General features: G+C 36.9%; 3 protein-coding genes and 3 pseudogenes across 3 annotated transcripts; 4 read left to right on the top strand and 2 right to left on the bottom strand.

Annotated features, from left to right (window-relative positions):
• Window positions 1–2,984: 2,984 nt before the first annotated feature.
• LOC116600237 (olfactory receptor 52Z1-like) lies at window positions 2,985–3,941 on the bottom strand. Its single transcript, XM_032360371.1, has one exon. The coding sequence runs from the start codon at window positions 3,939–3,941 to the stop codon at window positions 2,985–2,987; it is 957 nt and encodes a 318-aa protein (XP_032216262.1).
• Window positions 3,942–29,959: 26,018 nt separating this feature from the next.
• LOC116599786 (olfactory receptor 51A4-like) lies at window positions 29,960–30,925 on the top strand. The gene has a single exon (XM_032359761.1). It carries the CDS (start codon window positions 29,960–29,962, stop codon window positions 30,923–30,925), a length of 966 nt encoding a protein of 321 aa, XP_032215652.1.
• Window positions 30,926–35,092: 4,167 nt separating this feature from the next.
• Window positions 35,093–45,309, top strand: LOC116599785 (annotated as a pseudogene).
• Window positions 45,310–47,065: 1,756 nt separating this feature from the next.
• Window positions 47,066–48,022, bottom strand: LOC116599784 (olfactory receptor 51G2-like). Its single transcript, XM_032359760.1, has one exon. The coding sequence runs from the start codon at window positions 48,020–48,022 to the stop codon at window positions 47,066–47,068; it is 957 nt and encodes a 318-aa protein (XP_032215651.1).
• Window positions 48,023–59,745: 11,723 nt separating this feature from the next.
• Window positions 59,746–60,695, top strand: LOC116599783 (annotated as a pseudogene).
• A 10,946-nt stretch (window positions 60,696–71,641) lies between these two features.
• LOC116599782 overlaps window positions 71,642–72,089 on the top strand; it is a 1,022-nt pseudogene continuing 574 nt past the window's right edge.

The raw sequence follows: 72,089 nt of genomic DNA, 5'->3' as shown, positions 1-72,089 counted from the left end.
TCCCCACAATGCTGTGAAAAAATCCTATATTCACTGTTTCCTTTGTAAAATAGAAGGAAACCAGTTCTCTGACTGCACGTGCCACATGGTCATTTTTACTCTAATGCTACTCTCCCATGAAGGCATGAGACAACTTGCTAAGAAATCTCTCTCAGGAAATAAGATAGTCATCCCCCCCTTGCCTTTTTCTTCTTGTTCAAAACTCATTGGGTTTCTATGCTTTTATTCCCTGACATTTTGAACAAGGGTCAGAGAGTGTGAAGCTGAAACTAGAACCTTGAAGACTGTATCTTCCCTCTCCTTTCCATATGTCCCTTCCTCATCTCATGCTGAAAGGGGTTCTCTTTTGTGTCTAAAGGAACTTCATCTGCATCTAAACCTCCTTCCTTTCTACCCTTATTCTAGCTGGTACCCTTTAACAGAAGCACTTAATGATAATAGACTTAGTGGAGGAAATGAAAACTCAATAGTTTTCAAAAAGCAGAATATCTTGGTATTTCATGTGTGTGTATACATGCACACACACACACACACACACACATATATATACACATATATGGAATATATATGGAATTTAAATATCTTTATGAGATATAGATATATAGATATATTCTGATAGGTTAAACTAACTATTCATGGTACTATTTCTTAATTTTGGCTGCTTCTATTTATTATAAGGTAATGTTTATGTATTTTTGGCATAAGGTAAACTTTCTTTACTACACTACATGTATATCAATTCCCAACCCCAATGTATCCCTTTAAATGTGCAAGTAAATGGTTCTTCTAAAAATTTACACATTAGTAGAATTCCATATATTTTTCCAGAATATTTATGTAAATATGCATATATATGTGATTCCTTATATGAATATGTATGTGTGTGTACATCCATTTATTTGAGGTTACCTGATAAGTCTGTCCCATCTTATGAACCTGTAATTTCTATTTAAAACATTTTTAGCTTAGGGACCCCTGGGTGCCACAGTCAGTTAAAGATCTGACTTGGGCTCAGGTCATGATCTCAGGGTCCTGCGTTGGAACCCCACTTTGGGCTCCTTGATCAGTGGGAAGTTTGCTTGGGCCTCTCCCTCTGCCCCTCCCCCCACGGGGGTTCTCTCTGTCTCTCTCTTTCAAATAAATAAAAAATCTTTAAAAAAAAAATTTAATCTCTGGGTGTGGAACCGGCTTTGATTCTTTCTCTCCATTTCCTCTCTATCCTCCCCCTCCTTCTCTTTTAATAAAAAGTCCCCTGAAACAAACAAAAAAAAACCCAAAATATTTTAACTTATTTCCATATTACTGTTTTGTTGTAATTTTTTCTGTAATAATAATAATTACACTATATTTTAAGTAATGTATTCATCCTGTGCATTTATGTTTTTAGCTTTCACCTTCATCAGCAATGGTATGAGCAAATGAGACACATGTGTAAATTTGCATGAGGACTTGTACAAGTGAATACATATTCATATTCATATTCAATACATATAAAGTTCCTTTATTATTTATTTTGTTACATATTTATTTCATCTGACATCCCATTGTTGCTTTAATTCCCTGATAAATATCTTTTACTGTTACCAGTAGCGGTAATAATTATTGCTCTTATTGTGAAAAAAATACAGTTCATAGTATTCATGTAATGACTAGGATTGTTATAACTACTTTAATATTCATTTGAGGAGCAGATATGGATTTTTTGTCCATCCTAATGCTTTAACTAACATATATGATAATAATTCTTCAATTTCTATCTCTAACAAAATCTTTCTCCTGCCTTCACACCGAGAAATTAAAATGGTTTGATGCCCCCAGATTACCTAAGTCATTATGTCCCAGAATGTCTGACGTTATGTGAAGAAAGGAACTAGAGCGTATCATGCTTAGCGAAATAAGTCAAGCAGAGAAAGACAACTATCATATGATCTCCCTGATATGAGGAAGTGGTGATGCAACATGGGGGCTTAAGTGGGTAGGAGAAGATCAATGAAACAAGATGGGATTGGGAGGGAGACAAACCATAAGTGACTCTTAATCTCACAAAACAAACTGAGGGTTGCTGGGGGGAGGGGGGTTGGGAGAAGGGGGGTGGGGTTATTGACATTGGGGAGGGTATGTGCTTTGGTGAGTGCTGTGAAGTGTGTAAACCTGGTGATTCACAGACCTGTACCCCTGGGGATAAAAATATATGTTTATAAAAAATAAAAAATTAAAAAAAAAATACATGAAAAAAAAAAAAAAAGAAAGGAGCCTCCTTTTTCTATCCTGTCCAGTATTTGTGGGGTGCAGATCAAATATACTACTGGTAATAATAGCAATAGGCAACATTCTTTGAATTTCACTGTTACACACTGCTTTTACAAGTTTTGTATAAATCTTCTTATTTAATACTTTCAATAGCCTTATAAAATATGCAGTATTTCCTGCTCACTATAAAGATAAATATATAGAAACCCAGAAAGGGTAAATACTCTTTACCAAGGCAAGACATCTGGAATTCAAAACTTGAACTTGGAGCTCAAATGCTCACTACTAGATCACAATGCTAAACACATATTATTTTCTCTGAATTTCAAAGGTAATATAGGAAAATGGAAAGAGAACCTGTTAAGTTGATTTGGAATTCTGCTTTATCCATTCTTTTTTAGGGTGTGGGTTGTGTTTTCCTATTTTTTACTTTTCCTATTTTTCTGTGTCCATATGAAATTGAAGATAGTGACTGAGTTAATGTGCTTTAAGTCTGTTGTAACTAAACTCAAAATTTACAGAGTCTAAGGTGTCCCTGATCTGATACTGTCCTGAAAAAAATCAGCAATAAAATAAATGAATAAGTAAATAAGTTTTTAACATGATCTCAGAAATTCACTGTTACTGTCTTTTCGTAATGCTGGCATCATATAAGATGTCTGATATAATTTGAGGGACTCTACAATTGGTGGAATTACATAGAAGAATGGGAAAATTAAATTGTATAGTTGACATCAGCATAATTTTTTGCTCACAGAAAAGATATGGATAAACTTCTCCTGAATTTGCTTAGTCTTAACTCCATAAATAATCGGGTTGAGAGTGGGTGGTACCACCACATAAAGATTGGCAAGGAGGATATGTACATGGAGTGGTATATTGTGGCCCCCAAATCGGTGAGCAAAGAATGAAAAAAAGGCTGGAGTATAGAACAGTAGGATAACACAGACATGGGAGCCACAAGTACCCAGAGCCTTGAGTCTGGCATCTTGGAAAGGAATTCTAAACACAGTACGGAGTATAAGAGCATAGGAAATGATGATTAACACGACATCCAGGCATGTAGAAAATAGCGCTACAATCACACCATAGTATATGTTGACTTTGATGCTATCACAGGCAAGCCTGGCAATGCCCATATGTTCACAGTATGAGTGATGAATAATATTCTTCCCACAATAAGTAAGCCGATAAACCAGAAAAACCAAGGGGAGGCAGATAAAGAAACTCCTAATCACAGATGCAATACCCATTTTTCCAATGACTGAGGGGGTTAGAATAGTAGTATATCGTAATGGATAACAGATGGCTACATAGCGGTCGAATGCCATGGCCAGCAATATGGCAGACTCTGCCACAAAGATGAAGTGTAGAAAAAACATCTGGGACACACAACAACCAAAAGAAATACCCCCATCTTGGAACCAGAAGATTGCTAACATCTTTGGCGTGGTGACTGTGGAGAGAAAGATATCTGCCAGGGCCAACATGGACAAGAAAAGGTACATGGGTTCATGAAGACTGCGTTCAGTAAATATCAGGAATAATAAGAGGGTGTTGCCCATGACAGCAACTATGTACATGGAACAGATGGGAATGGAAATCCATATGTGTGCATCTTCTAGTCCTGGGATACCAATCATGGTGTACCAAATATCTCTAAGGTTGGTGTGGTTTGAAGAGATTGCCATATTTTACTCTGTCTGCTGATACTGGACACTAGAATTGAAAAAGAGAAAGGGAGAGAGTGAAGAAGCAGAGTTATTTTATCAGGTTTCAGTATGAATCTTGGCACTGGAATAAAGTATTGCTTTAAAAAAGAATCAGTAATCAGTAATGATTCAAGGATGATCATTCAAGGATGATTCAGATAGGCTTCACTGATGTGAAAGTTACCATGACCGTATAGAGCTGATGCTATGGTAATGCTAATGGTTATAACTACAATAATAGGGGCGCCTGGGTGGCTCAATGGGTTAAGCCGCTGCCTTCGGCTCAGGTCATGATCTCAGGGTCCTGGGATCGAGTCCCGCATCGGGCTCTCTGCTCAGCAGGGAGCCTGCTTCCCTCTCTCTCTCTCTCTGCCTGCCTCTCCATCTACTTGTGATTTCTCTCTGTCAAATAAATAAATAAAATCTTTAAAAAAAATAACTACAATAATAACAAAAATTATGGGTTTATAATTTGGTCTAGACACTATGGTTGATACATTATACTTATTGACTTAGCATTATACATGAAGTCTCTTAAATACTCTTGCACATCATGGTTTTCCTTCTCATTTGACTGGTTTTTTCCAATGATAATTCTCAGTTTCTTTCTGATTATTAATCACACACTCCAGAAATAAAGAGTTCAGGATACTAGTGTGGCATTTGGAGAATTCAACCACTAAGTCAGTAACAACCATTATTTCTGTAATTCAATATTAAGTCTTTCATCACCAAATAAAAATAACTTGGAGAAAAAGAGAAAGATATATTGAGATAGCCCTTGCTTTGTATACTGCTGTATTATCTTAACATGGTTCGTATTGGAATCATATTCTCTCTTTCCATAGTCCTAGTATGCATATGTTTCAGTTAAAACAATACTGTGCAAAGCAAGAGCTCCTCTGACATCATTCTAGCTCAGCAGATAGTATCCTTTTACACACATTACATCCTCCCTTCACTCTCTCTTGTCTACACTGCTTTTTTTCATCCTATTTATTCCTTCCAGCTTGTGTTCAAATATGTGTCCTTTCCTTCCCCCCCTTTTTTTCTTTTCTGGTCAAACTTGAATTTTTACTGGAGAAAAGAAAAAGGCAACTCATAGGTAAGGAAAAAACAATGAAAAATGAGTTGCAAACTCATGCAAGAGTTATAAGTTAATGAATATTTCTTTAAGTTAATTCTGTGATTAATACTATGCTAAAGAAGGAATTGAATATAAACTACATATATCCTTTAAAATATGTATGGAATCAGAAGAGGCCCTGAATTGCTAAGGAAATGTTGAAAAAGAAAAACAAAACTGGCGGCATCACGTTACCTGATTTCAAGCTTTACTACAAAGCTGTGATCACCAAGACAGCATGGTATTGGCATAAAAAGAGACACATAGACCAGTGGAACAGAGTAGAGAGCCCATATATGGACCCTCAAGTCTATGGTCAAATAATCTTTGACAAAACAGGAAAAAATATACAATGGAAAAACGATAGTCTCTTCAATGAATCATGCTGGGAAAACTACATATATCCTCTATTTCAAGGATCTCTTACCCTTGTGAGGATCATGGGACATAGACAAAAGTAACCTCCAAAGCAGATCAGGATAAGAATGATGAGAGGCATGAAGTTACATGTATAGAACACAGAAGAGACATTACCTTTAACTAGAGGGTGAGGCAAAGATTCACTGAAGTGTTGTCATTAGATCCGTTTATCAGAAAACCTTTAGGCTTCCAAGAGACTACCATTAGAAAAAAGAACCAAGACAAATAAAAACCTAAAATGAGGAATGCCTTAAATAATTGTAAAAATCAATGTATTTTACTACATGTAAAAATACATGTAGTGTATCAAAGGCTCACACACTTGAGAAACATGACTGGACAAGTAGATTGTGCCTTAAGGATTCATAGTTTTAAAAGTCAAGCTAACAGCTTTGGGTTTAGTTCTTTATACTAAGAATTGATTTCTTATTCAACAATATTTCCTGAACATCTAATATTTTACCATAGTCCTAAGGAGAACATAATGGGATCAAAATTTAAGATTTACCCTTTCAGAGAAGTTTTTGCTGATGGGCAATATGCTTATTTTTTATTCTCTACTTCCCAGTAGCACACCAGTATAATTCCTAGTGGCAAGTTTTGTAGTATTTTTCACCACTCTGTCTGAAGTTCCATGATAGCTATATCTCCAAAATCTAATATATTTTTGTTGAGTAAATATGGTTTAAATAACAAAAAGATGGATTGAAGAGATGAAGGATAACTACCTCAGTTAATGTAGGAAGCTTTTGCAACAAATCAAGCAGAACTAAGAATTTGGCTTTAAGTGAAAAAAAGGGGATAGAGAAGAAATGTGTTTGAAAAAATAAAATGGAGAATTCCAAGTGATATGTTATATGAAGCAAAAATGAAAGGCAGTATAACATTTGAGACCTACTGTCTGGGAAATGTGATGCCACTAACCAACACAGAAAATAAAGTAGGAGATGCAAGACTCAGAGAAAGTTAAAGCAATTGTTTTGAAACTATTAATATATTATGTGTCTATGGAACCACTGAGGAAATAAATCTGGCAGACTATCAAACCTGCATAGTGCACTGCAAGAGAACTGGACTAGGCATGAGGCTCTGTCTGAGCTGATGCCTCAGCTATCCCCTGAACCAACTGGGACCTTGGGGGAGGCATTTCACCCTTCCAGATTCTTTGCCCATATAATTTGGAACAACTAGCTCATAGCTACTTCTAGATACAAAAGACTAAAATCCAATCATGGAACTGGAGCTTAAAAATACATTGATACATATCAGGCTGTATGCTTCAGTTTAGTGTAACTATAAATCAATCTATTAGATTCAAAAAAGAAAGACTTAAGAAGAGAAGAGTTATGGTATTAAATCTCTACCCTAGCTGCATGTCCAGTATGTAGTCCATTTGATCATAGTGACAACCTTCAATCACCTGGGCTTTTAACCCAAAAAACATGCTGTACTCCCCACATTATTTATACTGTTTAACTAATGTTTGAGTATTTACCATGAGTTATATCCTGTGCTAACTACTTTCTATAATTAAATGTTCACAAAATGCCATTTAATTATAATAAGAACCCAACAGAATGGCTACGAGAATGGTTTCCACTTCACACTTTAGGAAACTATGACATAACTAGTTTGAATAATTTGTCCAACCTAGTATCTATCCAAGCAAAGATTCAAACTCAAATTCTTTTGCTTAAAAACCCCATGCTTTTTTTTTTTTTTAAGATTTATTTATTTATCTATTTGACAGAGAGATAGAGATTGCAACTAGGCAGAGAGGCAGGAAGAGAGAGAGGAAAGCAGGTTCCCTGCTGAGCAGACAGCCCAATGTGGGGCTCAATCCCAAGACCCTGAGATCATGGCCTGAGCTGAAGGCAGAGGCTTAACCCACTGAGCCACCCAGGCGCCCCCTCCATGCTTATTTTAATACACTTTTTCATTTGCCACTAGTGAGCACTCCCTTCTTCAAACTTTCCTCTTCTTCACTTGTCTTGATCCCATCGTATTCTTGTCTGCCTAACAATTTTCACAATTCTGAGGGTTTTTTTCCAATGTTATTTTTCTTATTCTTTCCAGTGGTGGTAGTGGTGATGATGACGATGATGGTTCATTGTCATTCCCCAATTGTGTTGATGTGTGTTGAGAGTAGGATGTGAAATAAAAATATTAGATATTTACTAGTTTCTAGTGAAAAATATTAGACTTTCATTAATGGCTAGTACAATTTCAAAGAATTGGTGTGGGTAAAGTCTGACAACTGATTGCAAGCTATTGGGTGTGTAAAAGCTGAAAACAGCAGTGGTGAACAACTCTTGAGAAGACTGGCACTGAAGGAAAGGAAAACAGTTAACTGGAAGGATCAAAAGGTACTGGAAAGTGTTCTTTTGAACAAGAGCTGAACATGTCCATTGATGTCAGAGGAGTTTGGTAGCAAAAAGGAATTTGAAGCAAGAAAATGAACAAATTCTGGGATCAAGGCCCCCTGATGACAAAAGATAATTCAACCAGGTTATTATTATATGGGTGTTCTGCTTCTTCCACTGAAGCCAAAAGTAGTCAGAAAAGTATTTAGGGATATATGAAAGATTTTCACAAGACTCACATTCAATCCAGATATTTATAATAAAATAAAAGATAATGATTATTATAGTTATTGCCAAGCTCATGCGGGGGAAAAAAAGAAATCTGGAAGAGAGGCTATTGAAAGAAAGGGGTATAGAGCAGAAAATAAGAATGAATAAACAATTGCTCAACAGTAGTAAAGGTTATTAAGGTAAGAAGAAAGAAAGATTTTGTAGGAGAGCTAAGGGTATCCTAGCAGAAAGAGAGGTTACACATGGCCAGAGGGGCAACTGACTTCTCACCAGGATAGTTCAACTTTCCAGGATCAAGCACAGTCAGACAGAGAGAGGGGATCTAATCACAGGAAGAGAATCAATGTCCAGCATTTGAAAGAAATGTTGGGTGGAAGGACAAATGGCTTATAAAGACTGATGAGATGTCATGGATCCCCAAAAGAAAGATCAGTTTTGGTCAGAGAGGGGATTGTTGCCTGCTTCAACTGATGCTAGTCAGTAAGAGATTCTGTTCTTGGTCTTTCTAACTTCTTACTTCTTGGAATCCAGGTAGGCAGTGATCTTCTCCATTTATCTTTTTCTCTTGTGTGCACTCTACTCACTTTCCTTTCAGAAGTACTGAGGATACCACATCTTAAATGCACATATTGTGATGAGCACGGGGTGTTATACACAACTAATGAAACGTTGAACACTACATCAAAAACTAAAGATGTACTACATGTTAGCTAACTGAATATATTAAATGAGTATGCACTAATATATTAAAGTAAATCCCATAAAGCCACATAAATGAGCTGATTTTGAAAACCAGCTTAGATATCAACTCAACCGCAGTTCTTGATAAGCTGAGACGGCATAACCCTTATAGTCTGTGGTCAAGGCTCCCTTTCTCACAGTCAGTCATTTAATTCTGTTCTAGGAATCATCCAGAACCCCAGTATATTCTAATATAATTCACATCTTTTCCCTTTCTCTCTAACACTGCTTACCTCACTCAAAGCAACATTCTGCTGTAAACTGCGGGAACACACGAGCATAGGCATATATAGCAGGAAAACAAAAAACAAAAAACACCTTACAAATCCTTTCTTCTGTACCAGGAGTATGCCTAATCTAAAACCTGAGATTCACAGGACACCTTCAGAACATAGCAGTCACTTACTGCCCAGTATGAAATACCAGGGGCTTATTACCTCCTTTGTTCAGCAACTGAACCAAGGCCCTGAAAGATGAGCTAGATGTTCTTGGTTGAGGTCTCAACATTGGCTCTGAGGCTGGTTTTATAGCTTTCTCTATCCCAGGAGACCTAAAACACAGGAGAAATGGGGAATCTAATGAAGTGTATATGGTCTTCTGAGCCCTTGATTTTTAGTTAGGTCAAGAAAGAACCAATGATGGAGTAAGTAGGTAGGCTTGTAGGAAGAGGGAATTAATGGCAGCCTTATCAACAACAATGATCAACACCAAGAGTGCTCTGATAGATATGAACAAATCACAGAAATATGGGATGTTGTTGAGGTTTTCACTTATTCAATGTATGAGTTTTTGGGAGAGTGTGATTTCAGAGAAGAGGGTCTATTTTTTAGTGTCATGGAAATATGAACCTTAGAATCTACTACCTCCTGAAAAATAGCATAATATCCATGGGGAGGAATAGAGAAATTTATCGTGAAATATTTTTCCTGTACTAAATCTGTGTCAAACACAAATAATATAAAGTAATATAAAACGCTCAAACCCAGCTCACTGACTAGTAGAGAAAGGGAGATATACATGTTGGGGAAAAATGTCCTTTAAGACCAACCACTATTGCCATAAAACTTACCAAGTTTAAAACATATTTCAGATGTAACAATTGGCGGGATGAGGATATTGAAGTACAAAAAGTCCACTCACTTGGTTTACCTGCACATATAGTAAGAAATCAAGCTGAAAATCAAATGCAGGTTCTATTTTGCCAAATCTCATGCTCTTCTTAGGCTACCCCCTTATTATTAATAAAACTTTAGAGTGATCAAGTAAAAGAAGAAATGCTTCTTTATCAGAAATAAAACCATTCATTAGAATCTAGGAAGTGTCCAGTGTAATTTATTTTTTGTATGTGAAATATTATGCAATAGTATATGACTGTATGGATTATACTTATACTATAGGGCAAGGATCCAACACCGCATTATGGACCCACCTAATCCAGAATGGTAAGATTACAAAGAAGGACCCCATGTTTCAGGATTTCTTTTTAAAGATTTTATTTATTTATTTGTTTGAGAGAGAGAGAGAGAGAGAGAGAGAGAGAGAAAGCATGAACAGGGGGAGAGAAAGAGGGCCAAGCGGACTCCTTGCTGAGTGGGGAGCCTGATGCAGGGCTCAATCCCAAGACAGAAAAACCCCATTTTTAAAGGAGGATAAATCAATATGAAAATTGATCTATCTGTATACCTGTGTAGCTATATGACACTGTATAGCATCAATCAGGTGTGATCAGACAAAGATTGTCTCTGCCCTGTACAATAACTCTACCCCTATCCTTTCTGATGCCCTCATGCAGTTTGTTCAGGAATCAGTATACTCCAGCAGCACAGTGGATGCTGTACACTTCTTCTGTATAGTAAGGCCAAGTACACTGGTACAATATGCTTAGTTCATGCCCTGCAGAAATGAGATAAGGGTGTTGAGAAGCCAGATTAAGGTCTGATTGGGGATAGAGAAAGCTCTGAATCTCTAATGCCTCACATTCTTGACAAATGCAGGTTTCCCCCTATTTAAAAGTGAAAGCATTCCTAGGAAAACTTTTGGAAGCCAAGATGGTGTAAAGTGAAAAAGCAATTAATTTTATATGAAAAAAAGTTAGCATTTCCAGATTCAAAACATAATGCCTCTTAAGCTTTTCTGATTCCTTAGGACACATCTTGTTAAAGGATGCACAAAATAAATGGAGATAAAGAACAGATGCTCACAGACATGGTTCAGAGCCATGAGGGCTTGATGTTGAGATGCTGAGTGTGGCTACTGGAGAAGGATTGTGGTTCCTGGGGAAGAAGCCTGGTGGTGCACCACTCTGGCTGCTCAGGGTCTGAGCGGCCTCTGTAAGGACTTAGCTCCCTGCAGCACAAGCATGGAATTCTAGTTTCACATTTTGCCTTTTCAGACAGTGAAAGCTGTCTTAGGATTTCTTTTGTTTAGCAAAAACAGGTACTAATAGAGGTCTTTCATGAAGGCAAAGTACTGTTTAAACATTTTAAACATTCATTGCTCTTCACAAGTGTGTCTTAATCCCCAGAAATATGGTGCCGTGGTCGTCATAAAACTGCTTTCAGTGTTACAAAATCAGATGTCTTGTATTATTTCTTATTCTGTCCGCCCACCTAATCTCACCCTTCTTAAAAGTTTTCTTTCAATGACTAAGTATTATTGGTCTTTCTTTTTTTTTTTCATTTCATCTAGATTTTGAAATTTATTGTCATTCAGCTATTGTTGATTTTTTTTCTCTTTGTTATGATTTTCTTTTTTTTTTAATTTTTTTTCAGTGTAACAGTGTGCATTATTTTTGCACCACACCCAGTGCTCCATGCAATACTTGCCCTCCCTAATACCCACCACCTGGTACCCCAACCTCCCACCCCCCGCCCCTTCAAAGGCATCAGGTTGTTTTTCAGAGTCCATAGTCTCTCATGGTTCACCTCCCCTTCCAATTTCCCTCAACTCCCTTCTCTTCTCCATCTCCCCATGTCCTCCATGTTATTTGTTATGCTCCACAAATAAGTGAAATCATATGATAATTGGCTCTCTCTGCTTGATTTATTTCACTCAGCATAATCTCTTCCAGTCCCATCCATGTTGCTACAAAAGTTGGGTATTCTTCCTTTCTGATGGAAGCATAATACTCCATAGTGTATATGGACCTCACCTTCCTAATCCATTTGTCCGTTGAAGAGTATCTTGGTTCTTTCCATAGTTTGGTGACCGTGGCCATTGCTGCTATAAACATTGGGGTACAGATGGCCCTTCTTTTCACTCGATCTGTATCTTTGGAGTAAATACCCAGTAGTGCAATTGCAGGGTCATAGGAAAGCTCTGTTTTTAATTTCTTGAGGAATCTCCACACTGTTCTCCAAAGTGGCTGCACCAACTTGCATTCCCACCAACAGTGGAAGAGGGTTCCCCTTTCTCCACATCCTCTCCAAAACAAGTTGTTTCCTGTCTTGCTAATTTTGGCCATTCTTCCTGGTGTAAGGTGATATCTCAATGTGGTTTTAATTTGAATCTCCCTGTTGGCTAGTGATGATGAACATTTTTTCATGTGTCTGATAGCCATTTGTATGTCTTCATTGGAGAAGTGTCTGTTCATATCTTCTGCCCATTTTTTGATATGATTGTCAGTTTTGTGTGTGTTGAGTTTGAGGAGTTTTTATAGATCCTGGATATCAACCTTTTGTCTGTACTGTCATTTGCAAATATCTTCTCCCATTCCGTGGGTCACCTCTTTGTTTCTTTGACTGTTTTTTTTTTTTTTTTTTTTTTTTTTTCTGTGCAGAAGCTTTTGATCTTGATGAAGTCCCAAAAGTTTATTTTCGCTTTTGTTTCCTTTGCCTTTGGAGACATACCGTGAAAGAAGTTTCTGTGGCTGATATCAAAGAGGTTACTGCCTATGTTCTCCTCTAGGATTCTGATGGATTCCTGTCTCAGTTGAGGGCTTTTATCCATTTCGAGTTTATCTTTGTGTACAGGGTAAGAGAATGGTCGAGCTTCATTCTTCTACATATAACTGCTCAGTTTTCCCAGCGCCATTTATTGAAGAAACTATCTTTTTTCCATTGTATATTTTTCCCTGTTTTGTCGAAGATTCTTTGACCATAGAGTTGAGGGTCCAGACCTGGGCTCTCTACTCTGTTCCACCAGTCTATGTGTCTGTTTTTATGCCAGTACCATGCTGTCTTGGTGATCACAGCTTTGTAGTAAACAAATTTTAGGATTATTTGCTCCAGCTCTTTGAAGAATACTGGTGGAATTTTGATCGGAATGGCATTAAAAGTATAAATTGCTCTAGACAGTGTAGACATTTTAGCAATGTTTATTCTTCCGATCCAAGAGCATGGAATGGTTTTCCATCTTTTTGTGTCTTCTTCAATTTCTTTCATGAGTGTTCTGTAGTTCCTCAAGAACGGATCCTTTACCTCTTTGGTAAGGTTTATTCCCAGGTATCTTATGGTTCTTGGTGCTATAGTAAATGGAATTGATTCTCTAATTTCCCTTTCTGTATTTTCATTGTTAGTGTTTAAGAAAGCCACTGATTTCTGTACATTGACTTTGTATTCTGCCACATTACTGAATTGCTGTATGAGTTATAGTAGTTTGGGGGTGGAATCTTTTGGGCTTTCCATATAAAGAATCATGTCATCTGCGAAGAGACAGAGTTTGACTTCTTTGTTGCAAATTTGGATACCTTTTATTTCTCTTTGTTTTCTGATTGCTGTTGCTAAGACTTCTAATACTATGTTGAACAAGAATGGTGAGGGTGGGCATCCTTGTTGTGTTCCTGATCTCAACAGGAAGGCTGCAAACTTTTTCCCATTGAGGATGATATTTGCTGTGGGTCTTTCATAGATAGATTTTATGAAGTTCAGGAATGTTCCCTCTATACCTATACTTGGAAGCGTTTTAATCAGGAATGGATGCTGGATTTTGTCAAATGCTTTTTCTGCATCAATTGAGAGGACCATGTGTTTCTTCCCTCTTCTTTTATTGATTTCTTCTATCACATTAATTGATTTGTGAATGTTGAACCATGCTTGTAACCCAGGGATGAGTCCCACATGGTCATGGTGGATAATCTTTTTAATGTGCTGTTGGATCCTGTTTGCTAGGATCTTGTTGAGAATCTTAGCATCCATATTCATTAGTGACATTCGTCTGAAATTCTCCTTTTGGTAGGGTCTTTAATTTGTTTGGGGATCAGGGTAATGCTGGCTTTATAAAAAGAGTCTGGAAGTTTTCCTTCTGCTTCAATTTTTTGAAACAGCTTCAAGAGAATAGGTGTTATTTCTTCCTTGAAAGTCTGGTAAAATTCCCTGAGGGAATCCGTCAGGTCCTGGGATCTTGCTTTTTGGGAGGTTTTTGATCACTGCTTCAATTTTGTAACTAGATATCGGTCTATTCAGGTTGTCAGTTTCTTCCTGGTTCAATTGTGGAAGTTTATAGTTTTCCAGGAATGCATCCATTTAATCTAGGTTGCTTAGCTTATTGGCATTTAGCTGTTGATAATAACTTCTGATGATTGTTTCTACTTCCTTGGTATTAGTTGTGATCTCTCCCTTTTCATTCATAATTTTATTAATTTGGGTTTTCTCTCTTTTCTTTTGGATTAGTGTGGCCAATGGTTTATCGATCTTATTGGTTCTTTCAAAAACCAGCTTCTACTTTCATTGATATGTTCTACTGTATCTCTGGTTTCTACCTCATTGATCTCTGCTCTAATCTTGATGATTTCCCTTCTTATGTGTGGAGTTGTTTTAATTTGTTGTTGATTCTCCAGTTCTTTAAGGTGTATAGATAGCTGCTGTGTTCTGGATTTTTCAATGTTTTGAGGGTGGCTTGGATGGCTATGTATTTCCCCCTTAGGACCGTCTTTGCTGTATCCCATAGTTTTGGACTGAAGTGTCTTCGTTCTCGTTGGTTTCCATGAATTGTTTCAGTTCTTCTTTGATCTCCTGGTTGATCCAAGCATTCTTAAGCAAGGTGGTCTTTAGCTTCCTGGTGTTTGAGTTCCTTTGGAACTTTTCTCTATACTTCTGTTCAATTATATTTTTAGGATTTTTTACCTTTTACAGAATCCCCCTTAATATTTCCTGCAGTGTCAGCTTGGTGGTTGCATAGTCTTTTAAGCCTTGCTGGTTTGGAAACTCTTATCTCTCCATCCATTTTGAATGTCAGTCTTGCTAGATAAAGTATTCTTGGCTGCATATTCTTCTCATTTAGTGCCCTGAATATATCTTGCCAGCCCTTTCTGGCTTGCCAGGTCTCTGTGGATAGGTCTGATATTATTCTGATGGGCTTTCCTCTGCATGTAAGGAGTTTCTTTGTCCTAGCTGCTTTCAAAAGGGTCTGCCAACAATTATAATTTTTCATTCTTACTATTAGGTGTCTTGAGGACTTTTGAGAATCTATAATCTTGGGGGGAAACCGTTCTGCTGCTAGTACATGAACACTGGTTCCATTCACGAGATTGGGAAAATTTTCATGGACAACTTGTTCCACTATATCTTCTAGACTTCTTTCTTTCTCCTCCACTTCAGGGATTCCAATAATTCTGATGTTGGAACGTTTCATGGCATCATTTATTTCCCTGATTCTGTTTTCATGGATTCTAAGCTGTTTGTTCCAGGCTTCCTCCTGGACCTTTCTCTCTATCTGTTTGTCCTCCAGATCACTAACTCTATCTTCTGTCTCAGTTACCCTAGCTTTGAGAGAATTTAGATTAGATTGGAACTCATTGAGAGCATTTTGAACATCATCCCTGGTGGCTTTCAGTTCTGCCCTAACATTATGAACATCATTCCTGGTGGCTTTCAGTTCTGCCCTAATCAATTCCATTTTGTCATCCTTGGCTTTCTCCAACCTAGCTATTGCCTGGATAATTGTTAGCCTGAATTCCCTTTCTGACATATTGTCTATGTTGATAGCCATTAGCTCTGTTGCAGAAGGTCCATCCTCTGTATTTTTCTTCTATTGGGCATTTCTCCTCCTAGTCATTTTGGTGAGAGATGACTGAATGGAAGTAGCTGGATGTATCAACTGTGGTGCAGTCAAGGGGCACCTTGGAACACTTCTGAGCAATCAGGATTCCCCACCCAAATGAGAGAAAAAAGAAAAGAAAAAGAGAGACAGAGAGAGAGAGACAGGAACAAAAGGGAAGATAAAAGAGAAGGCTCAGCCCAAGTGGGCCCCAAAGTAAGATTTATGAAGTATACAAACAAAAACAGACAAACAAAAAGACTGATAAAAGTATATGACAAGAGAAAAAAATATATGTATATAAAAGCAAAAAAAGGAAGAACCTCGTCAAAAAGAACCCCAAGTATAAGATTTATATACTATCAGGACAAACACAAGTACACAGAAACACTGGCAAAAACAAAAAAGATGGGAGAGTGGTTATAAATTCTCAGTGTGGGCGAGGAAGGTTATTTTGATTCTTCCTGGATGTATCTTGATATGTTTGTTAAAGGACTCAACTTTCCTAAGATAAAGGAGGATTAAAAACTGGTTTACCTACAAGGGTAGCATTGATTGGGGAACGGGGATTACCTTGAAGTTTAACTCTATATGCATATTAGAAAATAAAAATAAAAAGAATAAACTAGACTAAACTAAAATTTAAAAAAATTTAAAAAATAGAAAAGCAGAAGAAAAACACAGGTGTATGAATCAAAAAGTTCAGGTTAGAAGGTTATTATGGAATTTGATGTACTGGACATCTCACTGTGATGGTAAATAGGTTAAGAAATTATCTATCTATCTATCTATCTATCTATATAATGAATCAGAATAGTGGGAACGAGTTAAAAATAAAAGTTGTATCTATGAAGTAGTGGTGGTTGTTCTCTTGTCATCTTTTATTTATTTATTTATTTTCTTTCCTGGTTGGTTTTTCTGGGCGAGGGGCCTGCCACGTGGGTTTTCAGTCAATGATGTTTCCTGAGTTAAGTCCTCCCACCCCCCTCAAGGGGGTGGGCTCTCAGGAAACCGTTTTTTTTCAGGCTTTTGTTCTCCAGAGGTTTTTATGTTTGTTCATTTGTTTTCTCTCACCTTGACAGCTTTTAATGGTTTTTGGAGGTTTAGAGGAAAGCAAACTGCACTCCGACCTCCCTCAAAAGCCTCAGTCTGCTCCCCTGTAGGTGCTGCAGAGCCCATAAGGTCCCACTCGGCTGCTGGCTGAGCAGGTTCCGAGTCGCAGTCCCTGGGGATGCAGAATCTCCTGCTTGTACCCAAAACCATGGCAACAGCAGCTGTCTGGGCAGCTCCAGACTGCCAGAGAGGTTCCAAGCAGCGATCGCAGACAGATTTTCCTGCTGGCCTGGGCTGGGATTGCCCGGTCTTTCCAGGTCCGAGAGCACCGGGCTGGTGCGCACCTCTCCCAGGGGAGGGTGTGGGGCACACACATCTCAGGCTCTGATAGCATGGTGTGGTGTTCTGCCATTTGGCAAGGCTCCCAACCTCTCACAGGATCTGGACCCCATGCATTCTCGGGCACGCTGGTGGCTCAGGGACCAAGACCTGGTTTCTCCACTGCACTCTCTATGGCTCAGTGCCAGAGGCAGCTGTCCTGGGTCCAGGGACTTAAGCTCCTGTCTCTAACTGCCTCGATTCCCATAATTTCTCCCCAAGATTCTTTGCTCTTTTTGAATGCTTTCAACCAGACTCCAAATTGATGCTGGTCCCCAGAGGCAGGGCCCTCTCATATTGGGGTATTACTTTCCAGTCTGTCACCTCTGGTGGCTCCCTCCCCCTTTTGTTTATCTTCCAATATCAGTCTGATGTTTCCACTCCGCTTTACCTGCCCACTGGCATCTTCTGACCCTGTAGAGATCCAGACATGTATAATTCTGATCTCTGGCTGATTTCATGGGTGATTGGAGTTCTTTGGTAGGTTATCAGCTCACATTAGGGTTCAGGTTGAAATGACACCTCCTCCTACTTCCCTGCCATCTTGTCTCCTCCAGTATTATTGGTCTTTCAACAATATTGTTTCCAATAGTCAGGAATCTTTTCCTTAAAATGATTTCTAAGGCATTTTCCACTTTGCTGTGTTTCTTACATGGAGGGACTTCTGTTCTAAGATCAGTTCCTTCACCCTCTTCACCATACTTAGTCCTTGAAGGATTTTCTTGCCTTCTAATGCAATTTCAACCCTTAACAAGCTATTAGTTCTGTGTTAATGGTGGGTAAATTTAATTCCAGCAGTGATATCTCTTATAGGATTAAGTCTTATATGTCTCTCAGTCTATAATAGTCTATAAGACTTGTAAGTCTTGTATGTCACCTCAGCTCAGCATGCTACTCCATCTACTTTGAGTCTGCTCTTCCTTTATGGACTCCTTTACTGTCCTCACACGATGTGTATGTATATGTATATACCTCTGCACACACTCATAGTCACTCAAGATAATTCTTACTACTTATTTCTTTGTCTGATACATTATTCTCATTCTGAATGCATTTGACATCTGATGACTCTATTTTTTGAAAGATTTAATATTGGTTTATTTCTACTCAATATTATCCATATTACACTCTTTCAATAAAACCAACCCCCCCCCAAAATCACTTTGAGTCAAACTGTACTGAAGACATTCAAATACATTTGAATTTGGTAAGCATCTAGTCTTATGTCATGGATTAGGATGTGACTTCTGATAAGTAATCACTATTCTCAGGTTTCATAAATATTTCATGCTGTATTTACTATTCAGTTGAATACATTATACTCAGAATCAAGTTTGTAGTTTACAAGATATTAATCTAGGAGAATAAATTATGACTTTGTATCAAGGATCTCCGAATTTGAAGCACAAACTGCTGTTTTGGTAAAAGTTGCCAGAAGACCTTTCTTATTTAGCTTTTTAACATAACTAGACAAAGCAGGTTATCTCCAGTCACAGGTTTGTTTTTGCCAAAGGAGTTTTTTTTTTTAATTTTTTATTTTTTATAAACATATATTTTTATCCCCAGGGGTACAGGTCTGTGAATCACCAGGTTTACACACTTCACAGCACTCACCAAAGCACATATCCTCCCCAATGTCCATAATCCCACCCCCTTCTCCCAACACCCCTTCCCCCAGAAACCCTCAGTTTGTTTTGTGAGATTAAGAGTCACTTATGGTTTGTCTCCCTCCCAATCCCATCTTGTTTCTTTGATTCTTCTCCTACCCACTTAAGCCCCCATGTTGCATCACCACTTCCTCATATCAGAGAGATCATATGACAGTTGTCTTTCTCCACTTGACTTATTTCGCTAAGCATGATACGCTCTAGTTCCATCCATGTTGTCGCAAATGGCAAGATTTCATTTCTTTTGATGGCTGCATAGTATTCCATTGTGTATATATACCACATCTTCTTGATCCATTCATCTGTTGATGGACATCTAGGTTCTTTCCATAGTTTGGCTATTGTGGACATTGCTGCTATAAACATTCGGGTGCACGTGCCCCTTTGGATCACTACATTTGTATCTTTAGGGTAAATGCCCAATAGTGCAATTGCTGGGTCATAGGGCAGTTCTATTTTCAACATTTTGAGGAACCTCCATGCTGTTTTCCAGAGTGGCTGCACCAGCTTGCATTCCCACCAACAGTGTAGGAGGGTTCCCCTTTCTCCGCATCCTCGCCAGCATCTGTCATTTCCTGACTTGTTGATTTTAGCCATTCTGACTGGTGTGAGGTGATATCTCATTGTGGTTTTGATTTGTATTTCCCTGATGCCGAGTGATATGGAGCACTTTTTCATGTGTCTGTTGGCCACCTGGATGTCTTCTTTGCAGAAATGTCTGTTCATGTCCTCTGCCCATTTCTTGATTGGATTATTTGTTCTTTGGGTGCTGAGTTTGCTAAGTTCTTTATAGATTCTGGACACTAGTCCTTTATCTGATATGTCGTTTGCAAATATCTTCTCCCATTCTATCAGTTGTCTTTTGATTTTGTTAACTGTTTCCTTTGCTGTGCAAAAGCTTTTGATCTTGATGAAATCCCAATAGTTCATTTTTGCCCTTGCTTCCCTTGCCTTTGGCGTTGTTCCTAGGAAGATGTTGCTGCAGCTGAGGTCGAAGAGGTTGCTGCCTGTGTTCTCCTCAAGGATTTTGATGGATTCCTTTCGCACATTGAGGTCCTTCAACCATTTTGAGTCTATTTTTGTGTGTGGTGTAAGGAAATGGTCCAATTTCATTTTTCTGCATGTGGCTGTCCAATTTTCCCAGCACCATTTATTGAAGAGGCTGTCTTTTTTCCATTGGACAGTCTTTCCTGCTTTGTCGAAGATTAGTTGACTGTAGAGTTGAGGGCCTATTTCTGGGCTCTCTATTCTGTTCCATTGATCTATGTGTCTGTTTTTGTGCCAGTACCATGCTGTCTTGATGATGACAGCTTTGTAATAGAGCTTGAAGTCCGGAATTGTGATGCCACCAACGTTGGCTTTCTTTTTCAATATCCCTTTGGCTATTCGAGGTCTTTTCTGGTTCCATATAAATTTTAGAATTATTTGTTCCATTTCTTTGAAAAAGATGGATGGTACTTTGATAGGAATTGCATTAAATGTGTAGATTGCTTTAAGTAGCATAGACATTTTCACAGTATTTATTCTTCCAATCCAGGAGCATGGAACATTTTTCCATTTCTTTGTGTCTTCCTCAATTTCTTTCATGAGTACTTTATAGTTTTCTGAGTATAGATTCTGTGCCTCTTTGGTTAGGTTTATTCCTAGGTATCTTATGGTTTTGGGTGCAATTGTAAATGGCATTGACTCCTTAATTTCTCTTTCATCTGTCTTGCTGTTGGTGTAGAGAAATGCAACTGATTTCTGTGCATTGATTTTATATCCTGACACTTTACTGAATTCCTGTATAAGTTCTGGAAGTTTTGGAGTGGAGTCTTTTGGGTTTTCCACATATAGTATCATATCTTCTGCGAAGAGTGAAAATTTGACTTCTTCTTTGCCGATTTGGATGCCTTTAATTTCCTTTTGTTGTCTGATTGCTGAGGCTAGGACCTCTAGTACTATGTTGAATAGCAGTGGTGATAACGGACATCCCTGCCATGTTCCTGACCTTAGCGGAAAAGCTTTCAGTTTTTCTCCATTGAGAATGATATTTGCGGTGGGTTTTTCATAGATGGCTTTGATGATATTGAGGTATGTGCCCTTTATCCCTACACTTTGAAGAGTTTTGATGAGGAAGGGATGCTGTACTTTGTCAAATGCTTTTTCAGCATCTATTGAGAGTATCATATGGTTCTTGTTCTTTCTTTTATTGATGTGTTGTATCACATTGACTGATTTGCAGATGTTGAACCAACCTCGCAGCCCTGGAATAAATCCCTCTTGGTCCTGGTGAATAATCCTTTTAATGTACTGTTGAATCCTATTGGCTAGTATTTTGTTGAGTATTTTCGCATCTGTGTTCATCAAGGATATTGGTCTATAGCTCTCTTTTTTGATGGGATCCATGTCTAGTTTTGGGATCAAGGTGATGCTGGCCTCATAAAATGAGTTTGGAAGTTTTCCTTCCATTTCTATTTTTTGGAACAGTTTCAGGAGAATAGGAATTAGTTCTTCTTTAAATGTTTGGTAGAATTCCCCCGGGAAGCCGTATGGCCCTGGGCTTTTGTTTGTTTGGTGATTTTTAATGACTGTTTCAATCTCCTTACTGGTTATGGGTCTGTTCAGTCTTTCTATTTCTTCATGGTTCAGTTGTGGTAGTTTATATGTTTCTAGGAATGCATCCATTTCTTCCAGATTGTCAAATTTGTTGGTGTAGAGTTGCTCATAGTATGTTCTTATAATAGTTTGTATTTCTTTGGTGTTAGTTGTGATCTCTCCTCTTTCATTCATGATTTTATTTATTTGGGTCCTTTCTCTTGTCTTGTTGATAAGTCGGGCCAGGGGTTTATCAATTTTATTAATTCTTTCAAAGAACCAGCTGGTAGTTTTGTTGATTTTTTCTATTGGTTTTTTGGTTTCTATTTCATTGATTTCTGCTCTGATCTTTATGATTTCTCTTCTCCTGCTGGGCTTAGGGTTTCTTTCTTGTTCTTTCTCCAGCTCCTTTAGGTGTAGGGTTAGGTTGTGTACCTGAGACCTTTCTTGTTTCCTGATAAAGGCTTGTACCACTATATATTTTCCTCTCAGGACTGCCTTTGTTGTGTCCCACAGATTTTGAACCGTTGTATTTTCATTATTATTTGTTTCCATGATTTTTTTCAATTCTTCTTTAATTTCCCGGTTGACCCATTCATTCTTTAGAAGGATGCTGTTTAGTCTCCATGTATTTGGGTTCTTTCCAAACTTCCTTTTGTGGTTGAGTTCTAGCTTTAGAGCATTGTGGTCTGAAAATATGCAGGGAATGATGCCAATCTTTTGATACCGGTTGAGTCCTGAATTAGGGCCGAGGATGTAATCTATTCTGGAGAATGTTCCATGTGCACTAGAGAAGAATGTGTATTCTGTTGCTTTGGGATGAAATGTTCTGAATATATCTGTGATGTCCATCTGGTCCAGTGTGTCATTTAAAGCCTATATTTCCTTGCTGATCTTTTGCTTGGATGATCTGTCCATTTCAGTGGGGGAGTGTTAAAGTCCCCTACTATTATTATATTATTGTTTATGTGTTTCTTTGATTTTGTTATTAATTGGTTTATATAGTTGGCTGCTCCCACATTGGGGGCATAGATATTTAAAATTGTTAATTCTTCTTGTTGGACAGACCCTTTGAGTATGATATAGTGTCCTTCCTCATCTCTTATTATAGTCTTTGGCCTAAAATCTAATTGATCTGATATAAGGATTTCCACTCCTGCTTTCTTCTGATGTCCATTAGCATGGTAAATTCTTTTCCACCCCCTCACTTTAAATCTGGAGGTGTCTTCGGGCTTAAAATGAGTTTTTTGGAGGCAACATATAGATGGGTTTTGTTTTTTTATCCATTCTGATACCCTGTGTATTTTGACAGGGGCATTTAGCCCATTAACATTCAGGGTAACTATTGAGAGATATGAATTTAGTGCCATTGTATTGCCTGTAAGGTGACTGTTACTGTATATGGTCTCTGTTCCTTTCTGATCTACCACTTGTAGGCTCTCTCTTTGCTTAGAGGACCCCTTTCAATATTTCCTGTAGAGCTGGTTTGGTGTTTGCAAATTCTTTCAGTTTTTGTTTGTCCTGGAAGCTTTTAATCTCTCCTTCTATTTTCAATGATAGCCTAGCTGGATATAGTATTCTTGGCTGCATGTTTTTCTCGTTTAGTGCTCTGAAAATATCATGCCAGCTCTTTCTGGCCTGCCAGGTCTCTGTGGATAAGTCAGCTGCCAATCTAATATTTTTACCATTGTATGTTACAGACTTCTTTTCCTGGGCTGCTTTCAGGATTTTCTCTTTGTCACTAAGACTTGTGAATTTTACTATTAGGTGACGGGGTGTGGGCCTATTCTTATTGATTTTGAGGGGCATTCTCTGAATCTCCTGAATTTTGATGCTCGTTCCCTTTGCCATATTGGGGAAATTCTCCCCAAAAATTCTCTCCAGTATACCTTCTGCTCCCCTCTCTCTTTCTTCTTCTTCTGGAATCCCAATGATTCTAATGTTGTTTCGTCTTATGGTTTCACTTATCTCTCAAATTCTCCCCTCGTGGTCCAGTAGCTGTTTGTCCCTCTTTTGCTCAGCTTCTTTATTCTCTGTCATTTGGTCTTCTATATCACTAATTCTTTCTTCTGCCTCATTCATCCTAGCAGTGAGAGCCTCCATTTTTGATTGCACCTCATTAATAACTTTTTTTATTTCAACTTGGTTAGATTTTAGTTCTTTTATTTCTCCAGAAAGGGCTTTTATATCTCTCGAGAGGGTTTCTCTAATATCTTCCATGCCTTTTTCGAGCCCGGCTAGAACCTTGAGAATTGTCATTCTGAACTCTAGATCTGACATATTACCAATGTCTGTATTTATTAGGTCCCTAGCCTTCGGTACTGCCTCTTGCTCTTTTTTTTGTGTTGAATTTTTCCGTCTTGTCATTTTGTCCAGATAAGAGTATATGAAGGAGCAAGTAAAATACTAAAAGGGTGGCAACAACCCCAGGAAAATATGCTTTAACCAAATTAGAAGAGATCCCAAATCGTGAAGGGGGAGAAAGGGGATAAAAAGAGGTTCAAAAAGGAAGAAAGAAAAAAAAAAAAGAAAAAAGAAAAAAAAAGAGAAGAAAAGAATTATAAAAAAGAAAACAAATAAGAAAAATATAAAAAAGAAAAAATATATATATTAGATAAACTAGTTAAAAAACGTTAAAAAAGAAAAAGGTAAAAGTTAAAAAAAAATTTAACCAGTAGGCGAGAAAAAAAACAAAAAATGAAAAAGAAAAAAATTAAATTAACTGCAAGACTAAAAAAAAATCACAGGAAAAAAACTGTTGTAATGCCCTTGACTGCTATTTCAAAAGAATCTATGTCAGTTCTGGATCAATATCTATTGAATTGATTTTTTTTTCTCTTTCTTGTGAGTCCTACTTTTTTGTATGCATGTTTTGATTGAGTGCCAGACATTGTGAATTTTATTTGTTGGGTGTAAGAGTAAGATTTATAATTACTAAAAAATTATATAAAATTTATGTTACTAAAAGTTATTTATATACCTATAAATATTCTTAAGCTTTGCTCTGATATTTTTTAAATTATCTGGAAATAGTTTGATCCTTAAATTTTTGTGGTTAAGATTTATGAGGCATGAACAGACAGTATATAACCTAGAATTAATTATTATCTACTCCCCACTAATGGATCATTATTTTTCTAAATGACCTGCCCTGTGGAATATGAGTCCTTCCAGTGTGTTTGGGGAGAGGCGCTTATTCAGGCCATGTGTGAGCATTAAACTTATTTCATTTTTCTTTTAGAGGGTTGTTTCTATGGTCTCAGTTAGCTTTTCTACACATATGCATCAATTAGTACTCTGAAAAAATATTTGAGAGGACCCTGCAGATCTTCAAGACTCTGTCTTTGTGTAGTTCTCTCTTCTTTTTGGTTACTCTGTCTTATGAACTCATAAAAATTTGTCTCTTGGATTCTCAGCAACAGTTCCTCAGCTCAGGAAATTCACAGGCTCTGTCTGGTTTTCTTCCTGGAAACTCTTTCAAATTAGTGAGTTGAGGATTTATTGTATATTTTAGGATTTATTTTGTATGTTTCCCTGACTCTCCAAGATTATAGTCCTTTGTTACCAGAGATTCATTGTCTTAAAAACTATTGCTTCATACCCTTTGCCTAATTATTTTGGTTGTTTGAGATTGGAAGATGATTCAATCCCTCTTACTCCATTCTGGCCCAAAATGGAAGCCCTCATCACTAACTATTCTTCATTGATCAAGGATATATTGAATACCTCTACACACTGGGTACCATTCTAGTCATTGTGAATGAAGTAGGAAATAAAGACTATAAATTTGAAAGGAGAGGAAAATGTTACAACCACAGAAAAGACATAGTGAACTTTAAAAAGAGAAAATGACTTAAAACTAATAGCCTTACAGGAAGAAAAGGGGGAAGACCCAAAACTTTTAATAATACTATACTAACTCACACTAACATAAGTGATTAAAACAAAACAAAACAAAACAAAAACAAAAACAACACTGTAGCACTACAATGTTGAGAAATAATATAATCATGGACATTTACAATAATGATATTGAAAGAGTGTCCAACCCTCAACTCCCCCCACCAAAATAGTAAAAAATTATGGTTCAAAATGATTCACTTCAAAAAATGATCTAAACTAAGTCTGGATACAAAAGGTCATCTATCAGGAAAAATCATTTCTTATAGAAAGAGCTTATTGCATGTTTGTGGTGAATAGCAGAGATAAAACTGGTTTCATGCTGGAATGTGTGCTTAATTACAGGGACTCTGGAGCATTGAGAAAAGCAGGCATGGTACATCATTGCTTCCAAGTGATTTGTTTTTTGTTACATTTCATGTGTAGCACATTGAAATGACTGTCTCTTGAGGATATTTTGATTATCTCCCTCTGGCACCTTACATCTCAGATCTTCTACTTGTGACATTAAATAACTCCAGTATTTGGCAAATACATGTATCAGAGTCTTCTAACATCTTCTGAAAAACCATTCTCTGTGCCAAGGAAGGCGAGTCTCAGAAGAGAATTATACTGCTCAGCTCACATTCTCAGTCCATGTGAAGATGCAGGCTGCATGGTGAGGAGTTTGTACCACACATAAAAAGAACTGTTGAATGTATGTTCTTTAAGAGAAAAGAGATGAGGGACACCTGGCTGGCTCAGTCGAGGAGCATGAGACTCTTGATCTCTGGGTTATGAGTTTGAGCCCCATGTGGCATGTAGAGATTATTTAAATAAATAAAACTTTAAAAAGAGAAGAACAAAGATGAGGAACTGGCTTTAGGAGTTGCTTCATCAAAGTTTCCCATAGATTCAAAATGAAAGTCATGGAAGCTCAGTGCCTTTAGAAAGGAAATCAGAAGGAAAGGTTGGGAAAAGATGAGAGTAGTCACCTAATTGAGGATTAAGGAGCTAAGAATTGTGTTATGGAGTTCAAGGTTAACAAATGGGGATTCATAGTATATAAGTGAGAGACCAATGTTTGGTTTGGGGCTCTGGGGGGAAGGCCAGAGAAGTGATACATCTTAAAGGAACTTTTAGAAGGTTGAAGGTGGTGCATATATATAATTGGTAATTAAATGTCTTTGGCTCTCTAGAAATAACCTGCAGGATATCTTTCTGGTTAGAGGAGGAGGAGGAGGAGGAGGAGGAGAATTTAAAAATTCAACCACAGTTGAATGGAACTCTAGCACAAGGATAACTGGAAATTGAGCAGGCTGATAAATACCAGAGTGAATATTCTCCATCTGATTGTCACCTGTCTTGCTACTCTTCAGTTCTAAATGAGACTTTATGAGGAGTATGACTCCCAGAACATTTTGTACAGCAGAATTTAAAAGGGAGCATGAATTCCTGGTGAGTTTTTAATCTTCACTAGGGATTAACACATTTATGTTACAGTAAGAATCTTTAAACAAGTAATTTATTTGTTTAAACAAAGCTTACTATGATCCTTCTATGTCTAAAGAGTATTGGGCTCTCCTTACTCCTATATGTGAAGGGTGCAGTCCTAATCTTAAAGGTGTTTAAAATCAAATTCTATAAGGAAAATTCAGTTGGAAGATAATATAAAATCATATGATATAAATGTCAGCCACTGGGAGAAAAATACATTCTGTAAGACTGTAAAGGCTTGAGGAATTCTTGTAATATGAAATAGTCATGAGAAAACTTTATAGGGGCATGTGGGTGGCTCAGTTGGTTAAGCATCTGTTTTTGGCTAAGGTCACAATACAGGGTCCTGGGATCCTAGGGTCCCATGCTCAGCAGGGACCCATGCTCAGATCTCCCTCTGCCCCTCCCCCTGGTCATGCTTGTGTACTCTCTTTCTTTTAAATAAATAAATAAATAAATATTTTTTAAAAAGAGAAGAATATTTTATATATTGTTGGATATAGACTGGCTTTTAATCAATGAATTTAATTACCATCAGTGGAGGTAAAGCAAGATCAGATTTGAGATCCTATCAGAAAGTGTACAGATATTGTGATGTTGAAATGAGTGAGTCATATGTGGTAGAATTAATCCACCAATCTGACTAGAGTGGAGAGTGACTAGAAAAAAAAAATTAGTTGAAATAAAAGACGTTCTCATGGAACAGGGTAGAAATAAGGACACTAGAAGTATTAAAACTGAAATAGCCACCAACAGGACTAAGTATATACTTGAGTTTTACACTGGTGGTGCAGTCATGTTGATGGTGGCATGGATGCTGGTGCCGGTAATGCTAGAGGCTCAGTGCCAAAATCAGAAGGGAAAAATGTGTATAAAGGAGAAGAGAGTGAATTCCAAGATATTCTGCAGCATAAAGCAAACGGAGTAAAGACGGTTAATACATGTGTGTATGACCCTGTAGTGTATGTATTTATGTATGTTTAAATGAGGTCCATTGTGTAAGTCAAAAGTTTATGTCCCAGGCCTCGGTTTGGTGTGATGCAATGTGTAGAGCTACTGTGAGTGTGTGGTGTCTTCAGACGTCCTTTCTATTATGAACTATGAGTTTTCCCCTCCTCTTCCACCTCTTTCTCCTTCTCTTTCTTGACTCATGTCAAAGAAGACTCAGATATTTCATATGTACAGATGAAAAAATATGTATAAAGCTTAGTATTCTAATCTCCAAAGAAGTCTGTCTCCGTATTAGGGTCTCTCCTTATGAGGGATTGACTCACTCCTTCAGCTAAAAAGACATGCTTTAGGAATGCTTTTTACTTGGCATTCTATGAAAGAATGTAGTAGGGTATAGTAGACATTCACTGCCAAGAATATGAGAATAAGGGATTGAACAAACATAGGTCTATATATCAACACATGGAAATGTATGTATTGTGATTCATCTGAGATCCGCTTTTCAAAAATATATTTGCTTCTTTAAAAAGATAACTTTGCTTATGTTGCCATGTTTTTTAAACAGCATAGTACTGATTTTGGCTGAGGGTAAATAAAGCCTGGTCTCTTATTCCAATCCTCCCTGTCTCTAGCTTTCTTCCTGAAAAGGAATCCATTAATCTCCATTTAGTTTCTCTTCTGCTGTTTTAATTTTGTCATACTTTTAAATAATATGACTTTACAAAATACATTGTATTTTGATTTCATGTTCTTCAAGACAGAGTTTACGTTAGTTATATACTTACCCTCTTCTCCAGTCTCACTTATCTGAATGCATTTACATCACTATTTTGTTTCTGTTTGCAATCTTAAACAAAACACTGAAATCTAAGTGTATTCAACCAATCATATATAATCTCTTCCTGCCCTTCTTTGTAAGATAAAGACATAAGTGTTAAGACCATTTCCTCCAATTATGTTATTTTTGTTTGTTTGAATATAATTGACACAGTGTTAAGTTTCAGCTATACCACATAGTGATTTGACAAGTCTGCTATGCTGAGCTCACCACAAGTGTAGCTTTCATCTGTCACCATATACTGTTACGATACCATTGACTATATTTCCTATGACTTTTATTCCCATGACTTACTCATTCCATAACTGGAAACCTGTATCTCCCACTCCCCTTAACCCATTTTTCACATCCCCCCACTCCCCTCTGCCATTAGTTTGTTCTCTGTCTTTATAGTTCTGGTTCTGTTTTTTTGTTTATTTATTTTTTTGTAAGTTCCACATCAATTATGCTATTTTTAAGATATTTCCTAAAGTATTGGTATCTAGGGACGCCTGAGTGGCTCAGTGGGTATTGGTATCTATTGCCTAATTAATTATGTCTGTGTTTTCAAGTAAACATACTTCAAATTTTATTCAGGAAATTGTTAAAAAAAAGAAATTATTTGTTAATGTTTGAACTATTCTAGCACTAGCTAAGATGTAATGACAGTATCCACTTTAATGATTTTATCACTCATGTTTTGAAAAATCAGCATATGATTTTAAAAATCAACACAGAAATTAATTGTAAAAATAAATGATGTCACATGAAGTTTTTTTTTTTTTTTAGATGATTTGCAGTTTATGTTTCCATGCTTAATTTCTACAGGTAAAACTAACAGGAAAAATGACCAGGTTTCCAGATGCCTGAGTATTTATAGGTATGATGTTGATCTGGAGAAAGTGGAGGAGTTTCTTTTGGGGTTCCAGCTTAAGTAATTGAAAATAAAAGTAGATGCAAACAAATAAATTTAAAAAAATACACTTCTGAAAATAAAATTTTTCTAAGCATTGAGATAAAAAAGAAAATCATGTACTTAATTTTCATTGTCACTTGATCAATGATTGGAGTGTTCTAGGCCAAAGGAATGCTAATAGATCTTCCATTTTAATACTAGGTATCCATTGTCCTCATTCCAGATAGTTATTCAGATAAACTGGGAAACATTTTAAGGGTTAATTCTTTGATATCTAAGGATGCCTAGGATTAGTGCTGTCCCAGAGAAGCTGGGTGCACTATGTCCTCCTATCTTAAAATCTATGTTTTTCTCCCAATAGAAACACCTAGAACCTGATTTGGGCTGGTTCCCAAGAAATATCCTTATGGAACTTGTAAATGGTAGCTGGTTCCAGCCACCCACTCTCCTTCTAACAGGCATTCCTGGACTGGAGGCTGTGCAAATATGGATCTCTATCCCACTGTGTGTCATGTATCTAACTGCCCTCCTGGGGAACTGCATCATCCTCTTTGTTATCAAAACCACGTCCAGCCTTCATGAGCCTCAATACATCTTCCTATCTATGCTGGCAACCACAGATGTAGGTCTGTCTTTATCAACTCTACCTACAGTACTCAGGGTCTTCCTCCTGAATCGCAGAGAAATTGAGTTCCATTCTTGTCTAACACAAATGTTCTTCATTCATACTTTCTCCTCCATGGAGTCAGCCATCCTGTTGGCCATGGCCTTTGACCGATTTGTAGCTATTCGCAACCCACTGCGCTACACTGTGATCTTAACCTCTCCTCGAATTATTGGGATCGGAATTGCAGCCGTGGTTAGGGGTGTGATGTTGATGGTACCCTTGCCAATCCTTCTCAAGAAATTGTCTTTCTGCAAAGATGTTGTTCTATCACATTGTTACTGCTACCATCCTGATGTTATGAAGCTGGCCTGTGGCCCCATCAGAATCAACATCATCTACGGATTGTCCCTTGTCCTCTGCTCCTTCGGAGTTGACTCTGTGCTCATTGTCATTTCATACATACTTATTTTGAAAACAGTGCTGGGTATTGCCTCAGAAGATGGTCAGCTCAAGGCACTTAATACTTGTGTGTCCCACATTTTCACTGTCTGTATCTTTTATGTGCCACTCATTGTGCTGGCTCTAATTCACAGATTCGGTACATTCACATCTCCTGTTCTCCATGTCACCATGGCCAATCTCTTTCTCTTTTTGACCCCTGTCCTTAATCCCTTGGTTTATAGCTTAAAAACCAAACAGATAAGATCTGTAATACACAAGGTATTCAAGGGCAGGGGAAACTTGCTGTTGTCAAGGGTGGCTTAGTGAAAATGATACCCTGACTCTCTCTTCCTCTTTCAACTGTCTGTTTTCCAAGAACGGTTTTGGGAGAATGGATGTATTTCCTTCTTGTCTGACAAAAAGATGGTAGTATTTGAGTTATTGTCTTGAGCCAATTTATTATTATTGTTTTGATCTAATCTATCATCCATTAATGTGTTGCATGAAAGAGCTTATTGAAATAATTTTTATGTCTCTCTGCTATTTAAATGTTTAAGTTTAAATAATTAAGTGATTTACAATTAAATGTAAGATAAAGGCCAAGTTATTACATATTTTAGAAACTTTTCCATTTTTTTATCCTTACCTTTCTCTCCAACCTCAATTCTGATTACATGATGCTCCTTTCTTCAAATTGGGTGATTCAATATATTTTTATACTTGTATACCAGCCCTCATAAGACTCTAAACATTTACCAATGCTTGGCTTGCAATTGCAATACCAACATGGAACAGAAATTGTTCTGTTATGAGTGTTTCCAACATTTCAGTGGCACTTTCCTTTTCCCCTCAATATAACCCATTAATAATTTTATTATACTACAGCACAATTTTACTTCATAACTATATTCTTCAATTTAGAATTATTGTGGAAAAGCATTGTGCTGCTTTATACTAAATCTTTGGTATATACCTATACACTGGCACAGTAAATCCCAACTATTTTCTTTTAATAAATGAAGAAATATTTGTGAGCATAGGTAATCGCACTTGGCAACCATGACTCTTTCCTGCTAACATAACTATTGATTAATGACCCTCCCCCTCTAAACAATCAGGAGTCAGGTCTGTTGTCTTTGCCATTTCATTGTCAGTACCTTGTGAAATATCTATACTATAAATTATAATAAATGTGTATTGCTGAATAAATTAATAAATATGTCAGAGATGTCTTTGGTAATATGTAATACCTGTAGAAGTACTATATTTACACATTAATGTATATAAATGTATGATATTTACACATTAAAATGAAACTATAAAACAAGTGAAAGAAATCTTTAAAACACTGTATTATGGAAGGAAGAAAGGAAACTGAATTATTGGATATCTTCCTCAAGCTCCAAACTTTTAATTACATTACCAAAATGAGCCTCATTTAAACCAAAGGAGATGAGTTTTACTAGCTCCATTTTAGTGAAAAGAAATTGTTTAGTGAAAACAATTTGTTAGTATCTGCCTAATAAAAATGATTAGACCTAGGATTAAATGCCACAAGATATTATATAAAGAACACATAAAGTTTACTAAATCCAACTTTTTTCTGCCACATGTAAGACGTAAAGATATGCAGACACATAGGTGTCATTGAACACCATTTATTTCATTGTAGTATTTTTTTTAGATTTTATTTATTTATTTGACAGATAGAGAGCACAAGTAGGCAGAGGCAGAGAGAGAGAGAAGAGGAAGCAGGCTCCCTACTGTGCAGAAAGCCGGATGTAGGGCTCAATCCTAGGACCCTAGGATCGTGACCTGAGCCGAAGGCAGAGGCTTTAACCCACTGAGTCACCCAGACACCCCTAATTGTAGTATTTTAACCTGATTATATCTGTATTCATGTTCACTTACACTAGATAAGCCAAGAGTTCCCTAATTCCAGAAACATTTGTCTTGCTCACAAATACACTATTTTTCTTATCAAGTTATGTCTGCATGAAATATACAGTGCCCAAGAAAGCTGCTCACTGTAAAACTAGGATTTAAACTCACATCTGTCTGTGCTCCTTCAAATGTCTATGCTCTCAACTCCACCACATATTTCATGCCTGAAAAACCTGACCTCTAAGAAGAACATTGCCAAAATGTATAGCTTTACCACACTGTGAAATGTGATTGTATGTGGAGGTCAGTATGTTTATATTTTTATTTTGCTTTCACTTAAAAAAAAAACCACTGGAATATTCAATTCAAAAAACTGAGGTTATCCATATTTCAATCCCCTTTTTATTACATACCCTAGATTTGAAAGAGGTCTGATTCACACTCAAAGAACAAAGTCAACTTCAGGATTCCTTCCTCTCATACATTCTTGAGTTGCTCTCTGTTCCAGAATTTAGAGATACTCTCGTCCTGTCCATGCAATGTGATTTCTCTGACTTATTACACTGATTCTATATTAAATTATTTGAAACCAGCAGATCTAGCTAAGGTGATATTTCTGCCTTTGGTACTGAAGGCTTAATTTGTCTTATTGTCTGATGAAACTTTTAGCAGTGTAAGTGATAGTAGTAGGAATATCTTGAAAAGTGGGGCTGCGGTTCCTCTCCCAAAACCCCATATCTGTGTTTCCTTAGCACAGCTAGGCCAGGTCTTCTCCATTTGGCAGTCAGGGAATACATTTTGGAAATATATTTGGGAATACACATGGGAATATACTTCTCCATTTAACAACCAGGGAATATGGAGAACAGTTTTACTATTTGAAGATGGAAGGCTTATTGTCCAGTGAATGATCAAGTAGGGAGTCTGAGGACAGGCTCAGAGGAGACATAATAACAATTGCTCTGAAGACATGTGAAAATAAATAACTGTGTATTTATGTGAAAAAGTTGAAAATAGAGATGCTCTATGACCCAGAAATTGCAATACTGGATATCTACCCTAAAGATACAAATGTAGTGATCCAAAGGGCCATGTGCACCTGAAAGTGTATAGCCTCAATTTCCACAATAGCCAAACTATGGAAAGAACCTAGATGTCCATCAACAGATGAATGGATCAAGAAGCAGTGGTGTATATATATACAATGGAATACTATGCAGCCATCAAAAGAAATGAAATTTTGCCATTTGCAACAACGTGGATGGAACTAGAGGGTATTATGCTGAGTGAAATAAGTCAGTCAGAGAAAGACAATTATCATATGATCTCTCTGATATCAGGAAATTGAGAAGCAAAGTGGGGGGTTCAGGGGGTAGGGAAGGAAAAAATGAAACAAGATGGGATTGGGAGGGAGAAAAACCATATGAGACTCTTAATCTCACAAAACAAACTGGGGGTTGCCGGGGGAGGGGAGTATAGAGAGGGTATGTGCTGTAGTGAGTGCTGTGAAGTGTATAAGTCTGACGATTCACAGACCTGTATCCCTGGGGCAAATAATACATTATATGTTAATAAAAAAAAATTTTTTAAAGGGAGATGTCTTAATTGTTTTCTTATTCCTTCATTCACTGGGCTACCAACTCCATAGTAGTGGGTATTTTTCTTTCTTTTATTCATAAGTGGATTCCTAGTGTCTGCATTTGAGCCCATGGAAATAAATATGTATTGCCTGAATTTAGCAAATTCCTTTATGTCTACCAAAATGTGTATTTAGACTTCATGCCTATACTTTGCTTGTCTCAAATATGTGACAGTGTTTTCACATTATGAATATGATTCATACTGACATTGTGAAAGAAGGTGCTTGAAATACAGATTTTTGACTAAAAATAATAAATTCTAATTCTTTGTCCTTATATTCTTCTAATCATTCACACACACACACACACACACACACACACACGAAGACACAACATTAAATTGTCAACCAAGAAAAAATGTAGGACTTAAATGAAAGGAAAGCATTTATTTGAAGCCTTAGAATTATAATTGTGATTTGGGCAACCCAAACTGTGTCCTCCTGGGAAACAAAAGTCAAAGGTTTTTTAAGACAAAGGGAATGCCTATTATACATTGTTTACAAGGAATTTTGATTGTTGTTGAAGGCAGAAAACTGATTTCTGCTAATAGCAAGTTGTAGCACACCTTTCAGCTGAGTCCTTGGGGTATTCTGGTTTGAACCAGTTCAGAAGTTCATGGCGTATCTCCTCAATGAACTCCTGCTTCTATTTTAAACTCCCTGATGTAAGTCACAGCATTATATTTCACCTCTCATAAAATCTTACTATGGATCTAGCTATATCCATGCCCTGTTCACAGTAGGAATTTTTGCTACAAATGACTCTGTACCAGGGCAATTGGAGGGGCATTTTGCTGAGCTGGTTATTTTTGCTGTTCACTTCTCAATTCCTGATCTCATTTCCGCAGGGATTCTGTAATCTCCTAAAACACCATACACCTGATCAGTCCTCAAGGGAGGTGGAAGAGACAGAAGGCCTTTTACTGCCTTTTAGCTGTTCCACCCAGCAGAGTAAATGGGTCCTGTAGATGCCGCTGTCTTTCCAAGGTGCCTTGGCCCCAAATATGACTGAGGACGTTTTTGGATGGACAACTGAAAACAGTAAGTTATTACAGCTCAAGATGGGTATAGGCTGGTTAAAGCTAGAAATAAAAACCCAGTGGCTGAATTTAAGGTAACCAAACCATTAAGATTGCCAACTCTCTTTTGTTTATCTGCATTAGCCTTTACCATTCATTCCTTCCCATAGCCTGAAGTAAAGACTCCCCATTATCCATTATCTCTTTCTGAAACACTTTTTTTTTCCTCTGATGGTTAAGTCCCTAACGTGGCAAGACCTAAGTTAAATAATTTTCCTAAATTATCTAATTGTTAAATGTCATAGTTTATAATAGCACTATTTTTCCTCTCTTGTGAAAGTGTAACAGAATATAATCTACTTTGTTTTGTTAGAATATTTGAAGAGAATATATGGGATGAGATTTGCCAGTACCTTTTCCTTATTACTCTTCACATCTGATCTGTGGAGTTGTTTAACAACCAGTAAAACATCTCCCCATCTCAATCCAGGAGTAATTCAGAGAGACCATTGCTCTGTAGCCCTACACTGACTTGCAAAAATAGTAAGATTCCATACCTGAGCAGCTCCTTCCTTGTCAGGCTTGTTCAGATTGAGCATATGATGCACCATGGAGTTTCTGAAAGCACAGGTATCTTTATTAATTTTTTATTTTTTTTTTTTTAAATTTGAGACAGAGAGAGGGAAAAAGAATCTCAGGCAGACTCCAACTAAGTGCAGAGCCTGGTGGGGGCTGGTTCTAAGGACTGTGAGATTATGACCTGAGCCAAAATCAAGAGTCAGCTGCTTAACTGACTGAGCTACCCAGACATCCCAGAAAGCATAGGTATGTTGTGGAAACTGGACTGGATCCTGGCGGAAGAATCAAGTGGCACTCAGAGACTTTGGAGGATCAAAGGTTTATTTAACACCAGTGGGCTCAGATGAGGTCATTCTCCAAAGGTCTGAGCCCCGAGCACAAGCAGGGAGGGGGATTTATACCTTTCTACTTCTGCATACTTGGTACTTCCGGCACTTTTGGCACATGCGAGAAATGGGGTAGGAAAGAAGAACCTCGAAGGGTTTTGAGACAGGAACTGGAATTCCCTTGTTGGTATGGTCAGCCATCTTAGAGTACAGTTTTTCCCTATCATTTCCCCCTTTGATGCCCCTTTAAACACCTAGTTTAGAGGGCATTATTTTCATCTATTATGATGGCCCTGCAAGGCTAGTATTTGGGCAATGGCTCACCTGATAACATTGTTTTCTATGATCTTAGCAATCCATCTTAAGGTTCCTAAGGCTGCCCAATAAGCAATAACAATAAAAAGTTTCTGGGAGAAAGTCCAGTCAGAAGGGGGAGCAAGGTGAGGGTGTCAGTGTCATGTCAACAATACCCAGGGACCACTGTGAACAGATATCCATCAGTCAGTGGGGTCTCATCAAAGGTGGAGCCAGAGCAGGTCTGTAGGATCTGGTTGGGCTTTCCACTGATGTGATTCATCCAACTGGTTAGAGCCTTCTTTACTCTAGAGTAGTGGACTCATTCAGTGACACCTAAGACCCTGAGGGCAGTAAGGATGGTTAGAACAACAGCATGGGGCCCTGTTCAGCATGGTTTGAGGGGGTCCTTTCTAAAGTTTCTGGGCAGATGTGCCTTTGAGTTTTACCCAGGGCTTGGAGGTATTGGGACACTTCTAAGTTTCCGATCTGTTTGAGGTCTCCTCTAAGTCTACTTACTACAGGGAAGTGGCTAGCCAGAGAGAGTTTGAGGTGAATTATAGCTGCAGCAATCTTTTAAATCCAGTTGACTAGAATAAACACTATCAATGACCTCCAACAGTTTTTCTCTGTACGACATTCAGGTCCAGACAAAAGGGTAGCTGGATTTAAAGTCTGACAGGTTTGGGGTATTATTTCAGGCATATCTATCAATATAACCTGGTATTTAATAAGTTGGCCTCCATTAAGAGCTTTGCGGCTCTTTCTAGCAGGAACACTGTTGTATGCTTAGAAAGGCTTTGTTTACAATTGTATCTCAATAGAGGTGGTTTCTAGGATAAATATAACTGAAAAATACCATTAAGCTCTTTGTTTGAGGTATTAACATTCTAATTACAAAGGATCACTGGCAAGTAGGAGAAAACTTGTCTCAGGAGATAAGGCTATCCCCAAGTGCATTACCCAACCAATCATAAAGTGGAATTATCCATTATCTCCACAAGTTAACCATATGGAGTGGTGTATGCTCTCCTTTTAGAGAATGATTTCCTTATTCCAGCCAAACAGAACTGGTCAAGGTGTTAAGTTACACAACTGTTGGGGAATCAGTTCCATTCTCCAGCTGTTTAATCATGTGCCATGGGATCCTGTTATTATCCCCACAGAATATTAAACAAGAAGATTGTCTAAATGAGTTATTGTGTAACTTCTCTGAAGTTTACCTCAAGTTGTCTAGGTTAGGTAAACAACATTAAAAGACAATCAAATCAAGAATCCACAAGGTGTGTTACTAAAACATAATTTTTCTCTCTAAAATAACCCTCATTTCCAGAGATGGCCAAATCAGGGCTAATTTATCTGAAAAACAAGTCCAGTTTTAACAAACTTGTCCAAATTATTTACATAAACTCATCAAGAATAGTGAGTGATCATATACAGTTGCTGGAACTTCTTATAAGGAATCTCTAGGTTGAACTTTTAGTAGCCTCTCCAGACCAGAAGCTAAGCCACTTACTTGCCATTAGACATGCCTATAATAACTCTTGATTTAGGTGAATTCCTCTTCCTGCACATGCCAGGAAGTGACATTGTTTACTTACCTAGTGAGGCTGCTGGGAACTCTGTAAGCAAGGTATCAGGCCAACAGTTCCAAAGGGTTTTATGGCTCCAAGTTTCATAAAGTCAACCTTAGTTCCTTTAAGCTGTCTGGTAATATCTGAGTCTATGCATGTCTTTCTTAAATATGACATTCCAGTCAAAGCCTTGGTAAAATAACCCATGTTTCCAATGGTGTCCTGTTACAAGGAGAACAGATTTTTATTGAACTTATGCAAATGACTGATTGCCATGGAAGAAAGAATACTTACTGAGACCTTTTGAGTTTTAGAGGGTTCATATAGAGAGAAAAGTTGAATGCTTTGATTTGTTTACAAATAAATATTTTTGCATTTCTATATGTCACAGATAACTTAAGTAAATTTTTCTTTACTGTGGAAGAGCAAACATTAGAGAGCCAGCAATGTTTCAAACAAGAGTCACAACATTATAATCTTTTAATTCATTTAGTATGCAGCTTTACTTAGTTCTGGAAATTCCCACTTCAGTTTTAGGACTTTCAAGATATTGAATACCTGTATTTGTTCTGAAAGTCCTTTTCAGGACTAAGGTGAAACTCATTTTACAAAAGAATAAAATTATAAATGACAAAACTCAGAATAGGTATGGTAAAAGAGCTGATGAAATGAGAGTTTATAATTTAGCTGGCAAGGAAATCAGGTTATTTCAGTGACACATAACACTTCAATAATTAAATATCAAGTGATGACATTATCAAAACATTAAAACTTTAGGAAATGTATAGAACCTCTAGAATCCTTATAGCATTTACCCAAATGTAACCCAAGGTTTATCATTTGTTTAGCAATACTTCCTGAGTAACTTAGCATACCAAGGAAAGCCTAATGAGTTAAAGAGATTTCATTTACAATTTAAATCTTGTCAACATTTGCTAAAATATTAGAAAGTTTTAAAGCACATGTCTAAATATAATTAGGGATGTTAAATAACTCATATAGGCAAAATGTGGAAAATGGTTTTCTGGACAGGCAAAGAGGAAACAGCTGTTTACATTTTCTTCTTAACAGCAGAACAATTAACCTAAGAAAACTTTGTCCTTTTGAGCAGAGAGAAAACCAGCTTCCTATACCAGTGTCTTTTTAAAATTCATTTCAATCTTAGTCCACTTAAAATTCGTTTTCTGAAATTTCCCTTCACAAACCTTCTACAACTTTCCTTTACATTTAGGTTTTGTCCCAAGCCATTTCCTTCTAAACAACCATCTCATTTAGGACAAAATTACCTCTTTTTCTTCAACAAAATGCATTCCCATTCCTTATATCTTTCTTGCATATCTCCTACTTTTCCATATACAGAGTTGTTTCCCTTATTTTTATCAGTCATTGTTACAGTTAGCAGAATTTTGTACTCTTAGAAACACCTTAATATCTAGTGATGGCTAAGTATTAATCATTTGTGAACTGTTACAACAGAATTCTTTGAATGGCAAATTTATGAATCAGTTAAGCACAAGACATGTTTGCCAACAGATTCAAATATTCTTAGTTTCTTTGCAGTAAGAAGTCAAAAGCACAAACCTACATCCAGCACTTAGTGCTTTAGCACTTTGTCCTATTTGGAAAAGACCTAGATGTCCAACAAATTTAATTCCATCTGTCATCCAAGGAAAATTTTAAACCTTCAGATTACCAAAGACTTTGAAAGCTATCTCAACACTTTACCCATGAAAATTTTGAGACAATTAACCATCAGTTTAGTCATTTCTTTGCTAACAAATTTCAACAAGTAACAAGAGCTTATTTGACCTTCAGTAAACCTTGATAGAAGTTTCACATTTACTGCTGATAAGTTAAAAGACATGTTTATCTTAATTAAGACAACAAACATAACTTAGTGTAAATACTGACTTACATTCTATCTGAGCCCACTCCACTTTCAAGACACAGGTAGGGAAATCTGGAGTGGGAGGTGTTAGGTCCAGGGGGTGCTCTCCTTGCTCCTTGACAGTGAAGAGAGGAGGAGCCATGGTGCGGGAGGCACTAAGGATGGTCTAGAGCCCAGTTATGTAGGCCATATCCAAGTTGGTCCAGAAACAGAAGAAGGGGAGAGAGAAGAAACAAAGTGCTGCCAGAAGGTAGAGAAAGGGTTCCTGGCTTTTAAAGCTTGTCAGCTCCAACAGAGGAGCAGATGCCATGCTTTCCCACTAACAAGGGAAAGGGGTTAGGCAGTCCACATGGGGCCAGAGAAGACAGGGAGTTTCCCTGAAACAAAGGGATCTTTGGCAGCTGTTTGGGAATATTTCTTAAAGTCCCCATCCTGAAAGACACCTGGATGCCTCTTAGCCTTAGTGACTCCATATAAACCCCAGACTGGCACTCCAAAGGGGCTCTCCTTAGACCCCATGAGGTCACCACAGAAGTGGGTTAGGGCCAGTCAGACCCTATGGGCTTCTGAGGACCCTAAGGTTGCCCGCCCATGGAGTCACAGACTCAGGCCGCCTGACAAATCAGGTCAAACTGCACATTCACTCATGCATTCACACTGAAGTTATTATAGTCCCCGCCCCGACCCCCCCCCCCCCAGCCTCAGGAGGTCCTGACCTGTAGAATTCCTTCCAGAAACTCCTTCCTGTCCCCCCTTATGGTGGGGGGAGAGGGGTCCTGACCTGAAGGACCTCCCCCTTGAAAGCGAAGCAAATAGAGACGCCTGGGCCCCAGCCCTCCTGTCCACTGCTCTCCACCACCTCTCTTGAGGCAGAAAAAGACCAAATGGCCAAGAAAAGATAAGAAGTTCACGGGGATGACCCAGCACTCTCCCAAGATACCTCCACACAGATCACACTTCCACATAAAGGGGGCCAATCGGCCTGAGAGACTGCGAAAAACATTCCACCACCATCCTCCGTCACTGGCGATCACAAAAACTCACCCCTAACCCTGCAGGGCACCCAACCAGCCAGGGAAAACAAAGGTGTGCTCTCTCAGATTTCTGTGTGACACTTGAATTTCCTCAGTCACTTCAGATTTTCCTCATTTTTCCTATGAGACCTCTAAGAGGTGTCTGGGAGGTGATCAGTCTCCCCTTCCACCCTCAGGGATGGGCCTTACTGGGTCCTGGGGCCCCAGGCCTAACTGGAATCCGGTGTAAGAAAATAATAAATGTATTATTTTTATTAAAGTATATCAATACATAGAAATAATAAAAGATGCATTATAAACATGGATACAAAATAAGTAGGTCAAATGTTACTTTAAAAAGTATATATTTTATTTTTAAAAGTATATCAATGGAAAAAAATGTTTGTTAACTTTTAATGCCATTATACATATTGTAAGAATTAAAAACTTTTACATCTTCTTGTTTAAATTCTTAAATAACTACAGAATGGCTAAATATGTTCAGGATCCTTTGTGCATAAAAATCAACTATTTATAGTTACCTAGCAAGCCAAATACATTTGACCTTTGAACAAAACAAGTTTAAACTACACAGGTCCTCTTACATGCAGATTTTTTTTGCAGGACAGTCCTGTGAGTGTATTTCCTTTTCATTATGATTTTAATAAAAATTTCTTTGCTCTAAATTACTTTGTTTTAAGTATACAGTATATAATGCATATAATACAGAACATGTGTTCATCAGCTTTTTTCATTATGGGTAAGGCTTCTATATTCCATAGTAGGCGCTTAGTAGTTTTGAGGGAGTCAAAAGTTATACATGGATTTTTGACTATGTGGAGGGTTAATGCCCTCAACCCCTGGATTGTTCAAGGATCAACTAGAATTTATTGTGCTGTATTTCTGTTGTTTTATAACATACTGTGGTCTCACTTATAAAGGTGTTAATTTATTAGCTCACTGAGTAATACTCTGGGGGGAAAAACATATTAACATGTTCAATAATATCTCAGTTTTCTATTATTTGGCTTGTCATTGTCCACAAAAATCTGGGTTACAATGCCTGCTTCTTTAGTTCTCCTTTATAAATTTCCTTTTTTTTTTTTTTACTCCACTTATTAATTATACAAAATTTCTATCATTGTTTCTTTTGTTTAAATGTTTTATTTCTATTTTTTTAAACAGGAAGCATGATTAATAAAATGTATATTGATATAGGAAATGGGTTGAAAATGGTTCTTAGCCTATATCAATTGATTCTTAAATAAGTCACTTCTACTTACTGTGTCTCCATCACTTCCTAAAATGACAGGGAACTCTGTTGTGCTGATCTTCTAGGGTCCTGGAGATAAATTCTTGTGACTTTAAAAGAGCCAGTGGCGGGTCGCCTGGGTGGCTCAGTGGGTTAAAGCCTCTGCCTTTGGCTCAGGTCATGATCCCAGCATCCTGGGATAGAGCCCTGCATTGGACTCTCTGCTCAGCGGGGAGCCTTTTTCCTCCTCTCTCTCTGCTTGCCTCTCTGCCTATTTGTGATCTAGTCTGTCAAATAAATAAATAAAATCTTAAAAAAAAAAAAAACCAGTAGCTATAGCCATTAAAACTATAGATTTATGTTATATAACCTTACACAACAACTCATAAACAGCAACTGTTGGTTTATACTGACACACTGTTTTCCAAAGTGCTATGAAAGGATTCTCATGGCTGTGCTGACAATGGAAATATGTTAAGATAGCTTGGTGTTCTGGATGCCAAGTTTTTTGTTATTTATTTAAGCGTACTGTGTCCTCTGTTGATTATGGCCTGCCCCAAGTAATTGTAATTCATTTATTTGGTTCTCATTTTATTTATAGATATATTTTATACCACTATTATATCATCACATATATATTTTCTTACTTGTTCTTATTTATCACACTCACCAAACATTGGCTTATCGGTGATTAGAAATCTATCTTAAGGGGCGCCTGGGTGGCTCAGTGGGTTAAGCCACTGCCTTTGGCTCAGGTCATGATCTCAGGGTCCTGGGATAGAGTCCCACATTGGACTCTCAGCTCAGCAGGGAGCCTGTTTCCCTCTCCCTCTCTTTCTGCCTGCCTCTCTGCCTACTTGTGATCTCTGTCAAATAAATAAATAAAACCTTTAAAAAAAATCTATCTTAATAAACTTTGTATCCCCAAATGTCATAATGTATATTTATTGCAGTATTTGAGAATATTTAATTTGAGTACCAAAAAACAAAAAACAAACAAACAAAAAAACCCCAGGAAAACAAATGGAGCAGATGAAGGTCATGTGATGTAATAAACATAGATAAGGAATAAACTGAGAAGTAGCTTATAAGATATAGGCATCATTCACCAATTATGGTAAATACAAATAATAGATAAGTTGTAAGAGATGTTAAAGAACATATTAAGGAGGTCATGTATTTTGATGAGCACTGGGTCTTATGTGCAACTAATGAATCATTGAACGCTACATTAAAAATTGGCTAACTGAACATAATAAAAAATTTTTAAAAAAGAACATACAAAAGATCAAATATATGGAATATGTGATAGAATAAGCAAAAATGTTACTTATAGACAAGAAAGAAAAAAAGGTCATGAGACATAATATGTCATGTCCAAAATGGTGGCTGGTTAGTACCTAAATCACCACTTTTTAATGACATCCCTTGTAGTTTCATTCTGGTCACACTTATTCTTAGAACAAGAAATACAGGTAAAATTCATAGATGCTTAGCATTCTTATTGATAAGTTAGAGCTGTGGCCATGCATACATGCTGCTGTATGACTGATAAAGTGTAGGTTGGCCCCAGGTACCTTTCATCTTTGGGGTTCTCTTGCTCAGACTTCATCTCTGGTCTTCCTAATGCCATCAGCAGAGGGACAGAGCAGAGTAGTATTGCATAATCCAGCATTCAGATACTGCAGGGCCTTCTCCCCACTTGTACACTATTTTAAGTGTCTTAACCAATGCCCTCTCTGTTCTCCCACTTCTCACCGTGTATTTTAAATTGACTAAGTTAACCAGGTGATTTGTGACTCTTAATTTGTTCTGTGAACGTTTTTGTTCAAAACTTGCTTAGTTTTTCTGGTAGTGTATTTGGACACTATCAATGTGTCAATAATATATATGTGCCCACAATATAGAAGTTATAAATCACTTAAAAATTACTGACATAGGCTTTTTCTTTGTTTGTTTGTTTCCAAAGATTTTATTTATTTGACAGAGAGAGACATAGTGAGAGGGAATACAAACAGGGGGAGTAGGAGAAGGAGAAGCAGGCTTCCAACTGAGCAGGGAGCCTAGTGCAGGACTTGATGATCCCAGGACCCTGAGATCCTGACCTGAGTAGAAGGCAGATGCTTAATGACTGAGCCACCGTGGCACCCCTGACATGGGCTATTTGAATTAAACCAAATTCTACTCTATTCAATTTGCTTTGCATGCAACAGATACTTAGCTTGCTTCTGCCTCTAGACTCTCTTGAACCATTGAATGAACTCGAATTAATTTACCACTTGATTTCCCTACACTTGTTCTTTTTTTTAGGTTTAAGATCAGGTCTACGTTCAATGGCACCTACTACCAGCCACCCTTCTTCCTTCTTTCAGGAATTCCAGGGCTAGAGGAGTCTCACATCTGGATCTCCACCCCCCTGGGCATCATATATATAATTGCCATCCTTGGAAACAGCATCATTATTCACATAATAAACAAGAATCCCAGCCTTCTCAAGCCTCAATATGTGTTATTGTCCCTGTTGGCAGCCACTGACATAGACATATCAGCGTCTACAGTGCATACTGCACTTAATGTCTTTCTTCTCAACCACAGAAGCATTGAGTTCCATGGTTGTCTGGCTCACATACTCTTCATCCACACTTTCTCTTCTATGGAGTCAGCCATCCTGCTGGCCATGGCTTTTGACCACTTTGTTGCCTTATGCAACTCTCTGTGCTACACTGCTATTCTGACTCATTCCTGCATTACTCAGATGGGATTGGCTGCTGTGGCTCAAGGAGTGGCACTGATGGCTCCCTTGTCCATCCTGCTCAAATGGCTTCCCTTCTGTAGGAACATCATCTTATCCCACTCATTCTGCTTCTGCCCTGACGTGATGAAGCTAGCTTGTGAATCCATTCGTGTAAATATCATTTATGGGCTGGCATTGGTTCTCTGCTACTTTGGTATTTCTTTCTTTATTTCTTTATTGTTCTGTCTTATACTTTGATCTTAAAGATAGTTCTGGGCATTGCTTCCAGGGAAGGACAATTTAAGACATTCATGAGTCTCCCATATTGTCACTGTCCTCATTTTCTATGTTCCACTTATTGCCTTAGCCCTGATCCACAGGGCTCTCTCCCCCATGTCAAGATGTCCAGAATTTTCCTTTTCCTCACACCTGTCCTTAACCCTCTGGTTTACAGTGTGAAAACAAAACAGATTAGAAGGGCACTATGTAGATTGTGCTCAAGGTAGGATGATGCAACAGAGTGGGATCACTTTGAGGGCATGACTGGAAGGTACTGGGGATATTGAAAAAAAAAAAAAAGACCATGTGGGCTGAGGCACTTTCTTTGGTACATCTCTATATGGTTTTACCATAATATTTCTAGAAATATAATAATATTCCCTTCTAGTTTGAAATATTAGAAGAAAGATTCCTAAAGCTCCTTTCACCTTCACTTATATTTCTCATTTCTGATGTTTACATCACTTACCTATGAGCTCATTTCTATCCGAACAACCCTACAGATACTTCTATTTGAGACTCCCTCTTAGATAGCTATATGGCTAAAATCTGATCCAAAATAAAATATTTATATTGTTATACAGACATTTATTATCTTTGAGGTGTTTGAGATTTTATAGAGGGAAATATTCCAAATGAGAGAAAGGAAGGTTTAGTTTCATAATTTTTATTGAAATCTGTTCATATTTTATAATTCTTTGAAACCTTGCCAATATAAGTTCCGTATAACACAAAAATTCAGTGAAAGATTAAGGCAAAAATACAGCAAAGCAGGTATGTAAAATCTACCATTTATGTAATGTATACTTGATTTTCCTAGGTTGTATGAATTTAGATTTCATATTTAGTTGAATATATAAGTATAGAGTGCTTAAGCTAAAATCAAGACTCTGCAACTTATCTGTTATATATCCAGGGATCATAGTGACCCCGATTCTTATGCCTCAGTGTTCCCATCAGTGAAAAGAAGTTAATACTGTTATCTACTTTGTAAGGACATTATAAGAAGAAATGTGATAATTTATTTAATGTGTTTATAACAATATCAGACATATTGCAAATGTTCAATAAACGTTAACCACTTTATTGTAGGTCAAAAATATGGTAGAAGATAAAGACCAAGCCAGGATTTAAACAAAAATCCAAAAGAATAAAGGCTTCTATGATTCAGATGGTGATATCAAAGGTGACCAGAAAATGAAGGGGGGGAATCAGAGAGGGAGATGAACCATGAGAGCCTGTGGACTCCAAGAAACAAATTGAGAGTTTTAGAGGGGAAAAACAAACCGAGAAACCAACTGAAGTTTTATTCCTTCAGCAGTCAGAATGTAACCTTATTTATTCTCAGTATGAAATAGAAAATAAGATCTAAATAAAGTATGAATTCTGAATAAGTAAGCAAGAGGAGTAACAATAACCATTTCTCAGATCCTTATATATTATTCTTTGCAGACAGCTCCTTTATCTTTTATTAAGAGTCAGAATGTTCAGACATTAGACAGTATCTGGCTACAAGTAGAAGACAGATAATAAGCATATATAGTCATAAATTTATCTTCAATTTTGAATTTTCACACTTCAATTTAAACAACATTGGCAGTCAAGAATCAGGTGACATCCTGTTTTCGGCTATAAAATTAATCCTTCATTGATCTTTTAAAACCCAGAGTTAGACTCCTCAATTTAGCACATGGGGTAATATGATTTTCATCTGACTTGTACACCAAATACATTGGGTTCCTGATGCCATTTCTCCATACCACTACCAAACAATCATCATTCATGACCACAGTTATGATCATTTATTCAAGCATTCTGCTCACTCTCCCTCCTTAGTTAAGCTGGGTATTTCTTGAGGGGAAAACCAAAGTATTTTTTTTTTAATTTTTTAATTAACGGTACCTTGCATACTACTTGGCACACACTAGTTCTTGAATTGCATTTTTTAACTGGTCACTCTTTCTGATAATAGAAAAAACTCATTCATTCCCCAGCAATAACACGTTGCACCCAAAATCGCTTGCGTAAGGCAGCCTGGATCTGCTGGGATTTGAGACTATATACAAGAGGGTTGAGCAGCGGTGTCATGAGGAGGTAGGCATTACTCATGGTGGTATACAGAATAGGAGAAGCATTCCGGGTATAGCGATGCAGCACTGCTAAGCTGATGAGGGGCAGGTAAAACACAAGCACCGTGCATATGTGACAGGCACAGGTGTGCAGCGATCTCCAGTTTCTGTCCTGAGTCTTTAGCTTCATAATAGTGCCCAATATTTTTATGTATGAAGTTATGATGAAGACCACATCCACTGCAAATGTGCAGAGTACAAAAACCAATCCATAGGCACTACTGAAAGAGACATCCCCACAGGCCAGGTTCAGCACATCTGGGTAGTAGCAATAAGAGTGTGAGAGGATATTAGCCCCACAGAAAGGAAAGGTCTTAAGGAAAAAAGGCAGAGGAGCCAGCAGAGTGGCACCTCGTATGAGGGCAGCCCCACTAAGGCAGGCAACAGTAGAGTGGGTAAGGATCCTGGTGTAGTTTAGTGGAGCACAGATAGCTACCAAACGGTCGAAAGCCATGGCCACCAGAACACCTGATTCTACTGAGGAGAGGGTGTGGATGAAGAACATTTGAGTTAGGCAGGCATCCAGGCCAACATGGCGGGCATCAAACCAGAAGACAGCCAAGACACTAGGCATTGTGGACAATGAAAGGCCTAGATCAGTAAGGGCAAGCACAGCCAAAAAATAGAACTGAGGTTCATGAAGATTCTGCTCTGCTGTTACTAGGATAAGAAGAAGAGCATTACCCACAAGGGCTATGAGGTACAGGACACAGAAGGGGATGGAGATCCATATATGTGCAGCCTCCAGACCAGGAATACCAATGAAGGAGAAAGTGGGCCAAGTAGAGGCAGTACTATTAAAAGCCAACATGATAGGATGTATGTAGGACGATAGTCCAAGGTGCTTGCAAACCTGTAAAGGAGAAACAATGTGTCAGGAAATTTGAAAGCCAAATTTAAAGTAATTAATGCATAGAATGATCAAATTAAGATATGGAGAACTCAAAATTGAGTTTGTATTTTTAGCTTCATAATTATTTCTTTTGGTGTGTGGTTGGCAACTACGTACATGGAAAGATGTTCACCGTCATTATTTATTAGGTAGATGTCATTTCTCATTCAATTCAATAAGATACAATTAATAGAATGGCTAGAATTAAAAAGATCAAAAATGCTATATGTTGATGATGATGTGAACATCTGTAACTCTCATACATGGAATCTAAATAGTACACCTCTTTGGAACACATTTCGGCAGTTTTCTTATAAAGTTACACATGTACTACTTGTACAGTTAGCATCATCCAGAAATTTCTCTTCTAAAAGTTTTCACAAGAGAAATAAAAACTCATATTCACACAAAGGCTTGTACACATTTATTTATAGCAGCTTTATTCATAATAGCAAAAATAAAACAGAAAGAAACCAAAAATACAGCCACTACTGATTGGACAAACAAACTGTGGCCAATCCATATATTTTAAATCAAAAAGGAAGATATTACTGATAGATCCAACAATATGAATGAATCATTTATGCCAGGTGAAAGAAACAAACATAAAAGATCAAATGCTGTATGGCCTCATCTATATGAAATTCTAGAAGAGACAACATCATAGTGATAGTTGATCAGAGGTTTCAGAGGTGAACCAGAGTGTGAAGCGATTGGTTGTAAACAGGCAGATCTATCTTTTTGGGAGATGAAAATGTCCCATACCATGACTGATTACATGACTTTCTATGCTTTTAAAAATTCATCAAATTCTACTATTAAAATCGGTCAATTTATGTTAAGTGAGTTCCACCTCAATAATGTTAACGAAAAATATAAGATTTTTGAATGAAGGATAACTTTATAATTATTTTAAATCTACAGTTCATCAAAAAGTATCTCTTTAGGATGTCTTCTCCAAATCCTTCCTTTCAACTCATTCATAAAGGAACTGTCACTGTCGTTTGTGAAATAACTTGACCCTCTTACCAGAAATATATCATATCTGAGATGAGTGCTAGGCTATGTTTTTCACACATTAACCTGACTCTGGTCTAAATGGTCCACATCCCATACTGAAAAAAATAAAATTCTATGTCCTCTTTACCATTTTTGTCGACAGGGTCTTTAAAGAGCTGTAACACCCTACATGCATCTTATCCCTTAGAAATCTAAACCTGCCTTTGGACAAAAAACATAGCTTCTTTATTTCAAATTGGTTTACATATCTGCTCCTCTTCTTTTCTGAGTCATATAAAATTTCTGAGTACTCTGAAGGTTTCAGTTAATTCCCAAATTTTCATGCTCAACCCAGATCTGTTTTCTGAATATATATTCAGGTGACCCATAGATATCTCTACCCCTGTTTCAAAGGAAATTCAAGTATATACCCTAAGCATAAGGGCTAATTTAACCCTTATTGATGCTTACCACTTTTTCCTGTGCTTTCTTTAGAAATATCCCTCTCTATTACATGCCTTGTGAATTTCTCTTCAGTCTTAAAAGTTAATCTTAAATTTAATTTATCTAGAAAGTATTCCCTAATCCCTACAAAAAGAATTAAACAAACTTTCTTCCCTGGTACTTTTTAATGTTTCTATCATTATACCCACAAAGTTTTGAATTTGTGATTATTTTTCTGCCCTGTGGAGTAGTCTGCAAGTACTTGAGATTACAAGCTTCTTTATTTCTCACAATGAGTTTTTTTTTTTTTTTCTGAAAAACCTTATGTATTATGATAAACAATGTATATAAATAAATGATTGACTTCTTTAAGAACAATTGAGGTAAATTGCTTGATCTCACTAAACCTCAGGTTTTTTTCCCCAGTAAATTTGTATTAATGTTACTATATTAAATGGTGCTGTGAGGATTAATTGTGTGAGGTAGAGAAAAAAGCATGCAACACACTCACTGCCTAAAACTTACCAATCAGCATTTGTTTTTTGGCTTTCATAATACTTAACTCAATACAAATGTATGTGTAAGTGAATTGTAAAGATTAGAAAAATCATATATTAACTTCATTAGAACACACAGTGATCAAGATGAAATATTAAAATATTTCTGCAAAATAATAAAATCTCACATTATTTTATAGTTTAAAATTTCATATTAAAATCATGTATCAATTTCATTAAACATAGTATTTTAGAGAAGTTATATGTATATATAAACTAAATTATACACATGTATATGTAGCTGTCAAATCTTTTCTGTGTGTTGTTCATATTTTTTAAAGAACAGTAAAAAATACACTAAGGTCATAGTTGATCACACCAATATTCCAGGTCAATAATAGAAGCTTGATTGTATGTTGGATAAAGAAAAGAGGCAGCACAAACAGAGATAGAGAGGCAGAACAAGACAGGGGTACAGAGGGAAAGAATGGAAGAAAACAAGAAAAAAAAGAGGGAGGGAAAGAAGAAAGGAAAAAGGGAATTTTAGAAAAAATTAAAGTACAGTTAAATTCATTAAAGTACAGCTGATACCTGGCCCATTTTCATATACTAGTGGAGAAGTCAATACATATTTCCTAGATCCCAGTACTTGGATTTCTATAAGAAAACAAACTAAATAATCAATATAAATATGATATATAAAATAATGTACATCTAAATAATATATGAATATTGAGTGCATTATATGTGTGTGTATATGTGTATGTATTTTTCCCTGCAAAGTCCAACCAGAAGCTATGTTCATACACAAATTTCTAAAAAGGTTTCACTTTGATTTTTTGAAGGCTCTATCTTAAACATGTACAAATGAGAAATGCCCCTAGTAGTAGTAGATATTGAGGAGGGCACGTATTGCATGGAGCACTGGGTGTGGTGCATAAAAAATGGATCTTGGAACACTAAAAAATAAAATAAAATTTAAAAAGAAAAAAGAACACATAAAACATCTAGTTAAAAAATATCTTTCACTTACACATAAACCCCTACATAAAGACTACAGAAACTCAGAAAAGTAAGCCAATTTAAAAGGTAACGATGTATGTACCACCTACATTTAGCAGATTTAACATTTTGCCATTTTTTTTTCAGATAACATTTTGTAAAGGAATAAAATGTTACAATACAAAAAAAAACCCACTCATTCACATTTATCTTTTATGCATGTATCTTAGTTATTAGCATAAAAGCTTCTTGCTCTACCACAACTCAAGCTTCAAACAAGTTGAAAATAATTCATTTGATTCCAGCTCTTTAATCCTGCTTTCATTATTATATATTATTTTATACATAAATATAATATATATTATAAATATTACTTATAAATAAATATATACAATGTTATTTATAAATGTTCTATGATTATATATAAATAAATAATTATTCAAAAATGTATAAATATAACATATTTATAGTATAATAATTATAAATGACATTAGTTATGTATAAATAAAATAAATCCATTATTTTGGTCAAGGAAAAGACCTAGCTTTAAATCCATTTTATATCAGCTGCTGAAAGTTTTCTTTTACTTCTTTCCCCTTTGAAGTTACATTATGTTATGTTATATTATGTTATGTTGTTCTGTTATACTACCTTTTGTCAATTATGTACTTTTTAAAGAGAACCTTGTTTGTGTCACGTACCATCCAAGTTGCAGAATCAGATAAAACAGGACTATGAAAGAAACTAAATTATTATGGTTTAAAAATTGGCTTTGTTATTCACCCTTATGTACCCCAAAGGGTCATTTAGTCTTTCTGAGAACTAATACTCCTATTGTCAAGGTATGGGTAATCATTTTAGAAAGATTAAACAGAAAGCAGAAGAAGAGCTTATTGTGATGCTGACAAAATTGAAAGCAAAACTTATAAAAGTTACTGTGGACTAATGCGTTGAGGTCTGCTTCAGAGGTATATACCTAATTCACGTTCATAACTAAATCATTCCATATATGTTAACTTGGGAGTGCTGGTGAAGGCTTCACTGATGAGCTGGAATTTAAGGAGAATTCTAAGGAAACATCAATTTGGGAAAAGCAAATATGCTTCCTGTGTAAAGGAACAATATTCCTTGTGTAATTCTTTAAAATTAATGTGACATTACAGAGAACTGAGATTAGGAATATTATGGCATCTGGTATTACTAACACACGGTTGTAGCTGCAGATCAGCAAGTCTCTAAATACTAGAACTAGTTCTTCACCCAGGATAGATATATCTATAGATATATAGATATATATATCTATAGATATTTATTTATTTGTCAAAATACACAAGTTTGATTTTGAATGGTCATTTTCCCAAAACACAAATACTCATCTGAATACTTTGAAGCTTGTAAAGAAGATGACAGTTATCACCAGTAGGCATGAACTCAACATTTAGATTGGCAAAAGTTCTTTTGCTTAATAAGGTGGGAAAGGAAGCTTCAGAATTTGCAAAATCATTTGATATTCTCCGTGGTTTTGCATCTAAAGACAGAGTATGCCAACTTACTCAAATCTAATGCATGTTTGCAAAATGTATTCATGAGACATGAGTTTTAGGATTGATTCCAGGGAAAGCTATCACATTAAGAAACACAGTCCATGAAATCTGAGAATCTGCTACTAGCTGCGTAACCACAGTATGCACATATACCATTAACAAATACTCTTTAAATTGATCATGATTACAACAATTATTACTTAGAAGAAAACACAGATAAAGTCAAATCAATCATTTAACTTTAAAATGTACTATTTATCAAACACAGAATTCACCAGTTTAATCCTCAAATCTCACATCCCCTAACTCAACAACACTCCGCATTCCTGTAGGTCTCTTTACTCTGGAAAACCGGTTACGGTTATACCTGTTTACTTGTAAGGACATTGACAATGGCAGTTGCTATTACTTATCTCTGAAAGACTCACACAGTGAATGACCTTTTCACTTGCAGATGTGTCTGTTGGCAGGATCCTCCCTCCCAAGAGGAGACGCAGAACTCCACAGCTCAGGGTGCGGAAACAGTTTTACTTCAAAGTCTTGGTGGTTTAATGGTGATTTACAAATCAACAAGAGAGGGTCTCCCAGGTGCCCAAAAAGTTCTGCTGAGATTTAAAAATCCCTGTGGGTTCGCAACTCACAGCCAAGAAGTGTAAATTTATTTTCACCCCAAAGAATCTGAGAAAGAAGGGAGCATGATAGAGCATCTTTTTGTATTGGAGAACCAAAAGCTTCCTTTTTTGTTTTGTTTTGAACATAGTGGTCTGAGCAATTTCTGTATCAGATGAAAAGCGGGCTGGAGTGAATACATGTAAATCAGAACTATGTTTACATAACATCAACTGTTTAAGAAATGTTAAGCTTCTTAGCAAATAGTAACTACTTAAAAATATTTAGTACAAATAAGTATCTGCATGCTGTCAAAGCTTAAAACATGCATAATTGTTTCATTTAATTTTTGCAAAGACAATAAGTATTTTCCCAGAGGTAACAAAGCAAAACCATATCTAAATTTATCTTTCTGTAAAGAAAATAAAATATATTAAAATAATTTAGCACATGACATCAGACTGTATCCTTCTATACCTTGTGTTTTTCTCCCAAGGATTTATCAAAGGCATATTTCCATGACAGGACCAAAAAATGTCTCTCTGACTTTTAAAAGACAGTTAATATTGCATAATAAGAATATAATATAATGCGATAACTACCTTCCTGATTTTTCCGATTATGTTTCACAAATATGGATAATTATGCCATCTTAGTTCTTATCATTTTGTGCTCTCATATGTGTATTTCTATAGGAGACAAGCTAAAGTGAAATTGCTGGACCAAAGTTTATCTACTTTGCATATTTAATTCCTGTTTAACTTCCTTTCAAAAATGCACAGAAGTGTAAAGATTTGTCAAAAGATGTGAAAGACAAAATTTTCTATTCATAAGGCAAACTTGTACCAATGTAAGGTTTTCTAATCATAGCAAATATGAAAGGATTGCATAAAATCAGTATTTTGAAACTCAATGTAAAGAAATTGGAGACCAGGCCTAACAGGAGATCAACCTCATGTTGTATCTTGGAGATCTCCAAGCAGGAGAATCATGAGTTATGGGTCTTGAACCATGCTGGAATGGCAAGTATAAATTAGATTCATAATTTATTAATTAAACTAAAGAGAATCCTACTTTGACATAATCCTAATAGTATTTTTTTTAAAGATTTTATTTATTTATTTTAGAGAAAGAGAGAGCACAAGCAGGGGAAGTGGCAGGCAGAGAGAGAAGGAGAAGCAGGCTCTACACTGACCAGAAAGTCCAACTCTGTGTGATCCCAGGACTCTGGGATTATGATCTGAGCCAAGGGCAGATGCCTAACCAACTGAGCCACCCAGGCACCCCCCAGTAGTAGTTTAGAAGAAGGTGGTCAGGTTGGGATCTTTATAGGGTTTTGGGATCTGGACCAAAGATCTGAGTTTTTTTTTTGGAAGGTGGGAATTGAAAGGCAATGTATGAATTTTATAGCTAATAAATTAGGGGGGAGATAATGTGGTATGGGAAGTGAAAGCAGTTTTGACAAATAAACTGTCATTTGATAAGCTGTTTTTCTATGTGCGTAATCTATTTCTCTCAAATAATTTCCACTTGTCCAGAGGAACATATAGATTGTTTGAATAAATTTATTTTCAGGGACATAATAAAACCAAGGATGAAGTTATGTGTTTTATCTACATGGATCCAAGTGTTCTAGCTCTGTTTGCCATTTCACTGATGGGAACATTAGGAAATTTTACATTTAGTAAAGCTGGGGTTAGATGGTGTATGTTATCTAGTTCTCTGAGATTCTGTGTATTTTAGTTCTTCCCAAAGCTTCCTGAGAGGTTAAATTGATTGATAAATTCCATAATGCCATTTCATATAGTAACTGTTTGCAGCTATATCTCAAGAATACAGATATAGTCATTAATATATTAATACACAAAGTTAGGGCACATGGGTGGCTCAATTGTTTAAGTGTCTGACTCTTGATTTTGGCTCAGGTCATGGTTCAGAGTCATGAGATCAAGCCCTGTGGCAGTCTCTGTGCTGGGTATGGAGCCTGCTTAAGATTCTCTGTCTCTTTCTGTTCCTTCCTCTCTAAAAATAATAATAGTAAAAAATACACAACGTTGTTCAATAAATATTTTTAATAAATAATACATTGCTAGATTTATTAATAGAGATGTAACATGAATTTAATGTCCTCTCTTGATGGGCCTGGGTATATCTGATAAATCAACAGAAGGATAAAAAATAAGAAATACTCCTTTTCTGGAAAGTGATTGAACTTTATAAATTTGAACACCTCATCTAAGAGTCTGTCCTCACATTTTAGGAATTACTTATACAAAGAACATCTTCCTCTGGCCCCCATTCCTTCGTTTCACTTTTCTCAGATGTTGTGAGTCTTCACACCTTTGAGAAGAAAGGAAATTGCTTATTTTATTTTCATCTAAGTCACACAAAAAATTAACGGGTTAAAGGATTATTAATTATAATCTATATTTCCATATTATTATCTTTTTTTTTTTTTTAAAGATTTTATTTATTTGACAGACAGAGATTACAAGCAGGCAGAGAGGCAGGCAGAAGGAGGAAGTGAAGCAGACTCCCTTCTGAGCAGATAGCCGCATGCAGGGCTCAACCCCAGGACCCTGGGATCATGACCTGAGCCAAAAGCAGAGGCTTTAACCCACTGAGCCACCCAGGCGTCCCTCCATATTGTCATCTTTAAAAAAGCAAAAAACACGGCGCCTGGGTGGCTCAGCAGGTTAAAGCCTCTGCCTTCTGCTCAGGTCATGATCCCAGGGTCCTGGGATCGAGGCCCACATCGGGCTCTCTGCTCAGCAGGGAGCCTGCTTCTCCCCCTTCTTTGCCTGCCTCTCTGCCTACTTGGGATCTCTGTCTGTCAAATAAATAAATAAAATCGTAAAAAAAAAAAAAAAAAAGTGAAAAAACTGTAAGAAAAAGACTCAGGAAAATGGCAAGCTTCTTTAGATAATATATCTTTCTTGGTGGTACTTTATTCTACATACATTAGTGGTTTCAATTGACAGTCTTATTATGGATATGTAAAGATTCAGGATGAGAAGAATCAGTGGAGACAGCTGATCAACGAATATTCACACTAAAGTAATTTCCATTTTGATTGCTTCTCTTCCATATAAGGGAAAATAGATACTTTGCATCAGAGAGGAGATATTTTTCCAATAAAAGTTAGGCTTATAGAAATTATAACTTTGATGTTATTTTGAGGTATATTTTGATAAAGGGAAAATATGCTTGGGACCATGAATGACCTTTGAATCCTAGATTGCCTACATGTTAATTATCTGACATGGGGGCCAATAAATTAGTTTATTTGAATTTGAGCTTCTTCAAAGATAACATGATTTGCAAATTGAAGTGAGAATATGTGACTTCATGTGGAAAAAAATAAACAATAAAAGACACATAAAAAAAGTGTTTTCTTTAAATTCATAGACATGACTCATCATAAGGAGGGTCTACTGCTATTCCCACAATATTTACTAGCTGAATTTGTGGATATTTGACCACTCCTGTGAATGCCATTGAATCTGTGGATTCTACTAGGTTGAAATGCTGTATTTTAATTTGAAACTACATGACAAAAAAGGCCCTTGACATACACTTATGTATATGTGTTTATGTAAGGTGCATGGGGTAGGGGTATAGTGTGGGATGATGGCAAAGGTTATCTAATTTATCATTTCAGAATTCCAAGGTAATTTCTACATACATTTAATATGGTTTCACATCTGAAACATACAGCATACATTGGAGAGTTCAACAGTAGAGTTCAAACAGATGCCTGTGATGCAATTAACTTTCAAGAAATCTCCAAATATATTGTAGAAGATATGAACAATCTTCAAATTTGGATGTTACATATAAAAAATTAACTTCAGAGGGAAATGACACCAAGACTTAATGAGTGATCTTCAATTCACCTGATGTCAAAAAGTATCCAATACTTGGGCTATCTGTGAAGCATTCTTAGTAAGTAATGAGAGAGGGACTTTAAATCACAAAGAAAATGGGAGATTATATCCTCAGGAGATAGTTGCATGAATAATAAAGGAGCTCAAACCAGGTAACAAGGACTCTTGACTTTGGACATGGAAGAGAAAGCTGCCCATGCAGAGAAACTCTCTGTCTTTCAGATGAGAAGTTACCTGAGTTTGGAAAAGGACTAAAAACAAAGAGATTTTGGGTGAACTAGTGCATAGAGAAAGTCTGGCCTATAATCCAAGGAATTATAGGAATGGAGAGGTGTTTCTTTCTGTGAAAATATCCCTAATTTGTTTCCTTCAAGAACCTATACAGTTGGACACTGGTATTGAACCAGACAAGTCAGTGGGTTCAGTGTATTCCTGACCTAAAGGAGTGTAGAACTATCCATGCCTGAGTTTCCACTGACCATGAGGTTCAGAGATGACCAATAAGTATAGATTCTGAAAAATCTTCAAAACAAAACAAAACACCATGCAGAAGAAAAAGCATTGAGAATAAACATGGCACCAGCCCTTAATTTTGAAAGGTACAATGATTGGACCAAGCAAAATGAGCTTTATCCAAAAAAGAGTGAGTTTCCTAGCCATGTTAACCCCACCTTCTCTATCCTTTACAACAAAATTTTAAAAATGGTAAAAAATGGTAATAGCACTTCTGAAGCTAATCCCAATTTTCTTAACATTTTAAGATAATGCAAAGAAATGTAGTTAATCCCCTGTTAGTATTTATAGAAGTCTCATCCAAATTGACTTGGATTGAGATTTTGAAAAATTGACTAGCCTGTCATAAGGGCACAGGGACAAGTAGGCAGGATCTTCAAGCTTCTAATTTACAATATCATTTTAGATAGTCAGACTTTATAGAAACACTTGAAAAATTATTATTTTCTCTGAGAATCTTAATCTGATTGAAGATTAGATTTAAGGGGGAATTCAAATAGGAACAGCTGGGAAATTCTCAGGCCACCACAGCTAGGACCCATAAACGCCAGACAGGTAATGAAGATTTGGCAGTGCACATCTCTACAAAGGCCCCCAAACAATACCAATAATGGCATTAGTGAGTGAGGGTAGATGAAGGGTTGAAACAAGGAGTACAAGCAAGTATTTGTAAAGCTTATTGTTTGTAAGATGACTGCTGTATGGAGAGTATAAGTATATATATGCAATGTCTATTTAGTTTCATAAAAACAGAATCTGATGAGGGATAGACTCAGAAAAGAAATGTGTACTTTGCTATCTACGAGAAGGAGATCTAGTGTATCCACAACTGGTTTTATCTAGATAAATAAATTTTCGAAACATAGACCATGAAAATGGTCTCATCTCTGACATATTTTTATAGTTGAATATTAAACAAGCTTATCATTCCTTCAAAGAAGAGCTAATTATACTTTCTTAGATCTTGGATATAATCTTAAAGCTTAGAGCCAAGCATATCAAGAAAAATAATATTTATTGACTATTTGGGTGAATAACCATAACTTTATGGAACTATATCAACAAAATATGCATTTTATAAATTTTGTTTTATTGTTATTAAAAATGAACAATTTGCTTACACAAATATGTAAAAAACTATGTAAAATATCCCTAGATCTTAAGTAAAACTCAAAATATTTAATCCTATAATAAAAAAGATAAGCCGTGAACATGATTCAACAAATATTAAACAATCTAAGATTTTAGTATTTTTAAATATATAGAACTAAATTATTTTTGTTTTTCTTCATGTTCAATTGAAAAAAATTGACATTTACATTCAACAGTGAATTAACATTGAACAGTGCTTCATAACCTGTGGAGTGAAGGTACACTTAAAATTCTTCAATCAATCACAAAACATTTTCATAAATATAATTATTATTATGTTTAAGAAAAATGAAATGGAAATACATGCAAAATCCAGTAATAGCCTTATTATTGTACACTAATAACAATTACTATTATTAAACTAAAGAAGTAGAGATATATAATGTCAATTAATGCAAAAGTTTCTAATGCTTATTTTAAATTTCTACACTCATTACATTGCAGAAAAAATAGGATATAAAAATGTGTTCATGGAGAGAAATGTGTGCATGAACTACAGTTTAAGTAACACTAGTCTAATATGGATCAAGGTAGACCAAGGCACTAAGATATACCTTTGCATGATATACCACTGTAATTACAATAACAGATAGGAATATATATGGATTTTGGAATTTTAAAAGAAATTTATTTGAAGTGCATTATGTATTTTGGATTTTTTATTTTAAAAAAATCATCATGCAAACTAAAGGATTTAAACTAAATATAAAGTGTACATTTTTCCCTCATTTTTCCTCTAAAAAGCCACAATATCTGAAGAATTTGATAAAAAAAAAAGTCTTGTTTTTTAATCGAGAGGCTCAAATGCTCTGTATTGGGAAACAGCATTTAAACTCATACTAGATACAGATCAAGGCTGGTCATTTTAAAATAAAAGGTGTTATGAGTTGTCAAATGCTCAAGTCAAATTGTAACATCTGGAATGAGACAATAAATGTCATTCTAGGAATGAGACAATAAATGTCATTCTAGGAAAGGCATGCAGCACTGGCAGCATGTTGCCCACCAACAGCACCAAAGCCATATTCTCCACCTTCCTGGTGACAGGCATACCTAGTCTGGAGACTGTGCACATCTGGATCTCCATACCCTTCTGTACCATATTCTTCATTACCTTGGTGGGTAATGTGACCACCATGGCAGTTATCCACAGGGAACAGACCCTCCATGTGCCTATGCTCCTCCTCCTAGCCATACTAGCTGCCTCTGATCTGGGTCTGTCCCTCTTCACTTTCGCCAAAATGCTGAGGATCTTCTCGCTGGATGCTTGAGAGCTCAGCCTCTCTGCTTGCTTCACCCAAATGTTTTTTATTCACACTTTCCAGGATTTTGAGTTGGCTATCATACTGGCAATGGCCTTTGACCACTATGTGACCATTTCTCACCCATTGCATTATTCTTTCATTCTCACAGACAGTGTAATAAGTTTGACCATTGTACTGTGAACCTTGACTGTACAGGTACCTCTGCCTATCCTCTTGAGAAGGCTGTGCTTCTGTCATTCCAATGTACTATCTTATTCCCACTGCCTGCATCCTAACATTATAAAGCTCTCTTGTTCCAGCACCAGGATGAATAGGATCCTTTGGATGTGGTATTATCCCCTGTGGGACTTGATTTTCTTCTCATTTTCTTTTCATATGTTCTGATACTAAAAACCGTACTGAGCTTTGCATCCTACGGTGGCCACATCAAGGCTCTGAACACCTGCATTTCCCACATCTGTGCTGTGCTTCTCTTTTTCACATCCATGATCTGCCTGTCTGTACTGCACTGCTTTGGCCCAAAACTTCCCTCACATATCTACATGACCATGGCTAACATGCATTTCCTCATTCCTCCTGTGATGAACCCCATTGTGTATATGGTGAAAACCAAAGGGATATGAGATAAAATTCTGAAACCCTTCATCAAAAGGGACCAGAATCCTAAGTCATGTTTATAACATGAATGAGCTCTAGCCTTACAGAGAAAGAACGTTTCATGAAACAAAAACCTTGCTCATATTCCAAATGCCCACAAAGATTCTGTTTGATTGACTCTTTTGAATTACATGGAATATTGGGCTGGGTATCCTGTAAAACGATTTCTATTCTCTGGCTTGAACAAACGTGCATTGAACAATAAAAATTATTTAGGAAATTGACAGTCTGAAATAATGGACTTTTGTCATTACTTTTTGGTCTCAATGGTTCACATGTTTTAGAGAAGTTTGTAGTCTGATAGCTCATCATGGACAGAGTGAATAAAGTACTTTTTGTTATCATCTGTATATATATCACCTTTGATGTAATGAGAATTTTTTAGTGAATACCAATTCTGTCCTTGACTCTTTGAGGAACTGAGATATATTACTGAATTAAACAAAGTTCTTGCTTTCATAGTGCTTTGTTTTCTTGATAATATTATTTTCGAAGTAAGGAGTAATAAAAACAAAGAAGTGGAAATCTAATATTGTTATTGACAAAAAAAAAAAAAAAAACAAATAAAAACAATGAAATTTCCAATAGGAGCAATCTCTACCTAAATTGGATTTGCCAACATTTCTCTTGCCAGAGTCTAAAAATCATCATTTGGGAAAAATATAATGTTTAATTCTAGTATGTCAACCTGTAGTATCGCGTTCTGTATTTCAAGCATGTTCACTCCTTGGCTTCTCAGCGTCCAGACTTTGGCCTTGAGGTTCTTAGTCCCAAATCCCTCAAACCCTCACCTTCTCTCCTTCCACGACAACCATCGATTTATCATCATCTTTCATATTCACTATGGATCACCCACATTCCAATACTCCAGGAAGAGCTCCATCAGTATTGATTCTTCCTTGGTTTTTATACATTGTAATTGTAAACTTAACTTTGGAATCAACTTGTATTTTCTACTATAACTTACACCTGTGCTTTTGAGTTCTCCCTAAGAATAACATGAGATTCTTCATATTGAAAGGACTACAAATTAATGATCTTTAATTCATTTGGTTTTTCAGTGTCTGAATATATATTTTTTAAACAATTGGTGGTGTTTTTCATGATCCACAGTTATAGTTTTAAATGTTTGCAGCTTTCTCCCAGTCACTCACACTTCACACCATACCCTTTCTTCACTTTCACATACGTAAAAGAATCTATGTCTACATATGCCATCAAATTTTTCCTTCCAGTATTAGAGAAAGAATGCAATGTTTTTTCAAAGAGGGTCAAACTATCTCATCTCTGAAATGCATTTCTTTTAATATTACCTGAGATGCTCAGTTTTGCCCTATACCCCAGTCTCTTTTTCCCATCTTGTTTACATTATTACTATTATTATTATTGTGCAATATTTCAAGCATAAAAAGATGCAAAGAATAATACAACAAACATGTCTGTATAACAAACAGAGATTTTGTTTGTCTGTTATACAGATTTTGTTTGTTTGTTATACAGAGATGTTTGTTGTATTATTTCTACTGAATTATAATATTTTGCCTCAATTTGGTCAGAATTTTTTTTTAAAGTCTCTATTTATTTGAGAAAGAGTGCAAGAGAGCACTAGCAGGGGGAGCAGCAGGCAGAGGAAGAGGCAGGGAGCAGGGAGCCTGATGTGGGGCTCAATCCCAGAACCCTACAATCATGACACATTCGCTGACTGAGCTACCCGGGTGTCTCTGAGTCAGAATTAAAAAAAAAAAAAATTAAATAAGAAAAATACATAGTAAAATAGATAAATAGATACACAGATAATATATAATAAAGAGAACATTTACAAAACTAGTAATAGTAACTATTCCTGTAACCTGGGATCTTAAGCCCATACTGGGCCACCCAGGTTTCTCTCAACCACATTTTTAACCTTACTTTTAGACCTTTTTTCCTTCTGTGGTAGGCTGAATGTTGGCCCACCAAATATCTTGACATCTTAACTTGTGAATGAATATGTTACTTTACATGACAAAAGGAATGTTACAGATATGTTTAAGTTAAGGATCTTTAAAATGGGAAGATTATTCTGAATTTTCTGAGTGGGCTAGATGTTGTCACATAGTTCCTATAAGAGGGAGGCAGGAGGTCAGAAAAGAGAGAAGATGGAATATTGGTGGTTTTATAGATAGAGGACTGAGGGGTGCCTGGGTTGCTCAGTGGGTTGAAGCCTCTGTCTTCAGATCAGGTCATGATCCCAGGGTCCTGGGATCAAGCCCCACATAGGGCTGTCTGCTCAGCAGGGAGCCTGCTTCCTCTTCTCTCTCTGCCTGCTTCTCCGCCTACTTGTGAACTCTGTCAAATAAATAAATAAAATCTTTAAAAAAAAAAAAGAAGATAGCGGACTGAGTCCATGGGCCAAAGAATGCAGATACCTGGGGCACCTGGGTGGCTCGGTGGTTTAAAGCCTCTGCCTTCGGCTCGGGTCATGATCCCAGGGTCTTGGGATGGAGCCCCGCATCAGGCTTTCTGCTCAGCAGGAAGCCTGCTTCCCCCTCTCTCTCTGCCTGCCTCTCTGCCTACTTGTGGTCTCTGTCTGTCAAATAAATAAATAAAATCTTAAAAAAAATGCAGATACCTCCTAGCAACTAGCAACTACATACTAGAAAAGGCAAGCAACGGATTGTTCTTCATAGTCTCCAGAAAGAATTTGACCTGCAGATACATTGATTTTATCCCTGCAAAATGATTTTATAGGTTTAACCTCCAGAACTCTAAAACAACAATACTGTATTGTTTTATACCATTGGGTTTGTGATAATTTGTTATAGTAGCAATAGGAAATTAATACACCTTACCAAGCATGAATTTACTATGTTACCTTAATTAGAATCCTTCGAAATAATTTTTATCTAATAACTCCTTTTCCACTAGCTGCTTTGCAACAGTTTAAAAATTATTTAAGATGCTCTCTTCATAAATTAATTCTTACCTAACATGGCCATCCCTATGTACTTGATCTATTTTCCCCCTTTGGCTCATAAATTACTTAAAAAATATGCATTAATTGTCTTAATTTTCTCTCTCTTGTCAATTTAAAAATATATGTATTATGGTGGAATATAAAGCTTCATGGAAATAAATGTGTAATTTAACAAAAATTTTTATAAAATGAACATCCATGTAAATATCACCTAAGGAAAGAAATAATAAATTATCAAGACCCAGATTTTCTCTGCAGCCTTTCCTGAACATAATTTCATCGTTGTAACCACATTAAAAGCCAGTATGCTGACTTTTATACTATTTCATTGATTTTTTTATATTGTGACTACTTAAGTATGCATCACCAAACAACATATTTTGCCTGTAATTTAACTGAAGTAAAAATAGTTTCCTCTTCAACTCCATTATAATCAAAATTTGCCCCTACTATTCCATTGAAATAGCTAGGCCAAAAGATCACCAATGAGTCAAAAAACCAAATCAAATAACCTATTCCAACTTCCATCTCCTCATCACTGGACATTTCATCAATATTTGGCACTGTTGACCACTCACTTATTTTTCCATATCTGTACTTTTTGGCTCCTCTAATGCTTCTCGATTCTGATTATTCTCTGATCTCTTTGAATAATTTGACTCCTTGCATTTTCTGGCTTCACTTCTTTTGCCAACTCCCTGGCTATGAATGTTGCCATATCAATCTCAAACTCATCCTCTCTCCTGAATTCCAGGTAGGTTTGCACATCACTCCTGGAGAATCCCCTTTCTATGCTATATGGAAATCATAAACTCAACAAAGCCAAAATAGAACTTACTGATCCTTCTCCACCCTCAACGGCAACTTCTTCCTGCTTCCCCACTTGTGTTCTCCATTTATTTACATGGCATCTCCATTCACTCCCTCACTTCAGCCAGAAATAGAAACCAAATGCCACATGTGGTCCTCACTTTCCCTCACTTGTAATTTATAATCCCTTGTCAATATTGTAGATTCTATTTACTTGATATTTTTTACTACTTTTACATTTCCACTCCTCCTGCCTCAATTTAGACCTTAATAATTAAATAGACCATTTAACCATTCATTTGGTTGGTTTCCCTGCCTTCATTCTCAAATGACTCCAAACAGAACTGAAAAATAGCTTTCAAAATCTAAAGAAGATTATGTTGTAACACTTGTTTAACTAAGCTTTTCCATTACTTCTCTTCACTTTCAGTTTAGTCGTTGCTCACAACTACCACTATTATTCTTTGATAATTTTCTAGTGCAAAATGTTTGTTTCTGATTATATGCTCAATTTCCTGAAATAAATGAGCTCCTTTTTAACCACCTGCTGTATCTCTAACAAATTACTACAATTTTTCCAGTTACATTTTATTCCTTAAATACTCTTCTTATTAAATATCCATAATACAGTCCATCTAGTTTTGAATTAATATTTCTAGTCATCTTTGTGTTATGCCATCAAGGATTAGAATTATGTTTAGGTCACATTAAAAGCTACTCATATTTCAAACATGGTGAATGAAAACATTTCCAACACATGTTCGGGTTCAAGGCCATGGCATACTCCTGAAAATGCACAAATCCCTACAAGGAAAGAGGTAATAGAACCGATCTGTTTCACTAGTTTTGCTTGTTTCTGTAGCCATGTTGACAGATGGCCCTTGACCAAACTCTAAGAATAATCCCCTAGAATGTTCATATAGTTTCTCAGTAAAAATGTCATTATATATTTCCAAGCAGTAGTTCAATATGAACCAGGTTGGTAACATATGGTAGATAAACATAGAATTTGTTATGTGTACCTGTTGCCTGATTTAGAATCTACATACACCAGTCATGTGACAGATGTGTACCCATGTAACTAGCCTGCTTTAAGAACTCTGGACTCCATAACTCAAACAGGCTTCCCTGGAAAGAGATATCTCTCATGTGTTCCTGAAGTTTGTGGCTACAGCAACCCTTGTAAAAAAGAGAGGAAACACTTTGAAGCCTATACGTGGCCTCTATTGCCTTTACTCTGTATACCTTTGTGCTGTTCCTGCACAGCACCCTTTGCTATACTAAATTTTAGCCATGAGTATAAAGTTGTGTTGACTTTTATAAATGACTCAGTGAATCACTAAGTGGTTTTGGTACCCCTATATGATTCCTCTATGTCATACCTAATTTGGTCCCTACTTCAATTTCCTAGGCCTTTCCTGGCCAGATCCATGCTGACTCTGACCATAGTTTGCATCTTATAGCACTCTCTTTCTATCCTCAAAACAAAATCCAGGACCTTTTCATATGTTCTGGTGAATCCTTTTTAATCTCCTTCACCCATTCCTCAGTAAATTTGAAAATCTCACTTTGAGGAGGTAGGGAGGATGAAAAGTGACAGCATGAAAGAAAAGTTAGTTGTATGCTATTGTAACAAAGATCTATCAAAGCAAAATGAATTTGTCTTGGAAGAAATCTATTAATATTATCATTCATGAAAATAGTGCTGTAGATACTCTACTCTCACCACCCAAGATATGAATAATTTTAAGAAAAAAACATAAAACAAAAAACCTACTGAACTGGGAGTGGGGGTTAGGGAGGAAAAGGATTCTATGTCCTAGAGATCTGAATATGATACAAGATATTTCTGGGACCAAAATATTGGGGTCTATGTGATGACTTTTATCTCTAAGGGACTAAAAAGTCTTAGACTGGTAACAGAAGAAAGGAAGCTTGAAGTAGGACCGGCTATGTGTTCTAAGTTAATATAGTATATCATCTGGAGACATGGCAAACACTCACAAAGATTAGCAATAGACTCTTCTTTATCTGGCACATGCACATTTGATGCTTCTCTGGACCCTATATCACAAAGATTGGGTGTGATTCTCACCGGGATTCATACTGAGTCTCCAGAACCTGCTTTATAAACCTGCTCACTAGGCACCATGCTCAAGGCAGGGAGCCTCATGAGGTCCCAGCTGCATAACAGTTCACAGAGCTCGTGTCCCTGCCCTTGGGTCTGGGGAGTGACAGAAGCACCTCAAACGAGGTCACCTCAACTCTTGTTGTATCCATATTTTGGATGGAAGAAATCCGTGGACTAGAGAAATCATGGACTATCTTAGATACAGTTACAAACTAAGTATGAGGGTCTCCGAGATGAGAAGGACATTTCCTGGAGCTTCATAAAACCTCTATTCCTCTTAAATGACATATTTTATAGTTTTCAGAAAAAGATCCTTGGCCTCTTTTTTCCTTACCCAACAAGCACCCAATTACTTCCCTTAGAGTTTAAGATCAACTATCAGGTCAAACATCTTTTATGAAGACATGTATTGGGTAATCCATAAATAATTGATGTATGAAAAACTAGAGAGAAGAAGATAACAAAGGAGGAAAGAAAGGAGGGAGGAAAGAAGGGAAGGAGGGAAACTAAAAATCTGAGATATGATTTATAATTCCCACACCACATTGTAATAGAGGCAACCCCAAATATTTACTAACGACTTTCCCAGGATGAAGAGTTATGTGGAGTTCTTGTCTTAAGTGAGATAGTTTAAAGGACTGATAATATTGAACCTAGGCTACAGGATTTTTGAAAAGCAGAATAGTTCTGCATTCACACTTTTTAAAAAGGTTTTATTAAAATTCCAGTTAGTTAGCATACAGTGTAGTATTACTTTCCGGTGGGCAATATGGTGATACAACACTTCTATACAACATCCAGTGCTCCTCACAACAAGTGCCCTCCTTAATCCCCATCACCTGTTCCACTCATCCCCACCCACCTGCCCTCTGGTGACCATCAGTTTATTCTCTCTAGTTACCGTCTGTTTCTTGCATTGACTTTCTGAAGAACTGACGTGATGTAGTTCATGTTCTGTTTCTCAGGACAGTGCAAACAGCTCCAGGACTCCATTTTTGTGGTTATTGTACTTTGAAGCAGTATTTACAAGTTTAAAGATCTGCATAGCCAAAGAGCCCCTGGCATTGCATCAAAGAGCATGGTAGTGTTTCTTCACAAATTGTATATTGGGGGGGGCGCCTGGGTGGCTCAATTGTTAAGTGCTTGCCTTCAGCTCAGGTCATGATCTCAGGGTCCTGGGATCTAGCCCTATATCGGGCTCCCTGCTTGGCATCCCTCTCCCAGTCTTCCCTGCTTGTGTTCCCTCTCTGGCTGTCTCTTTCTCCATCAAGTAAAAAATTAATTAATTAATTAATTAATTAAGTTAAAAATTGTATATTTTTCAAAAGGTTTCTGGAATTCAAATTTCCACTATCTTCTACAAATATTAGGCATTGCTCAACAAAATGTCATCTGCACTCAGTTTATAATGATGAGACAACGAAGGAAGAAACTAGAGAGAATTGTGTTATCTGCAACTAATGAATCACTGAACATTACAGCAGAAATTAGGGATGTATTATATGTTGGCTAATTGAACTTAAATAAGAAAAAGAGAGAGAAAGAAGAAGAACATTGGCCCTAGCCTTTACCTCGAGGTGTCCTCCCTTCCACTCCTTGTTAATGCCTGTCATTTTAGCATTTTTATGATCAAATCCAGACAGTTTGTAATGTGCACCCCTTCTCCATGGGTAGATGAATGCCCACATTATATAGCAACTGCTTACTAGATATTAAACATAAAAAAAATTCTTTAGGACTACGGGAATAAAGAAAATACCCACTGGCTCATTTTATCAGATGAGAACGCAGGCTGGAATGCTTGAACGCAGGTAAAATCTGGACTATGAATCACGTAAGGGCTTAGAATACTTCTCCAGCTTGCACAAAAAGCAGTGCGGAAACATACCTTTCCTTAATTTCTTAAATATCACAGTAAAATAGCTTACTTTCTGAGTCAGAGAGTTTCACATTCATTTTAGGGTACTGCAGACTCAGTTTAGTGGGAATTGGACAAGATGACCTTGAAAAATCTTAAAAGTTTGTTTCTTTTTGCTTTTGTTTTCTGGAAAAGCTCAAATAAAGAGAATACCATTTTTACTACTCACTCTGTGACCATAAACATCCTGCCAGATGTTCATGTGGGAGGGATATTTCGCCCATCCGCTTACACTCAGCAGAGGACAGCATGAGGAAAAGCGGGCAGAGAAATGCATGCTTCTCACTTCTGGTGGACTAAACTCTAAGCACCATGACTGGTCTGTTAGAATCCTTCTCTCTCTTCTCATACTTATTGCCACAGTTATCTCAAATGAAATTATGCTCTTTGGATAATTATTCTCTATCAGAATTTGGCTTTATAAAGTCCATTATCTCTCTGCAAATTCCAGTAATATGCCTGACACATAACAGACTTTGAATTATATTGAAAAAATGTATTTCATGCTGTTGACAAAATGCAGTATCTGCTACTATCTTCATTTTCTGCTTGCCTGTCTCAGGCAATTCCCCAAATCCCTAGCGTCCATGATTCTTCCCACCAAGCCTTATGTTTGGTGAGCATCTGCTGTCTTTGGAGGATGGAAGTTTGCCTTCCTGAGGTTTCTACTCAGCTCAATACCTAACTATAGACAGAATCAGACACATAGGTGGAATCCATCCCTATACTTGAAAGTCTGATCGTAGCAACCTTTCTTTTCTGACTTCCTTAGAGTCAAGGCAAAGACTTCCAACATCCCCAGAGACTTTTCCCATCTGTGAATTGATCACCAGCTTATCGCATATCATCACATGTCTCCCGAATACAAAATTTTCTTCTTTCCCACTCTTGTCTTGTTTCAGGAATGGATTTTCTATTCTACTCATAATGGCATGTTAAATATTTTCCCAGGAATATTAATGCTGAATCTCAGATGTTTTATTTTGACTAATGATGATTATGTCTCTGCATTTATGAGAATTTTAGTGTATTATTAGAGGGTGGTGCTTTTCCTTTCTTTTGAAAATATGCTGTGGTTAACAGCCTATAGGTAAAACTTGTTGAGGTAAATTGATGGATGATACAAAGTGTATGTATTGCGCACCTCACCCTCTATAATCAAAGTTCAGAGAGAGTTTTTATTAAAGCAACAAAGATGATGACTGGTACTCACCCACCATCACCTCTCCACAGGTATAAACACAGAAAATTCCAGTCCTCCCCTGCCTATTGCAGATCCTTTCTCAAACCTGATAGGACAGCCTCTGCCTTTTACCTTTCTTGTAGGTGGTTATCACTTTTTCTTCCTCCACAACCCATCCTATACTAATTGTCAATATTGATTTACTGTTCAATTACCATGTTGCTTTGATTCTGACATGGATTTCAGTCTTCACAGAATTTCTTCTCTAGGTTTTTCTTAGACAGATGGTTAGTCTGTTGAAAGGGGAGTGTAGGTATTCCTCATGACTTTAGAGGACAGTATTATAATTAGTGTACAAAAAGGGAGAAAATGTTAAAACCTCCATTGTTAAGAGAATTTTCCTAAGATGTTAGTTAAGAAAATCGTCATTCAATGTGAACTTCATGTATGTCCTCAAGTTTCTTTTGAACTCTATGTACTCAGATTTCACACTGTATTCCTTTCTTTAATAATTGACTTTGAAGTTACCCAAGATCATTTTTTAAAAAAATTAATATATAATGTATTATTTGTTTCAGGGGTATAGGTCTGTGAATCATCAGTCTTACACAATTCACAGCACTCACCATGGCACAGACCCTCCCCAATGTCCATCACCCAGCCACCCTATCTCTCCCATCCCCTCCCCTCCAGCAACTCCCAGTTTGTTTCCTGAGATTAAGAGTCTCTTACTGATCTGAGGAATTTGAGAAACAAAACAGCAGATCATAGGGGATGAGAGGGAAAAATGAAACAAGATGAAAACAGAGATAGAGACAAAACCAAGATCATTCTTTAGAAAAGTGAGTTGTGGGGACTCAATTAGTTAAGACTCTTGGTTTCAGCTGGGATCACGATCTCAGGGTCCTGGCATCAAGCCCCATGTCAGGCTTTATGCTCAGTTCAGAGTCCGCTTGTCCCCCTGCATCAAGCCCCATGTTAGGGTTTATGCTCAGTTCAGAGTCCGCTTGTCCCTCTCCCTCTGCTCTTCCACCTGCTCACTCTCTCTCTTTCTCTCCCTGGGATAAATAAGTAAAATCTTTAAATAAACAAACAAAAAAAAGTGAGTTGTGGAGAGAAGAATGTCGATCCTGGTTGGGATCTTTTATCTGTCCCATGGTCATCCATGAGTGCCCTCATGGATGTGTTTTGTGTTGGCCAGTGGATTACTAGACCTCCAAAGACGTAAATTACATATTATCTGTTTTATATTACTTAAACTAAGTGCACAGCAGGAGCTCAGTAAATGTGTAATGCCATCGAGAATATATGTATTTCCAACTGCAAATATTATTTACTCTCCATCTTCTTCCTCTCACACATCTGTCCTAGCTCTCCAGCACTTTTTCAGAGAGTGATAACAGAGATTGAGGAGGGATTTAATCCATTAGACAAACACATCAAGCCCAGTCCCTCCTCGTGTTTTCTTGTCACAGGTACTACTTTTAAATCTCTTTCAGAGAAAAAGATATATTTGGTGTCATCAGAGTTCAGAGCTAGTATTAACATTCTTGTACTTGATTTTCTAACTTCCAAGGAACCATTAAATATAATTATCTTTATCTAGTTTTCTTTAGAACCCATTTTCTGGTATTAAAACTAATCTAGTTTATGCATCTGTATCCTGTGCTCTCACCACAGTTTCCCTTTCCATTTTTCAAGCCTTGAAACATCTTCAAATGAGAAAGGAGTTTTCTCTGTGAAAGGCACAAACAGCCCCCTGAAAACTAGGACAAACCTCCGAGAAGACAGCATTTGTACTCTAGTGGAACCTCTAAAGGAATGAGATTCAGTGCTGGAAAAGAGGAGAGTGATATTACTCAGCAAGCATGGGCCGTGTGTGCTGTGGGATAAGATGCTAGGAAAATGCTATGAAAGAATAATTTTTTTGCCTTCTTTATAATTTTTCCAGGGCAAGCTCTTCCCAAATTTATGGTAGTTCTAAACAACAGTAATGCCAGCAGCTTCATCTTCATACTGATGGATCTCCCAGGATTGGAGGCCGCTCATTGCTGGGCAGCTATCCTTGTCTGCTCTGCCTATATTCTCTCTTTGTTGGGCAACATCACCATAATGTACATTGTCAAGTCTGTTTCCAGCCTCCACATACCTATGTACCTCTTCTTATCTATGCTTTCAATGGCTGACCTGGGCCTCTCAGATTTTATGCTGCCTTCAATGGCAGCTGTCTTTCTCCTAGGCCAGAGAAAGGTAGAGGCTGCAACCTGCTTTCTGCAACTCTTCTTCATCCATACATTCTCAGTTATTGAATCAGCTGTGCTCTTGGCCATGGCCTTTGACTGCTGTGTGGCTATTTGAGAACCCTTACGCTATGCCACCATCCTCACAACCACGCGCATTGGGGCCATTGGGCTGGTCA

This window comes from Mustela erminea, chromosome 9 (genome assembly GCF_009829155.1).
Source record: "Mustela erminea isolate mMusErm1 chromosome 9, mMusErm1.Pri, whole genome shotgun sequence".
NCBI classification, from domain to species: Eukaryota; Metazoa; Chordata; class Mammalia; order Carnivora; family Mustelidae; genus Mustela; species Mustela erminea.
This window is presented reverse-complemented; position numbering and strand designations above follow the sequence as displayed.

Bases quoted from the DNA above. Each gene is read 5' to 3' on its own strand.
- LOC116600237 (XM_032360371.1), bottom strand. From the start codon at position 3,941: ATGGCAATCTCTTCAAACCACACCAACCTTAGAGATATTTGGTACACC.
- LOC116599786 (XM_032359761.1), top strand. From the start codon at position 29,960: ATGGAACTTGTAAATGGTAGCTGGTTCCAGCCACCCACTCTCCTTCTA.
- LOC116599784 (XM_032359760.1), bottom strand. From the start codon at position 48,022: ATGTTGGCTTTTAATAGTACTGCCTCTACTTGGCCCACTTTCTCCTTC.